This window comes from Spea bombifrons, chromosome 1 (genome assembly GCF_027358695.1).
Source record: "Spea bombifrons isolate aSpeBom1 chromosome 1, aSpeBom1.2.pri, whole genome shotgun sequence".
Taxonomy (NCBI): Eukaryota; Metazoa; Chordata; class Amphibia; order Anura; family Pelobatidae; genus Spea; species Spea bombifrons.
Genome location: NC_071087.1, coordinates 35,835,652 through 35,907,740, shown reverse-complemented (window position 1 = coordinate 35,907,740; position 72,089 = coordinate 35,835,652). Strand labels below are relative to the sequence as shown.

At 40.3% G+C, this 72,089-nt stretch overlaps 1 protein-coding gene across 3 annotated transcripts; it reads left to right on the top strand.

The window, feature by feature from the left end:
- Positions 1 to 23,311: 23,311 nt before the first annotated feature.
- DCLK2 (doublecortin like kinase 2) lies at positions 23,312 to 69,096 on the top strand. Of its 3 annotated transcripts, XM_053460640.1 has the most exons (17): positions 23,312 to 24,300; positions 31,181 to 31,515; positions 47,328 to 47,430; positions 47,732 to 47,827; positions 49,256 to 49,306; positions 51,073 to 51,167; positions 56,066 to 56,129; positions 56,490 to 56,598; positions 56,849 to 56,906; positions 59,047 to 59,166; positions 60,737 to 60,883; positions 62,560 to 62,693; positions 63,087 to 63,164; positions 63,409 to 63,505; positions 63,653 to 63,733; positions 64,731 to 64,844; positions 68,384 to 69,096. In XM_053460640.1, exons 1-17 carry the CDS (start codon positions 23,886 to 23,888, stop codon positions 68,525 to 68,527), a joined length of 2,241 nt encoding a protein of 746 aa, XP_053316615.1. In that variant the 5' UTR covers positions 23,312 to 23,885; the 3' UTR covers positions 68,528 to 69,096. The 3 variants fall into 3 exon arrangements, with proteins under 3 accessions (XP_053316615.1, XP_053316625.1, XP_053316630.1); XM_053460650.1 differs by lacking the exon at positions 49,256 to 49,306; XM_053460655.1 differs by lacking the exons at positions 49,256 to 49,306; positions 63,409 to 63,505; positions 63,653 to 63,733; positions 64,731 to 64,844; positions 68,384 to 69,096 and having other exon boundaries at positions 63,087 to 63,168.
- Positions 69,097 to 72,089: the final 2,993 nt, after the last annotated feature.

Here is a 72,089-nt window from a genome sequence, read left to right as displayed (position 1 = left end):
ACCAATGAGCAGGGTAGGAGATCTGTGTAATTTAGCTTTTGTCTGCCAGCAGAGCCAGCCAAGGCTGGGGTGCCTTATTTAGGGGGTTCGCCTGCCACTGGAGGAAAAGGGCCGGTTGGGAAATTCATGGATCTCTCTCTAGCCAGCCCAAAATGAAGGAGGTTTTCTATTCAGATGGTTTTTTTTTGGACTGGAAAAAAACTTTATAATTTAATAATCAAGCAAATACAGCATAAATAAAAATACATACACACAGTACTTACCACATCCATCACTTCCCTTCTGTATGTTCTTTGTGGCCTGCTCCCTCACTAAGCAGTGGTCCAATCAGCCTCCCTTACTGACTCTGCACGCTGTGTGAAGTTAAGTAATTTCCAGCCCCACAGTGTCAGTGAAGGAGGATGATTGCTGCACATTGCAGGACCCAACCGATCGCCGCTTCATGGAACAGGTGAGAGGCATGGACCAATATGGTCTTCTGAAAATAACATAGATACAGGAATAGGCCATCATATCCAGGCTTGCAGAGTCATGGCTACCAAAGCTTAGGCTACGCTATGGAAAACAGGCTGGTGAAGTTTTAAGAATGAGTCAACATGGAAATCAGCGTTCAAGTTTGGGCAAAGTCAGTTTCTAACAATATATATATAAATACACTCCATCTAACAGCAAACCCTTACACACACACATTGTATGTAATTATATATATATATATATATATATATATATATATATATATATATATATATATTATATATATTGTTAGAGTGTATGAGCATGATAAAGATGCAGGGAGTAGAGCACTGGGCAATGAAGAAACTGTTCTGAGTATGGAGTAGAACAATTATTGGATTTTACTAAAATATGACGTAAAGTCATGATTTTATGAAAGACACGGAGGCGAATATTGTGCTTAACCCTTTCTTTACTCCCACACAGCAGCAAAGAAACATTACAACAGTAAATAGGAAAAAACAAGTAGGAGTATACATATAATAACCCCTCCCACATAACATGCATCCCATAAAAGGTGACACACATCCCAAGATCCTCCTCTTTCTAGGCTGCGACCAAGACCGGATAGTCCAAACCGGAACCAAAAAGCAACAAGAGCCAAACAGGAACCGACTCAGTCGCTAAAACAATGCGCAGAACGCCGAAGGACAAGAGACTGGCCGCATCGCAGGTCAACCACCACCAGGGAAGTAATGACTAGAAGGATGAACCTGAAACCTAAGACGGGGAAAGACATGTGGACACGAGTTAGTGATTCAGGCGACAAAATAATCACAGAGGCCAAAACATGCAGAATAACCATGAAAAGATGGCACAGAAAAAGATACAGTAGCAGTCATATATAAACAAACATTTAAAACACACAGTACAAGGCCAAAAACCTCCCAACCGCAAAACGGAGGAAAGATAAACCTACCAGACCGAAGAATCCTACCAACTGCCCAGAGGCAAAACGCAACAAACCCAAAAACACGGGAGGGAAAAGAAAACGGGTAGGGAACAATATTCGCCTCCGTGTCTTTCATAAAATCATGACTTTACGTCATATTTTAGTAAAATCCAATAATTTTAAGTCAAGACACGGAGGCTCATATTGTGCAAGTTTAAAGCTAAGGTACCACGGAGGAAAAAACATGATCAATTGGTTTGAAATAAAAATCTCGAAAGGTGGATTCTCTGGACCAATCCGCCGCACGTAAAATATCCTCCAGGCGACCACCCAGAGCCAGGGATTTGGACGCCGCTGCACTCCTAGTAGAATGCGCCCCAAACCTGGAGACATCAACACCAGCAAGAGACATAACCCACTTGACCCAGCGAGACAAAGTAGCCGACGTCACAGGAGAATGAGGGGACCGAAAAGATAGGAACAGCTGAGGCGAAAGAGCCGAACGGAAAGCCAAAGTGCGTGCTTCATACTCTTGGAGACAAACCACAGGACACAAGGCAACATTAGCCGGGAAGGCCGGATAAGTGACAGACTTAATAGAGGTCTTAGTGCGCCGAGAGATATCGAAACGCACCCCCTCAGGAACATAGGAACGAGCGTCCCAGTCAAGAGCCCTAACGTCAGAGACGCGTTTACACGAAATGAGACAGAATAACATAGCCAATTTAGCTGACAGTTGCCGCAAGGACAATTCAGAATTAGGGGGCCAAGAGAGAAAGAAGCGCAGAACCAGAGACACATCCCAAGTAGAAGAATACTTGGGTCTGGGCGGCCGCGCGAACCGGACACCCTTAAGGAGCCGACAAATCAACGGGTGTTTGCCCAGAGGGACCCCGTCAAACCCAATATGAGCCGCGGAAATCGCAGAACGATACAGGTTGACTGTCCGATAGGCGCGTCCCAAATCAAACAAAGAGGTAAGAAACAGAATAACAGAGGTTAAAGGAGCTGAAAAGGGATCCAGACCCCGTTCCAAGCACCAAGCAGACCAAGCTTGCCAGGCTGCACCATAAGACTTGTGGGTACCTGGAGCCCACGCTCCGGCCAGGAGCCGCTGAGCCGAGACCGAATGGCTGGCGGACTGCCCGGACTCCCGGAGACCAAACAAGCCAGGAGAGAAAGACTGCCATCTTGAATCAAAGGGTGAGGAGCCCCTGCAGGGTCCAGAAGAAGAGGCCCGTGAGAACGTAGCAACCGCGGCACCTCCACGAGAAGGTCGAGGAGACTGGGGAACCAAGCCTGGGAGGGCCAAAAGGGAACCACGAGCACCAGAGTGACTTCTTGTCGGCAGACTTGAAGGAGCGTCCTGGGGATCATAGCGAACGGAGGGAAGGCGTAATGCCGGCCTCCGGACCAATCCTGAAGAAAAGCGTCCACCGCCAGCGCGTCTGGATCTGGCCGCCAGCTGTAAAAGAGAGGGAGACGTGAATTCAACCGGGAAGCGAAAAGATCGATGCGGAGCGGACCCCAGAGCTCCATAATAGAGGAGAACACCCCCCACTCCAGGGTCCAGTCGCTGGCGTCGGAGAGGTAGCGCGAATTCCAGTCCGCCACCACATTGGAAAGGCCGGGGATATACTCTGCCTGCACCGTGATGTTGCGCTCCAAGCAAAAGGACCATAGATCCTTGGCCACTGACTGGGTGCCCCCGAGACAATTGATATAGCGCACTGCAGACACATTGTCCATGCGCAGGCGGATGCAGGAATTGATGTGATCCTTGGAAAAACTCCGAATGGCAAACGAGCCCGCTAGAAGCTCCAGGCAGTTGATGTGGAGACCCGTCTCCATCTGGGACCAAGGACCGCCCGTGGAAATCTCGCCACATCTTGCACCCCAGCCGTGAAGGCTGGTGTCCGAATCGATTGACAGATCCGGGGCAGTGCCGAAAATTGCCTTGCCGTTCCAGGTGGACATGTTGGCCAACCACCAACGCAACTCCGCTATGGTAGCAGCATCCAAGGTGACGAGATCCGCATAGGACGCCCCCGAGCAGAGATGATGGATCTTGAGGCGTTGAAGAGCCCTGTAATGGAGAGGGGCCAGAAAGATAGCCTGGATTGAGGCTGCCAGGAGGCCGATAATGCGGGCTAAGTGGCGCAGCGAGACTGTCTGCAAACGTAGAACCCTCCGGATTTCCTTCTTGATTGAGTGGATCTTGGAGGCCGGAAGACGAAGAACGCTGTCCACGGAGTCCACGACAAAACCCAGGAACTCCAGTCGTCTGGACGGGATGAGGTGAGACTTGTCCTCGTTGATGAGGAAACCCAACTGTTGGACCAACTCCAATGTCCACTGGGTGTGCAGGTGGAGGACCTCCTTGTCCTGAGCCATGAGAAGCATATCGTCGAGATAAATAATCAGACGACCGCCCCGAGACCGTAGAAGCGCCACCACAGGCTTGAGCAGCTTGGTGAAGCACCAAGGAGCTGACGAAAGACCAAACGGGAGACAAGTGAAACGCCAGGAGATGTTGCGCCAATGAAAATGAAGAAGATTCCTGGAGTGCTCCGCCACAGGAACCGTGAGATAAGCGTCCTTGAGATCGATCTTGACCATCCAGTCGTGCGCCAACAGGAGATCCCGAAGGAGATGGATGCCCTCCATCTTGAAGTGGCGGTAGCGAACATAACCGTTGAGGTGCCGGAGGTTTATCACTGGACGAAGGCCTCCTCCTTTTTTGCGCACAAGGAAGATATTGCTGAGGAAGCCTGGGGTGTCCGGGGGAACCCGTTCTATGGCGTTCTTCTCGGCCAGGGAAAGAATCTCGGCATCCACCAGCTCCGCATCGAGTTGGGAGAAGTGGAAAGGTCTCGGGAGGGAAGACATTTGGGGAGAACCGACCAGTTCGATGACGTAACCCCTGACCGTCTGTAGCACCCACGCATCGGAAGTGACAGCTTGCCAGACCTGTAAAAAATGGGTGAGTCTGCCCCCGACAGGATAACGGGAAAAATGGTGAGATAGAGAGGGACTTACCAGATGGACGGCGAGTGAACTGGGATCCACGATGACCTCTGGATCGCCACGAGCGTCCGCGTTGCGGGAAGAACGGCTGCCTGCCGGAATAGGCGTCCTGGAACTGAGGCCGCTGGGAGTGGAATGAAGAATAGGAGCCTCGACTCGAGCGAACCGAGCCCGTAAAGGAGCGGCCGGACAGACGGCTCCTACCTCTGCCGGCCCTGGGGGAAACCCGAGGGTTAAAGACTTTCCTCAAAGAGGATTGCGCCTTATCCAGAGCCGTGAAGGCTCCAACATATCGCCCGAGGTCCTTAATAAAGGAGTCCCCGAATAAGAGGCCCTGGGCCTCGCTACCCATCTCCGTAAGGGCTAAATTGGACAATTTTGGCTCAATCTTAAACAGAATGGCTTTACGCCGCTCAATAGAGAGGGAGGTATTCGTGTTGCCGGCAATGCATATCGCTCGCTGCATCCAGCCACGGAGAACCACAGGATCTGGAGGGGAACCAGAGGCCACCCAATCTTCAATGATTTGGAACATCTTGGTCAAGGGACCGAAGATATCCAGCAGCTTATCCTGTGTGGCCCTAAGGGCAGATTCCAGGCCTTTACGGGGGTTCCACCCCGACTTAGCCAAAAATTGGACCATCTTGGGGTCAACAACAGGGGTATCACAGACCTTACCCGGGATAATAGGCCGCAGGCATTCCGCACGAAGCTTACTGCGCGAGCTTTTGCTTAAGGGCTTACGCACCCTGGATTGCAAGTAGCGGGCCACATGATCAGAGGGAACCCACTCGGCGGAACGGGATGGTGGAGTTCCTCAGGGTCAAAGTACGGCTCACCAAATTGATCAAGGACTGCCGAGTCCTGAGTTTTTGTCTGAGGACCTGACTGCGAGGAGCTAGCCTGCGCAGCAACCTCAGAAAGTGGTGTAGAGTCATTGGTTAATTGCTCCTCCATACTGGAGTCAGATAAATCCCAAGCCTCCTCAACAGCTTCTGAAACAGAGTCAGAAGAGCTAGAGGAAAGTGCCCTGGCACTCCTCCACTTCCGCGCCTGTTCTGCCCGGCGGGTAAGGGCTCTTTTGCGTTTGTGTGGAACGCTATCATGGATGGCAAAATCATCATCTGTCTTAGAGGTTCTGGAGGCAGATATATATTAGTATGGTGAGACTTAAAGGACACCTTTTTACCCCCAGATATGTTTTGGGAAGAATCAGATGGGGGATCTGGATTTTGAACAGATACTGGTAATGATTTTTTAATGGCCTGAGTCAGAGAAGCTGACAAGGCCGAAGTCATAGAGGACATTGCAGAAGCAATGGCCATGGACACAGAGGAATTCAATTCCTGTAAAGGATCAACAGCAGGCATGTCAGCAATGTGATCATCTCTAGGAGAGGAATCAATATCAGACAAATCTTTAGATGGGGAATGGTGACCAGCCATAGCAAACTGAATATAAGATCAATAGCAATAATCTGAATGAAAAAAAAAAAAAATAGTAGAACAGGGATATGCCCCTTTAAGAGAAAAAACGGCTATTAGAGCAACCAGCAGGGAGACAAATATAACCTTTAGCAAGGAAGAACTGAAAGGCAGACCGAGCAGCTACCGGACTCTCGACCCGAGGCTCCTAACCAGCACACGTCCGAGGACTTAAGAAAAAGCCCGCGAAGCAGCGTGGGAGGAGCCAGGGGCAGGCGCGGACGGACGAGAAGAAGGACGTCCGTGACGCGAGAGAAAAGACTGGAAGGCACCCGAACGAGCGGACGTACACGCGACCGCCGAAGGGGAAAGAAGAGGAGAGAAAGCGGAGAACCGCAAGTAGAAAAAACCAGCCGGTAAGGAAACCTCGCCGGTGAAAAGCAAGCCGCACGATAAGGGAAGGAGGGGAGGGAAGGGAAGGAGGGGAGGGAAGGGAAGGGAAGGAGGGCCGAGGCCACGCCGAAGAGTCCTCGACCGGCCGACAGGCCGGGAGCACGGGGAAACAAAATAAGATTAATAACACCGCAAAATAAATAAATAAATAAATAAATTATACCGACAAGAATACAAATATCAAAATAATCACGAAAAATGGCTAGACCACACGGATTCCCACAAGGGGAAACCGCAGCCTAAACCACAGAAACCAAATTTTTTTGCAAATACAAGAGAATAAAGCCGGGTATACTTATCTGCTGTCTGGGAGCAGCAAAGAAAGAGGAGGATCTTGGGATGTGTGTCACCTTTTATGGGATGCATGTTATGTGGGAGGGGTTATTATATGTATACTCCTACTTGTTTTTTCCTATTTACTGTTGTAATGTTTCTTTGCTGCTGTGTGGGAGTAAAGAAAGGGTTAAGCACAATATGAGCCTCCGTGTCTTGACTTAAAATTACTTCCTGTGCCTAGGTGTGATGCACCCTGTGTACCTGGCTCAACTATTCCTGCATAAGATGTAATTCCTCTGCACCCTAATATTTTTAGCTTCTTCGCTGTTTGATCCTGCTAGGCTTTAAAAATGTTGCCATCTAGTAATCTCCCTTTAAACAAAACACTGAAACTATAACCTTATACAAACAAACTACTGCAATAATATTACAGAAGAAAGACTTTGTGAGTGTACTATTTGTTACACACTGTAAGATAGGCAACAGAGGAGGATAATTGAGCAACCGTCATTACCAGTCAAGTGCGCATTTAGCTTAACATTTAGTAACCATGGCGATGAAAGCAGAAACTTTGTATAGATGAAATTCCAATGAAAAGGGTAGGCATTGTTAAAAGTAACCGTCAAACTCAACTATAAAAGAAAGTTTAAAAAGATTATAGGAATTTGGTAAAGACTACCATGACATTGTTTATAGCCCTTAAATTCTGATTTTTTTTTCTTACTGCAATGGAAATTTCATTCCATTTGACAGCTGCAGCATTTCTTTGCACTGGAAAAATATTATCTGACACATTCCTACGTTAATAAGATGCATCAGGATAGCCATGTAATTCCTTAGCTCCATTCCTTAGCTCTATGCACAAGTGTTTCCGAAATTCACCGGTTTGGGCAATTAAAATGGCGTAGGCCCCTGCCAGCCCTGCAAGTGCATCTTGTGCTGACTCACTAGGAACACTTTGTCACTCGGAACAGCAGAAACCAACTGGCAGTTAACCCTACAAAACCTGCCAGCCAAGAAAACACAATCAGCATAATTGAGCAAGCTAATCAGGTCCTCAGTTGCTTCATTGGAAGAAGATAATACAAAAATCTTCACTGCTGTGGACAACCTGGAATGTTAGGTAATTGAACATGCTAATCTTATACAGCATTTAACACGTCGCATAGAAGATCTTGACAATAGGGGAAGGAGGAATAATCTGAAAATCAGCAGTATACCAGAATCTGTCCCCTCCGACAGACATAGCAATTTACCTACATACTATTTTCAATAGTCTGCTACAGCTACAAAGATCAAACTGGACAGAGCTTACTGTGCTCTGCAACTGAGAGGCCCTTCTGAACACCCCCTAGGGATGTAATTTGCTGCACATACCACTACATGTTAAAGGAAGACATCCTGTGCACATACATATTGCAGAAATCACTGGAACATGAAGACGCACACATCAGCTTCTTTTAGGACTTGTCAGTGCTCCCCTTGCAACAGAGCTGGGCCTTTAGACTTGTGACCACTGCTCTGAGGAATGCAGGGGGCTTCCCATTTGCTATAAATGTTTGGAGAGGCAACTACTGTATTCAGGCATTTTTTTTGGATAAGATGAAACTTGTGTCCTGTTGGACCAAGGGATTTAAGGCCTCACTGTCAAACCACCGCCTGACTAATAGGAGACTCACCTTAGTGAAGTTACCTAGCAAGATTTCTGCTTCCCAGGCTCTTCTATGTATTATACTAGTCATGGTCTTATTCCCACTTGCAGTCTCCAGTGGCTCACTCTGCTGATTTGTGAACTCTGGCTCTGATCTTATTGTGTCAGCTGGGCCTCATTAACCTCATTGGTGCAGCCCTGCCCTTTAAATACCTGCTCCTTGCGGCAAGTGGGGCCTTTGCATTGTGGAGTGTTACCACCTTGTGTTCTGTCAGTGACTTCCTGATCTGTTGCAGTGTGGGTGCATATTTGCATATGGTGTTAGCATGAGTGTGTCAGGATGTGTTAGCATGAGTGTGTCAGGATGTATTAGCATATTTTTGACAGCATCTGATGTTAGAATATGTGTATGTTAGTAGATGTTTGCATGAAGGTGTGTTGATATTTGGTGTCATCATGTGTGGATGTGTCAGCATATGGTGTTAGGGGTGAGCCTAGGGTTAGTGGTACAAGAGAGAGGAGGGAAGTAGGATGTGTATATATGTGTAAGTATTTGGTGTTTGAGTGGGTGTGTGTTCATGTGTTTACATTTATGTGCATGATTTTGGTTACAAAGGGGCCCCAAAGAAAGACTACACCCAGGAGCCACTGACCATACTTTAAAATGCATTCTAAATTTTCCTTACTGGCTCTTTTATGCTACAGAGGATTTTTGCTGGCTCAGCTTCCAGACTATGCATCACACAGTGCAGAGACAAACCACCAAGATGCAACATCATATGCTTGGACAGGCCTAGGGCAGTGCCGAGGGTAAATACACCGATCAGCCATAACATTATGACCCCTGAGAGGGGAAGTGAATAACACTGATAATCTTTTTATCATGGCACCTATCAGTGGGTGAGATATATTAGACAGCAAGTGAACATTTCGTCAGTGTAAGAAGTAGAAAAATGGTCAAGAGTAAGGATCTGAGCAACTTCGACAAGGGCCGAATTGTGATGGGTAGACGACTGGGTCAAAGCTTCTCCAAAACTGCAGCTCTTGCGTGGTGTTCAGTGAGGTCTGCAGTGGTCAGTGCCTATCAAAAGTGGACCAAGGAAGCAGCAGTAAACCATCAACAAGGTCATGGGCGATCAAGGCTCATTGATGCACTTGGGGGGTGAAGGCTGGTCCGTGTGGTCAAATCCAACAGATGAGCTACTGTAGCTCAAATTGCTGAATAAGTAAATGCTGCTTCTGAAAGAAAGATGTTAGAACACACAGTGCATCTCAGTATATTGCATATGAGGCCGTGTAGCCAGATACCACAGCAAGCCTTCAGAAGTTCTGTGGAGTCAATGCTTCAACAGGCCAGGGCTGTTTTGGCAGCAAAAGGGGACCTACAAAATATTAGGCATTACTCACAAACACATAGCACAGAATTAATAAAGATGAATACTTGTGTTCTGCACTGAGCAATAAGGAAGTGCTCAGTAAATATCTTAATGATATAATCTAGATGACTCTATTTTTTTAAGTTAATAGTTCATGTCCAGTAAAAAAGTTGTTGGATGTCTAAGGGATTCATTTGCATCATTTATGGGCTTTTTTTGGTGATTAATGAAAATATCTGGACAAATTCACTATATAACCTACATTCCTCCATACTTAGATGTATTACCTTCTTTATGCTAGTATCTAGATCTTCTAAAATAATTGGCCAGGGTACAGGTATACTTTAATGTGATGGTATATTAGATGTGTTAGGACCAGTCTAGCAGGTACTGCTACTCAGTAGTAGACAGTATTACAATGCTGGAAATTGTAGAACATAATCCGCATGTGTTTTCTTGCCCTAAATTTTTACAGAATATGTTCATATAGAAATATTCTTCAGATGTAAATGTCATATGAGATCATGATCAATGAAATTATAGGGTGTGTACAATATTGTACAAACTATTATTTATATGTCATCGCAGGTCTACATGGTAGAGATCTAAAATATAACACCCACTACTTACAGCTCCATTACTGTTTCCTAATATTTCTATTTACAAAGCTTTACATAGGGCCTTTAGATATGCATACAGTCTAACATTATACACTGACACCCTCATACCACCCACTCTAACACCCTACACCGACAACACTGTACACTAACACACACTCACACAAACACCCAACGCAGTTTAACACTGTACACAGACATATCTGTGCTGCTCATTCTAACACTCCACACATTCTAGCATTATACACTAACACATATACACTCATTGTAACACCATGAACTCTCCTCACAAACACCATACTCTGACATACACAGTCTAACACTGTACACTGACATTTTAACACTGTTACCGCCAAACACACACACACATATACACACACATTTAGCCCTGTATGCTAGGTATGTGCAAAATAATTCAGACAAATATTTGTTTTTAGCCCATTTGTTTTTGAGCTACAAATTTCCTACCCATTCTATTCGGCTAAAAATTCAGGGGCATTTTTAATTGGGGAACAAAATTTGTTGCCCAGTGCCCACATTCAGTCTCTCAGACTCTCATTCTTGTTCACGCTCTCTTTCATGCTCTCTAAATGTATCCTTACCTTGTTTGCCGACCACTTCCGCATCTTCATCTTCTATCTTTTATTTTCTCCCTTCTCTTCTATCTGCTATCCTAGTCCGCATCTCTGCAGACATAACCTGGTAGTAACTTCCTCCAAAAAGGAGGCGTTTGTGGTGAAGTCCTCTTCCCGATCCTCCAATTCGGGGAGAGAACATCACCAAAAGCCCCAGCATTTTGACCTCACTTGAACTCGAGGCAATATGGTGGCTCCTCAGGTGACGTGCTCTCCCCAGTCCTCCAATTGGGTGTGAGAACACCCGCAAGCATTGTCATTTTGCCCTCACTTGAGATTGAGTGAGAGTGAATGTGGACCCACACATTTCAGACGAAAAGCTTTTTGTTTTCTTCCAATTCATGGGGGGTCTGGCGTCGTTTTCATGGCTTTGTACAAATTGCCAAATTTACCAAAATTCCATAAATTTGCAATTTGTATAAATCTACTGTAAGCTGACACTCCACCACACACTAATTTTTAACCAGGGAACCACCAGACATTTTAAAAGTTGCCAGACTCAGCCAAGGATACTATCCTTTTTTCATTTAAAATAATATTAAGTAGCGCCCCTGGGTACCAGAGATAATCATTCTATTCGCTTTAGCAAGCAACATATCTCACAGTGCCACCTTTGCTTTAACAGCTTGTGAGCGCCCCATTTGCCCCAAACAGCTTGTGAATGCCTTTGAGGTTTAGGATGGCATTGATATGCTGCTTGTGGGCAAACAGCTTGCCTGTGCCATCATTGCCTTCTTTGCCCCTTGTCCCTCCTTCCAACATACATTCTGGCACACATATTTAAACTCACTTACGCAAATTACACACACTCACTCAGACTCACTAATACGTATGTACACATTCATTCTAACACACACATTCCCTCTCACACCACTCATGCTCGCACACACTTACACATGAATGCTCACACAAGCTTACAAATTCAGGCTCACACACACAATTTCACATGCATACTCACACACACAATTTCACATACATACTCACACACACAATTACAATTTCATGCTCACACACAATTACATATACATGCTCACATACATTAATGCATACACTTATGCATGCACATTCATGCATACATACATATATATATATATATATATATATAAGGGCTGCAACAACTAATCGATAAAATCTATAATAATAAATAATGAAAATTGTTGTCAACGAATTTTATTATAGATTAGTTGAATCGATTTTATCGATTATAAGATGAGGGTTTTTTCAGAGCAAATGCTCTGAAAAATACCCCTCGTTTTATAATCTGGTTCATTCAATGTCACTTACAGCAGTTACTACTTCCCAGTCACTCCCTGCAGTCACACTGATGATTGGCCCCACCCATTTCTGCCTCCCATTCCTCCCTGCAGTCACACTGACGATTGGCCCCAGCCCTTTTCCTTATAGCGTCCACACTGCTCAGCAACTCAATGGGGTGTTTAGGGTTAATGGGGTGTTTAGGGTGTTTAGGGTTACTTTAGGGGCAGTTATGGTTAATGGGGTGTTTAGGGGTAATTTAAGGGCAGTTATGGTTAATGGGGTGTTTAGGGTTAATTTAGGGGCAGTTATGGTTGATGGGGTTGTTAGGGTTAATTTAAGGGCGGTTATGGCTGATGGGGTCTTTAGGGTTAATTTAGGGGCCGTTATGGTTGGTTGGGTCTTTAGGGTTAATTTAGGGGCAGTTATGGTTGATTGGGTCTTTAGGGTTAATTTAGGGACAGTAATGGTTGATGGGGTCTTTAGGCTTAATTTAATGCTGAGGACTGAGAGTTAATTTAATTAATTTAATAAAGTTAACTTAATTTGCAGTTAGAGGCTAAGGGGGGCAAACTGAGGGGAATCTAAATCCTGGGGCAGTGAAGATTAATCCTGTATTTATTTATAAAAGTACTGTGTCTGTGTGATGTGAACGCGTCTGTGAATCTATGAGGACACTATGGCATATCTGGGGTTATAAGGAATATCTGGGGAGGACGGAGTGGCATATCTGGGGGTATAAGGCATATCAGGCGGCACAGTGGCATATCAGGGGGTATAAGGCATATAGGGTATATAAGGCATATGTGGGGAGGGTGGAGTGGCATATCCGGGAGGCAGTGTGGCAATTATACTTAGGCAGAAATGGGGCGTATGTACATAAAGGGAAAAAGAATACAACAATAATACTGCAATATGTACTGAGAATTGGAATTAGTTGCAGCCCTTATATACCGTATTGGCTCGGATATAGGCCTCTCCCCCCCCCCGAGATATGCTGCCACTCTGTCCTCCCCCTCTGAGATATGCTGCCACTCTGTCCTCTCCCCCCCCCGAGATATGCTGCCACTCTGTCCTCCCCCTCCGAGATATGCTGCCACTCTGTCCTCTCCCCCTCCCCGAGATATGCTGCCACTCTGTCCTCTCCCCCCTCGAGATACGCTGCCACTCTGTCCTCCCCCCCCCTCGAGATACGCTGCCACTCTGTCCTCCCCGCGATATGCTGCCACTCTGTCCTCTCCCCCCCCCGACTTACCAGAGCAGACTCCCGGGTGTCTTACGGGGCCGGAGGGGGACATCTATGCACATCGTGTATACAACTCCCGGTGCCGGCACTCAGCGGAAGTGCCGGCACCGGAAGTTGTATACACGTATTGCGTAGATGTCTTCCGCCGGCCCTGCAAGACACCCGGGAGTCTGCCCTGGTAAGTCGGGGGGGTTAGAATGCATCGTGCGCACGTTCACCGGCAACGGCGCATCGCCGCTGCCGGTGAACGTCCGTGCGATGCGCTTAGACAACCTCCCGTGCCGGTACTCCCCCCGTGGAAAGTGCCGGCAGGGGAGGCTGTCTGAGCGTATCAGACAGTAGGATACAGGTCCCCTGCACCGCTGCGGGGGATCTGTATCCTAACCCCCGCTGCATGTCCCGGGCGTCGGGCGCTAGACCCCGAATATAGGCCGCACCCCCACTTTAAAGACTTAAAGTGGGGGAAAAAAGTGCGGCCTATATTCGGGCCAATACGGTATATATATATATATATATATGTTACCGTGAAAGACCGAAATCTGTAGAATGTCGACATTCACCGGTGAATGTCAACATTCACATAGTCGCTTGGTGTATGTCCGAAATATTTGCTAAATACCCTTATTTCTTACTTACACCGGCCAATGTCGACATTCACCAAGTACTAATGGTGAATGTCGGAGATTTATATTTTCTTCTCCGTATTTCAGTGGCGATCAAATATCACAAGGGTGACGTCACTTTTTCGCCTCTCTTTCCGAGAGGAGTGACCAAGAACTTAAAACAAACAGCACATTTTCAATAAGAAAAGAAAATATAATATTAATAATAAAAGGATTCAATTATGTGATTAGAAACTTATTTATTGCAACAACTTAAACTATTAGGACATTTTGAATTACACAGAAGTCCCTTGCTTTTGCAACTGCATTTATTTGTGGAACACTTCCTTTTGCAATGACAGCGTGTATAGCCTTGCCCGCCGCTTCTCGAATTAGCTGCAGCTGCTTCTCTCAGCCCTCGGCTCCTCTCTTTTTGACCTCCACCAGAGCATATCTGTGATTGTCGACATACACCGGTGAGGGTCCGAATGTAATATAATGAAATGAAATATTCGATCTTTCACCGACGTATTTGGTATGTGTTGACATTCACCGGTGAAAGTCGACATTCACCAATTTCGGTCTTTCACGGTAACATATATATATATATACATACATACATGCCCACAACCTCCCGCTCACCTCTCACCACTCCTGCAGTTTTTTCTCTGGCTTGTGCGAGCAGCCACAGTTTCACCACAGGGTCACATGATGTAATGTGACCCTAATATCTTCCTGTCTCCTCGGTCCGGTCCATGTTGGAAGGGCCCATTCTAAAATATTGATTGCTCTGCATCAATTGCCGGCACACAGTGCTAGGGAGCACTTAGGCAGCACTTAGACAGCTGAAGCCCCCCTGGTTAAGGTACCCCAAATGGCCCTGGGATGACTATTTATTGCTATGCTCTTCACCAATATTAGAACCCTTGGTAAATATGAGCTAAGAGGGCTGTGAAAAATTGTCTTTATTGTTTAACCTTTTGATCTTTTTCTTCAAAGAAATGCACAAAAATACTCTCATGGATATGAAACAATCGCAAACACAACACAGGTTTATAAAAAAATGTTTTTCACATTCACCAAGGGTAAAGTCAAATGTTAACAAAGTATATGTTCGGACTCCATGCAAAAGCGCAGAAAGTGCACACAATGGCTTCAGTCTGGCCATTCCGTGCCACTGAGTGGGTTCAAGCATGCATTCTAACCCAGGCAGTATTCTGTTTTATCCCAGAATGCTGTGGGCTGATTGCGTGCATAGCATTCTGTAATATACAGTAGAAGATTTGTGGGGATATTTAAGATTAACCATCACTTTTCACATATATATATATATATATAGATATATATATATATGTGTGTGTGTGTGTGTGTGTGTGCTAGGCACTTATATAGCACAGTGTATAGGTGACTCCAACTTTGTAAACCACCTTGGTGCCTAGGTATGAAGCGAAACCACTTCCAGGCTAGTTATACAATATGCTATGGGGAGGGAAAGAACACTTAACACTCACAGATGCTGCTAGCCGTGGGTGAACACTACAGGGATTGGAGCAAGTATTGATTTCAGAGCTTTACAAAAATGCCAGAGTGGTAGAATTGCCAAAATGCCCAGTTAAGAAGAAAAAGAGCTGCTCCTTTTTTAGTAGGTATAACATCATAATAGCGAAAAAAAACTGTACATTACAACTTGACATCTTAAAAGGGCGAAGGATGGGCATTAAAACACTATAACACTTCCTGTGTTTAAAAAAATGCATGAAAGCATTCAGTCTGACAGAGATGTATCACTCGCTGATTTTCTTTCTACACTTCTAGGTCAGGCTGATAAACCAGAGAAATAAGCGTTGATAGCATGATGTACTACTAGTGTGTTTTAGCAGAAAGTAAATGGCTGGTATTTTATTCCCACTTTGTACTCAAGTGCTAGTCTGCAGCTTGTTTGCAGCTAGTTGACTGCTTAGGTCTAGAGCCTCATAGACCCTAGCCCCATCAACCCATTTACCCTGAATTAAGACATTTATTTGGTTAAGGTCATTGCCCACAGCTTTATTACACTTCCAGACAGCTCAACATTTAGCTTTAGCCATAAATATCCCTCCTGCTGCTGAGCCTTGAGCCCAGCGGGCAGTTCTCACCACGGTAAACCAAGAGCCCTAGTCCAGTGGGTGCCATGAGCTTTCAAATCCTATTTGGGTACAGCCTCCAGTATATAAACCAGTAAGTACTGTCCAGGGACAAACTCAGCTGTAACTGCAAGAAAGAAATAACAGAACAATGAGAAAACCAGCAAATAACATGCAGTATTACAGAATAATTACTCAACGATGAGTCCTGTCCCTGCAAGAACCAGAGGTAAAAGAGATGGATCCTTCCCTTCACTGCAATTTAAAACCCTTTTGTTGCAACATTGCTGCTTCAACACACAATGGCACAACTGCTGGCAAGCCCTTAGCTGTCTAAGCCAGCAGTCAAATCCCCCATCCCTAACAGTACAGTTTATCCTGACTTCTTATGGTAGCCTTTAGCCTGATTTCATTACGTGTGTATCTCTACATATATCTTTTTTTATCTGTTCTCAAGTGAAACTGGTAGTTCCTGTTTGGAAGGTTATGACATTTAAATTGTAAATTGAAATTATACAAAATACATGTTTATAAATAATCCCAAAATGTTATGTATGTATATTGTTTTTCCTGTGGGAGAAAAATAGAACTTTTTTTTGTCTAGATCGTGTGACTCATAGCACTTTGCAAAATAAATAATAATCTAGAACAATAGACACAGAAATGTGCATCAACCCACCTTTATTTCACAATATAAGCACGTAAGGCAGCTACTAATAGCCACAATAGCAACAGTGTGTTAACAGCAATGTTGGATCAGCCATGTTATGTTTAAAAACCGATGCAGGTCAGGGCCGGCCCGACAATGGAGCCGAGTGGGGTAACCGCTCCAGGTGGCACTTTTGAAGGGGCGGCACTTTGCCGCCCCAAGCCCTTTTTTTTTTTTTTTGAAGCGAAAGAGAGAGAAAGGGGCGCCGAGTGGTTTTCGCTTACCAAGCTGTCAGTACCCGCTCGGCGCCCCTCTCTCCTCTGCGACGAGTCTCCCTGTTCGGTCTCGGTGCCGGCTTGTAATGCTGAGTGCTGGAAGATTACCTCATTTCCGGCGCTCAGCATTACAAGCCGGCACCGAGACCGAACAGGGAGACTCGCCGCAGGACTGCTGAAAGGTAAGTACAAAGGGGGGGCTAAGGGTAGATAATAGGGAGGGAGGGAGAGGAGGGTAGATAATGGGGGGGGCGACAGGGACGGAGGGAGACTAGGGACTAGTCTGAATGTGGGTGTGTATGTATGTTCATGGGCAGACATTTGTAAAAGTTGGCCTTTTAGGTCCAAAATGATATTCAATGAATTAAGGGTGCCAAATCCTGTCGGCGCAATCTAGGTGCTTATGCACATATTATAGTATTAAAACGTCTTTGGTTGCATATTTCACAGAGGCGGCTGGAAATAAAGAAATCTGAATTTTGTTAATTTATAAAAGTTTGTATGTGTGTGTGAGAGTATGTATGTATGTATACAATGTTTTTCAAATGTGTGTGTGTGTGAGACAGACAGTATGTATGTGTGTGTATATATATATATATATATATATATACCGTATTTGCTCGATTATAAGACGACCCTGATTATAAGACGACCCCCCAAAATCTGAATATTAACTTAGGAAAAAAAGAAAAAGCCTGAATATAAGACGACCCTAAAGGAAAAAAGTTTTACCAGTAAATGTTAATTCATGTAAACTATTTTTTTTAATAAAAGCTATGATTGAGAAAAATATATTTTTTTTGTTTTTATTTCTTGTATTTTCCAACCTGTCCCCCAGTTATGCACATCTGCCCCCAGGCTTGCCACACCAATATGGCACTGTGGCCCATGATATGCCTTTTAACCCTCTATATGCCACTGTGCCCCATGGTATGCCTTTTGACCCCCTATGTGCCACTCTGCCTCCAGAAATGCCTTATACCCCTATATCCCATTCTGGCATTTAGGGGGTTAAAATGCATATTATGGGGCAGAGTGGCATATAGGGAGGTATAAGGCATTCCAGGAGGCAGAGTGGCATTAAGGGAGTTAAAAGGCATTATATAGAGCACTCCGCCTCCAGAAATGCCTTATACCCCTATATGCCACTCTGGCATTTAGGGGGTTAAAAGGCATATTATGGGGCAGAGTGGCATATAGGGAGGTATAAGGCATTTCAGGAGGCAGAGTGCACTATTAAATGCCCCCTTAACGCCACTCTGCCTCCTGAAATGCCTTATACCTCCCTATATGCCACTCTGCCCCATAATATGCCTTTTAACCCCCTAAGTGCCAGAGTGGCATATAGGGGTGTAAGGCATTCCAGAAATGCCCTACACACACACACACACACACACACACACTTACTTACTTACTTACCGGTGCTTCCAATTTCCTGCTGTATTGCCGGGGCAGCGGGTTGACGTCTCATTCCGCGGCAGCCGGAAGGAGGTGGAGTTGGCAGCGGGGGTTTGTATGCGTCCGTCGCAAATACCTTCCCCGGCTGTCAGAGATCAGGAACTCTGGAACTCTGATCTCTGACAGTCGGGGAAGGTATTTGCGACGGACGCATACAAACCCCCGCTGCCAACTTCACCTCCGGAAGCACCGGTAAGTGGGGGGGGGGGGCGACGACAGGAGGATCCAGGTCCCCTGCAGCGGTGCGGGGGATCTGGATCTTAGTCTCCTAATCAGACCTCTATTTGAGGTCTGATTAGAAGACGACCCCGATTATAAGACGAGGGGTATTTTTCAGAGCATTTGCTCTGAAAAAAACCTCGTCTTATAATCGAGCAAATACGGTATATAGATGTACTGTATATGCAGTATCCACAGCGACCACTCAACTGCTATCAAATGTGCTATGGTAACTAGCCCTGGATCTTTTGGAGACCTGGCTGTGCCCCTGCATATAGACAGATCAGGCATAACATTATGACCACCTACCTAATATTGTGTAGGTCCCCCCTTTTGTCAGCAGAACAGCCCTTACCCATTAAAGCATAGACTCCACTAGATTTCTGAAGGTATTCTGTGGAATCTGGCACCGAGACGTTAGCAGCAGATTGGCAGATAGGCGCTTTCAACAGTGGACAGGGGTCAGCATGGGCACCCTAACTGGGCATGCTATAGTTGACATGGGAAAAAGGAGAGGTGTAGATCAGTTCTTGAAGATTTAGAGAGATAAGGTCTCAGGTTAGGCAAGGTTGTTGGGGAGAAAATAAATGAATAAGAAGCAAGATAAGAAAGCAGAATATGAGGTCAGAAAGATGAAAGGAGAATTAGAGAAGTTAGTGAGTGAGAACATGCTATAAAAAAGTAGGTCCAGGGTGTGACCTTCATCGTTATTTGGTGAGTTAGTATACCATGTAATATCAGAGGAGGTAATAGAACAGGGGTGTCCAAGTTTTTTCTGCAGTGGGCCACTTCATCAGAATTGTATACGTGCGCGGGCCGCACTCATTTTTCACTGTGACAAAAAATATGGCCTTTAATAAAATATGCAGATTAAAATAAAGTAAAATGACACAAAACCTTTACTCTTCCTCTCACTGATTTCTGGGCCAAGAAAGTTTTGCGACTACAAATTCAGGATTCCCTAGATTTATTCTAGGGATGAACTAAAATGAAAATTCTGGACCAAAACATTCAGGGTTCACTTAGCCAAAACCGAAAATGACCCCCACCTTTAAAAATAATAATAAAAACTCACATTTTTTATAAAAGTAGGTAACACACAACTGGACAAAATTAGCAATATGACTTGGCAACCAGTAAATGCTGGCAACCCAGGCAACCAGTAAATGCTGGTACCTAGGCATGATGGGACTGTGCTCGCTGTGATTGCTGTTAGCAATCACACTCCTATCATGCCAAGTCAGCCAGTACATGCTGGTACAGGGTGGCTGTAAGTGATGTGCAGACCCCATACTGCTGGCAGCATCACTACACAAGGGGGGCAGCTAGCCAGGTTTCAGCATGTACTGGCTGACTTGGCATGATAGGAGTGTGATTGCTAACAGCAATCACAGTCCCATCATGCCTAGGTTCCAGCACTTACACATCCATCCAGTAAATACTGGAACCTAGGCATTATGGGACTGTGATTGCTGTTAGCAATCACACTCCTATCATGCCAAGTCAGCCAGTACATGCTGGTACAGGGTGGCTGTAAGTGCAAACCCCATACTGCTGGCAGCATCAATACACAAGGGGGGCAGCTGGCCAGGTTTCAGCATGTACTGGCTGACTTGGCATGATAGGAGTGTGATTGCTAACAGCAATCACAGTCCCATCATGCCTAGGTTCCAGCACTTAAACATCCATGCTATCACACACACACACACACTCATTTATTCATAAAATCATTCATTCACAGATTCATTCCCTCAATCACACACACTCATTCAAACACCCTCCCCACCCCCTTACCTGCACTGCAGCTCCTCGATGCCGCTTACAGACTTCAGCAGGGGGCGCGGCCTCCCTCTGCCTTCTCTGCTAAAGCACAGAGGAAGTAGGATGTCATGTGAACTCCGCTTCCTCTGTGTGCAGTCCAGAAGACCCTCCCACAAGTAAGTAGCAGGGCTTGAGGTGCGGCTCGCGTAAGATCAGTTGCCCTGGCTGCCGATCTTACGCGGGCCGCACCTCGAGGTCTCGCGGGCCACATTTGGCCCGCGGGCCGCATGTTGGACGCCCCTGTAATAGAAAGACACTTAGAAGCCATGAGTCGCAAAGAGGTGTCTACTTGGATGCTGGAGTCTCGGAAGGTGACAGAAGGCACATCGTAGTAGAGGAAGTGGGGAAGCCATGATGAGAAGTGGTTTAAGAAAGATATTAGCATGGTCTGGGGGATGGTATACAAACAGTAATGTGTAAAGAAATCGAATTAAATACCTAGATAGCATGAACTTCAAATGCGGAAAAAGGGTGATGGAGAAGAAGAAATACTTAATTCTGCTTTGTTGTACATTGTAAAAACTATGTGAAGAATACAATAGCTTTGCCCAAGGCTTAAAGGTGTCCTAAAACATCCTTGCATTAAGGAGAATGCAGTGAACTGTAGTCTATTCATTGGGTTGACACAGTGTTGTAGAAAATAGAAGCCACACAAACATAGTTAGCCAAGAACAAGGTTAGCCTCCCATATGAAATACTAAGCAGAGAAAAACAGTAACATTTTAAGGTGTCCTTGGTCTCTCATGTTAAACTGTTTCAAAAACTGTCCCTAAAAGAGGACAAAAATCAGCAATCCATTGTATTCATTGTAATTTCATCATCGGCAAATTGAAATAATACTGTGTGTATATACAGCTCTTAGACGTAGTCTTGTCTGCTTACAGTCCAGATAGCCTCATTGCCACTCCAGTATATGAAGCTTCATAGACTTCTGTGTGATGCAAATGCACGTTCCTTTAATTAGTGAATAAGCACCAGGAACCTGACATATACATGACAGGGCACATGGGGGAGAAAGACATCTATGCAACAGCAGGGCTTTCAAGGGTGGAAACAGGCCGAAATGACCTCTCAGGCATGCCCTTTATGTACATAAATGAATATTTTCAATTTATTAAAAATCTATATAAATGTACAATTGTTTACTTCCAATTTATTTCTTTCCAACTCGTATTTCATTATTTTTGCATAACATGCTTCATTACTTCCGGACCTTCAGGTTTGGTCTGATACCTGATGCTAGATAATCAAAACCTGAGAAACAGAACGGAGGCACCAAACCGGGATCTTGCCGGTGTTACGCTGCTCAATGAGCTAAACGTAAGGGGGATCTCTCCTCTCCCCAGCCTATTTACACTATAGAGGACTGTGCTGAGCTGGCAGAGCCTCCGTAGCTATTCCCTGGGCACTGCGCATCATCATAAGTGGAGCATTGGATATAATGTCATCTCCTGGCACTCAGCAGTAATGACGGCAGCTGAGAAAATACATCATAGTATTCATGGGTACAAATTTTAATTTACATTTTATTTAACCTTCATCTAGATCAATGCTATCGGGGATCTCTTGAAAAAAGTAACCGTGACACCTTATAACCAAAAGTATGTAGACACCTGACCATCACACCTACAATATCATTAAAATGTTTGGGGTCACTTAGAAATGTCCTTGTTTTTGAAAGAAAGGCAACTTTTGTCAATTAAAATAACATGAAATAGATAAGAGTTGTAGTGCAGACATTGTTGACACTGTGTCTATTGTAGCTGGAAACAACTGATTTTTAATAGAATAGGCATACAGAGGCCTTTATCACTCCCATCATTCCTGTGTTCCAATGGCACGTTGTGTCCGTTAATCCAAGTCAAGTTTTAAAGGCTAATTAATCATTAGAAAGCCCTTTTGCGTGCTATTGTTCCAAGAAAACATATAAATGACCCTTAACTTTTGAACGGTAGTGTATATATACAAACGTGCACACACACATATCTCTATACACACACATACACTATATGAAAAAAATTATTGTGATGCACCTCTTCATTATTGAATTCAGGTGTTTCAATCAGACCCATTGTCACAAGTGTATAAAATGCTGAGGAACATGGTGCGTAAAAATTGCCAACATTCTACTGATTCCATAGCTATAGATTTCCAAACTTACACTGGCATTAATATCAGCACACAAGCTGTGCAGTGGGAGCCTCATGGAATGGGTTTTCATGGCCGAGTAGCTGCATGCAAGCCTCACATCACCAAGTACAGTACAATGCCAAGTGTTCAAGTGTTGGGTTGACTATGCCTCAGCGCACAAAGCAAGATCTATAAAGACACAGTTGGATGAGTTTGTTGCTGAAGAACTTGACCGGCCCCACAGAGCTCTGAACACAACCCCATTGAACACATTTGAGATGAACTGGAACAGAGATTGTGAGCCAGACCTTCTCATCCAACATTAGTGCCTGACCTCACCAACTACATATTACTATCTATGTATTTATAACGTGATGTCATCAAAGTAATCATCAGGTGTCCCAATACTTTTTTCCATACAGTGTGTCTATATATATAATCATATCAGCTAAATGGGATGGTTTAGTTTGACTGCAGTAGAGCTGCATCCTTTTGCAAGGGCTTGTGATGTCAGAGGGCGGAGTTTCAGCAAAGTGTGTGTTCTCCTACACTGCTGAACACAGACCAATCGCCTCCGGCATGAAAGGGGGCGTGTCACTTAGCGCTACGGTCCTTGCGATCTGCATACCAGGCTGGGTTTGAAATGCTGCGAGGCACTGTCTGACTGGCAGGCCCTTTTCCCATTCTTCCTCCCCAGCTTATCCCAAGGATTCCAGCTGCTGGCTGGGTGTGTGCTTTGCATGCACTGGACGGACGCATCCCGCGAGCGTTCACTCTGTTGCATGACGAGGTAATGCAGAGGGAAAGGCTGACCCTAGGCTAGAGTGATGTCTTCCCTGGCATTCTGCCTGTCACTGTGACAATGCCTGGGCTGATCCATTCCCTACAGATGAGCTGCATGCCTGCATTCAGACCCAGTGTTGGCTGCGGAGGAGGCCCCTTCTAATCCGCAGGAAACAGCCGGTAAGGTACCCGCCGCCTAAGGGATGCTGCTTACAGACAGGACTCAGGGGGGAGTGACATTGACATCTTGTGGATCTCATTCAGCTTGAGCCATACAGGATTTCCCCATCACTACAGCGGTGCTAATAATAACCGGACCTGGGATCACAATGCTGTGACACATCTCTCCGATCACATATCGCTGCCGCGGGTTAATACAGCATTGTGGTGATTGAGGACGGGGTGCTATTGATTGGCTCCTGTGCTGCTGGTGTGCTGCACGTCTCTGGCTGTAAATCACAATGGCGAGCTCCAGGAGCATCGAGCTGGAGCATTTCGAGGAGAGGAATAAAAAGCCAAGGCAGTCCCGGCGGACTGGGGGAGGGCCGGGGAGCAGCTCCGGGTCTGTGCACAGGGGTAACGGACTGATACCCAGCCCTGCGCACAGTGCGCACTGCAGCTTCTACCGCACCCGAACGCTGCAGGCTCTCAGCTCCGAGAGGAAAGCTAAGAAGGTACGCTTCTACCGCAATGGAGATCGCTACTTCAAGGGGCTGCCGTACGCCGTGTCCGCAGAGCGATTCAGGTCCTTTGATGCTCTGCTTATGGAGCTCACCAGGTCCCTGTCTGACAACGTAAGCCTGCCCCAGGGGGTGCGCTGCATCTACACTCTGGATGGAGGCAAGAAGATAACCAGTTTAGATGAGCTGCAGGAAGGTAAAGAGGTCTTCTTAACTCCTTCAAGATAAGGTCTTTCTTCCCCCGCATCACAACCACATTCTTTATATATATATGTATGTATATATATATATATATATATATATATATATATATATATTCATCCAGCCACAACTACAGCTTCTCATACAGAGCATCCTGACACACACACACATATATATATATATATATATATATATATATATATATATATATATAATCTCTTAAAATGTTCTGCTAGGGCACCATTTGGATGGATCACTTATGAGAACAGTGTATTAGGTTAAGATGTAAAAACAAAATCATATATTCCACACAGTACTGCAGCTAAAGAAAATTGTTCCAAAAATTCATCATTTCCTTTTGCAGGTTTTTGCAATACCTGACATACCAGTGTTTGTCTTTTTTTTAACAGTTACAGGGAAAAGAAGATACTAAATTTCAACTAAATGTTTCAAATTTGGCATGCTGGTCCCAGAAGCCAACCTGCCATGTCATTGGGTGACTTTGTATGCTTCTCATAGTGCCAATTAGTGCCTGGTTTGGACAGCTCTGGATACTACTCCCCATCACCTTTCTGTGATTAGCAATACTTATTGTGTACAATAGGGGAAGATGTGTGCATTCGCATACAGGTATCCCAGTGTATATTCGGCTACTAGATACTCTGTAGGCCCATCATGTTTTCTGGAACAATATGCTTTTACATGGTGGTTTCCAAGGCTGGCTTATTTTATTATTTCTGGAGTAGCTAGAGTTATGTGACACCAACTTAGCTCCCCAACCTAGGTCACCTGTACATACTTGGTGGAGGTAAGAACAAGACATCAAAGGTACTGTTAACATAGGCCTCTGTCTTGCAGTAGTGAATGTAGGATATATCATCATAACCTATTGGGTTATTGGGCTCTAATATTCAATATAAAAATGGGTCATTGGGCTTCTTTTGTAGTCAGCCCATTTTCGCTGTGGTGTTCTGTGTCCGGCCTCTGTATCATCTCTTCTTTGACGATCCTTCTGAGGTAGAAGATCAGGATTTGACATCATTTCCCTGGACTCCACACAGGAAGTGCACCATGAGGAAAAGATGTTGCTTGTGGTGTTTCTTGTGGTGGCAGGTCCGAGGAACAGGCTGATCTGTGCCACATTGCCAGGAGTAGTTCTCCACCAAGGCAGGTTCCTCCATGTGCCTCTACTGAATAGACTAGTTGGGGTTATTTGGAGGTATGAGCTCACCCAGCACATCTTCTTTAGCATCTCCTACCTCATGTGATGTGGAGTGTCAGGGTATGGCATGTCCTGACACTGGGCACAGAGGATGCACAGTATTAGGAAGAGGAGTCCCTGGGGGCATTCAAGTCATTTCAGGCTGGAATTATGCATGTCTATATATTTTTCTTATAGTTGTTTACCTTATCAGCGGGTGTCTGAGGATGTAGTGACCTGTTTTTTTGGGGGGTTTTTTTTGCATTGACTGGTACATATCTAGTAACAGGAGCACAGCAAAAATGCCCTCACCTTTCCAGGAATGAACTAGGGAGTCCTGAGGCTTTAAAGCCGGCATCTGATAAATGATGTGGTTGCATTGACCTCACACTTACTCTTATTGCATGGTTCCATGCATCACACAGACTGCACATGTGGCAATAAAGGTACATATGAGGCACCATTAGGCACTGGCCCACTGGTCATTTGGCCAGGCTGGACATGCTGTTTTGAGATCTGGTCTTTCCATTACAGGCTACTTTGCTTCCTGGCTTTTAATGGAAGATTATATAAACTTTTCCTTGAATACAAACAAACATAAATTAATAACCAGGAAGCCTCAGAAATATTTTATATATGCTATGTGAGAGACTCTGACATTACAGGTAATTAGTAGAACCACTGGGGGTAAGACAAATCTGGAATCATTTATAAGTAATGTGTACTAATAGTTATATGGTACCTTTTTAATTAACAATAAAACCAACTTTATCTTGATATTTTGTACATAAATGACACCTAATATTTGAATTGCATCATTACTGCAAAAATGTGGATAAGTAATTATTATATTTTCTCTCACCATTAATGATCAGCTCTGGGTAGGTTTTTCAAAAATATTGTGATTTTTTTTTTAAACAATTCTACTGTTTGCATAATATCATGTTTTCCAACGTATCATACTACTGCTAGTAAGAATAGAACGGCTCAGTCTTTACCACCCATTCGGACGCTCTGACTAATGAAAGCCCATAGAGGAACAAACTTGTGTGTGTTTGAGCAGGGAATGTCATCCAAAATGTAATATAACAATGGCAGCCTCCAGTTCTACTGATAAAGGAGCAAAATGTGATAAAACCAGTTTTTTGTGCTAACACACATTACTGTTTAGAGCACTGTATTTTTTACTCAAGGATAAGTTTTTTTCCATGGGACCCTTTTGTATGAACATTCTGGCTGTGTATTTACTGTGAATGTTAAACCAAATTCCTTGCTTTTCAACCATTACAAGTTCTTCATTCCATTTTCACCATCGTTCTTTTTTTCCATGTTCAGTTGGCATGCTCTATGAACTCCATTTACTAAGCTCTTTTTGCAGGATAGTTGATGCTTCCTCTTGAGTATTTCACAATGTATTTTGAAGGTACAGTGCTAGTGAATTGTTTTTGCAAGAATAGTTAAGTCCCCTACAGAATACCTAGTTAAATCTGTGAGCTTTCTTGAATGTCTCTTCACCAATTGAACTATCCATTATGCAGGGCCTGCTCAGTCCTTATTGCAGGAAAATCTTGTCTAGATTTGCCCTTTGTGAAGACAGTGCGTACAATCCTCAATTCTCCTGCGCGTGTCTAGATGAAAACAGAAACATTGTTGGTCTGACATGTTTTCTGCATCTGGAAAACAGGTTATATATTATTTATATAGCTGGCACTTACTACAAGAACAATACGAGATGAAACGTCCATACTGTTTATAATTTCAATGAACTTAAAATCTTTATACACCTTGAAATAATCAAACTTTTTGAAGGACCCTATAGAGCCCTGCTCTACTTCTGTACAAGTTCTTGGCCATATTGTCGATGTTTGCAGAAGTGAATACTATGACCAAATGCCATTTTGTTCTGTTGATCATAAAAAAAAAATGTGTGCTCAAGATAGGGTAAAAAAAAATACAATAAAACATATAATTTGTCAGCAGATAAGAACAATTCAGACCATCTAGCCTGTACATTTTTCCTGATATAAGTACTTAGACCTTAATCAGTCCTTGATCTTGTCTTTTAGATTTATGATAGCTTGATGCCTAGCCCATGCATGCTTAAATGCCCTCACTTTACTGGTGGGAATCTGTTCTATTAATCTACCACCCTCTCAATAAAGGTGAACTTCCATACGTTATATCTGAACCTCTCACCATCTAGTTTTAGACTATGACCTCTTATTCTAGCATTTCCCCTCCTTAATAATAAACTTTCCTTCTGTACTTTGGTAAATCCCTTCACGTATTTAAATGTTTCCATCATATCTCCTCTTTCTCTTCTTCCCTCCAAACTGTGCAAAAGAGTAACCGTACAATGTTTGTTTACCACCAAATAATCTGGGATGCAGGTATTTTGAATGGTGTACCCTGAGCAAAACAGGAACTTACAGCGTTTATGTGGTTGGCAAGGTCATCTTTAGATAAGAATTAAAATTACAGCTTTTATTTGCAGTCACCGTCCTGTGCATCTCCCTGTATTGGTCAGCCAACAATCCTGTTTGAGTTCCCTTTTGCAATAGAGTACCTCTTTGAGATTTGGTTGGTTTTGGTTTTTTTAAAAAAAAAAACAAATATAACTAAGCACGTGAAAATGTATGCGTGGCAAAGTGAGCCTTGGCAGTATACCGTTGTTACTGTTACAGGGTGTCAGTGATATGTATTCCGTGAACAGAGCTGGAACGGTGTGGATTTTTTTTTCTTCTGTTATATTTCCTGCTACCGGCTCCCTTTTTACATTTATAGCTTTCACTATGAATGCCAGAAAACGTGCTTGCTGCAGCCTCTCATTTACTAAGGTTACATACTCGTCTGCAATGGGTTCATAATCTGTCACTAATAATAAATAAATGAAATATCACTGTTCACTGAATTTCTGCAAATTATAAAATAGGTCTTATTTTGACATTTTATGTACCATTTGCAAATGATTTATTGTATAGCGCAGTACTACTGTGTTATGTTCCCAGTACAAACGCCTATCCATGTGAACAGAATCCGAAATGAATCCGATCCTGCAACTACATGCTAACTGGTGGAAATGGATTTGCATGCTGTTAACATTCGTTTCACTTTATTCTAACTGATGAAGTAAAAAAATACTGGTTGCCGACTTCAGCGAACAAAGTTTATCTGCCAACCAAAAAAGAAAAATGTAGCAAACGCATTTAAAATGGGAAAACGGTAGAAACCTATTGTTATAGTCTCCCTGATCCCAGATCCCTGTAACAATATCAAGTACGTTATTTTTCTTGTGAGCCTCCATCCCTTGTAATGAAAATGTGTTCTTTATACTCTGCATGTTTTTAATACATTTATGTTTAAATAAAAAAGTACAAAAGAAGTCTTTAGCGATTTTAATACAGTTTGCAAATTAATAGGCATTTGGATGGTTAAAATAGGGGTCATTTGTGTTAGTGCCATTGCTTGGAGGACTAAGGATACCCCAAGTGTTTCAATGGGCAAATTAGCCCCAAAGGAAGACTTGGGGCTAATTTGGGGCAGCCCGTTGAAACACTTGGAGTATCCTTAGTCTTCCAGGAGTCAAGTCGTCGTATCTCCCCGCATCATCCACATAATGAAGATCAGCAGCCCTCAGGCTTAGCTAGTTCTGGGGAAAATCCTGGCAATTAGCGGACTTTGCTGGGACGCGGAGACTAGCCTCTGATCTTTTTTAACCTAGCAACCCTGCTGAAATCTGCCATTTTTCCCATATCCTGCATTTTACAGTTCAATGAACTAAATAATAAAACAATAATAAGCAAAAAAAATGAATTTAAACCCACATTATGTGTACACAGTGGGAACAAACATCTTCCTGTACTCTGCATAATTATTCTTCCCCTTGTTAGGTTGTGGATTAGTGCTAATTGATTCAAACAGCCTTTGTACAGATGGGGTGAGAAGAGACAAGAAATTGCAACTTTTTATACCACCAATTGCTGCTTTATGAAATAATTATTTACATTTTTTAGTAAATATCTCATTAAAAGATTAACTGTAAAACAGAAACATGTGATATTCATGTTTTTAGTTCCTTATTGGAGCCAAGTTTACAGAGTAATAATGGAAAACATTTGCATATGACGTCTCTGGAAGCTAATGTGTTTTTTTTTGTTTTTTTAAATGAAAAGTTTCAGAAATCTGGAAAAAAAAGTTAAACCATGTGCTCTGATCGGTGTAATATAATGACTAGTATTACTGCAGAGCTCAGCACATACCACACATAATAAGCGTTCGGTATTGTGTTCAAAACAAATGGTTTCCCAAAAGGAAACACATAACACAAACTGAAAGGGAGAAAAAAAGGAAACGGTCTATCAAGTAGTTCCTATTTTTGGAGAAAAAATTATATATATATACGTGTATAAAATAGGAACAAACAAAATTATTCCGTACTTTTGTTTGAGGCAGAAGTTAATTACTTACCTGCTAGTGGTAATCTAATGTTTACTTTAATCTACCTTCAATCAGTATGACCGTAAGCAGCCATCGTATGTGGCGCTTCTATGTAAATTCTCTACAGAAATCACACCGTCTAGAGAAACGGGTACAGCCAGGTTCAAGAATTTCTTACCATGATCGTGCAGCATTGTGACTTCTCTGAAATGCCTGGCAAATGAGTCCTTACGGTAGGGTTTACATAGAGAAGTATGATCCTTCAGGGCTTTTACAGTGTTAACCACATACCCAATCTATAATAACCTAGTTAGCCGGTATAGTAACCCTTCACTTTTGATGGCTTTCAGGTGGCCATTGAACTCTTCTTAATAAATGTAGAGACACCCGGTACACTGATGGGAATCCATGTTAATGCTTTATTTGATTGTTCTTTATGTTTACATCAAACACTGCACCTGGTTAATTATTATAAAGACTCCATAGTAAGCCATAATCGTATAATAATAGTTCTGTGTGCGTGGTCAGTCACTCGGCACTGGAAAGAATTGCATATCAGATGCCCATAATCATGGTTTTAGTTTAATTCTTGTCAGTTGCTGCAGTCATTGAATGTGAATTTGTTGTGCAGATCTCATCTTCTCATTTGGTTGGGGGAAAAGTCATTATTAAATCTATAGCGAGTTTCAAAATGCACATCCGTGAAATGTAAACGATGTATTTGATGGTTGTCTTTACATCTACTGGGCAGTGTGAAATACTCTGTGTAATACAGTTGCGCATTTTAGTAGGTTGTCTATTAATAACAATAATAATGCTTTTGTATCTACACATAAGTAATGGGTAGTGATGATCCTTCTGAGTAGGGAAGCACTTTGGGGTTTAGGTTTAACTGGAGACCAGTGTCACAAAAATAGTCTGCTCCCCTACCATAGAGCCAGCCTTCCCATATTGTACACTAGCCCAAGATGTGTGTTGGTGGAAGAGAAACACTTAAAGTTTGTGTCTAAAAGGGAAGATGTATGTACATCTAACCCCACACACGTGTGAGCATTCTGATCTAATCCGTTCTTGCAGCTGTTCTTGGTTGTAGAGTGCTTTTTAGCAAGTATAAAAGTTACCCATTTTATCTGAAGCTCAGAATCCTATTGAGTTATATACATGAGTATTATCTTCCAGCTAGCATAGCAAAATGTGACTTGGTAAATTTCAAAAGATTTCTCTGTTTTCATTTTAGGTGAAAGCTATGTGTGCGCCTCGAACGAGTGTTACAGAAAAGTTGACTACAATAGAAATTCCAGTCCAAACTGGTCTGTGAATGTAAGGACTGGTTCTGCACGGTCTCTGTCCACTTTAATGGCTTTAAAGAATGAGATGAAGGAGAGCAAAGACTTCATCAAGCCCAAGTTAGTAACTGTTATACGCAGCGGAGTGAAGCCTCGCAAAGCTGTAAGAATTCTTCTGAACAAAAAGACGGCCCATTCCTTTGAGCAGGTTTTGACAGACATCACCGATGCTATAAAGTTAGATTCCGGCGTTGTCAAGAGGCTGTGCACATTGGATGGAAAACAGGTAAGATGGATGAAACTTCTACACTGTAGAAAATATAAAACAAAATATAAAACAAAAATATATCTAATACTCAGTTGCTTGGTATGCTATCTGACTGCAGTAACATCTACCCCGACACTCTGTCTGCTACATTAAATGCATTGTTCAATATCTGTCGCTCTTTTCATCTTCGACATCTCCGGGTAAGTAGGCTGGTCTATGCGATTAATCGGGAGTTTGGTAACCTTAGTCCATTCCACCTGAGATGAAGATCTGTGCAACTTATGCATATGTTTTTTTTCACAATAGACCTTAAAACAGTAAATATATTTATCTTGCTCTCTAAATTGAGATATATTCAAAGAAATGTTTAATATGTAGATCATATATTTCAAGATATGTGTTATTTTTAAGATAAATGTGTGTAGAGGCTCACACACAATGTAGATACTGAACTCCGTATGTACAGTCACCTTCTCTGGAGCAATTTTTCAGCCAAAAGGGGCTCAACCATAATTGCCTAGGTTAAAAAAGCACCCCAGTTTAACATGTGTAAGTTGGCCCATTATTAGGTGATCATTTTTAAGAATTGTGATTGCAAGGGTTCACCCAGTCGACTTTAAGGCCGCATATAGAGCTGGCAGTGTCAATGTAACTGTTCTAAACGCATTAGGACTGTTGGTAGGTTTTAGCTTGGCTAAGCAATGTGTGTGTGTGTGTGTATGTGTGTGTATATACACATATATATATATATATATATATATATATATATATATATATATATATATATATGTATGTGTGTGTGTGTGCATGCGGAGCTGGCAGTTGTAAACTCATGAAAATTAGTCCATTAATAATGTATCCTAGACAAAAATGGCCAGAGTGATCACCCCAGTCCTTGCACGTTTCACCAAAATGTTGCCATCGTCTGCCATCCAGTATGTGCTTTCCAGATCCTGCCGCCTTCAGACATGCTTTAATTGGCGTCTACCTCCAGATAATATTATATCTCAAACCTCTCAAAATACAGGATACTTAGAATACAATGTGCCTTAAGACTATATAATTAATAAAGCATTTCAAGTGACTAACACCAACAGAGATCATTGTTTGGTGACTCGTGGGCTGTATGACACATTCAGAGGTATAATGAGCATTTTTTTGTTAAATTGGAACTAGTTAATGTTGCTAGGAGACCGTCATTTAGAAAGAGGCTTCTGCTGAGAGCTGTATGGAGCTAAATGGTTTTTGGTCAGTTCTGGTTAAGTCTGTCACCCTGGATGTGAATAACCTTTTGAAATCAACATATGCAAACTTGCAAAGGGCTATTATTACTGTATTAAAACTCAAATTAATCCTAAAATTACATTTAAATAAAGCAACAATTACAGAATGTAATCTGTGTTGCAGATTGATGGCATAGATATGTTTCCATTCGCAATACATGCCTACCAAAGGAGGGGTTTTTTTTCGGGGGGCGGGCACAGCTTAACCTAGACTTTTGGTGTCACTAAGTGACTTATTGATAGCTGTTTATGTAGTTTACTAAAATAAAAATAAAAAGATTTTGTGGTTTCTATATGCATTGTAGTGGGCCTAGGCCGGGATACATCAGTGCTTGGGAGGTATGGTAAGACCTACTAACTAAAAGCGCAGCATATTCTGGGTTATTCTGGGTTCTGGTTTTGAGCAATGGAAGGTACCGGTCACACACTTTCATTGTTAATTTATGCAATTTTAAAAAGGACTATTGTGCCTATTATAAAGCATTTTAAGTATTATACATATCAATGTAAGATGAGAGCTCCCCAAAGAAGATAACTGTCGCTTCCTCAGGAAAATATCTTACAAGAGGTTTTTTTGTTTTTTTTTGTTTTTTTTGTTTTTTTATGCCCCAGGGAGGCCAGATGGCCCCATTAACTCTTACCGAATATGCGCATTGCATGTCTGCATTAAAATCAGGGATGCCCTGAACAATTTTTATTAGTTTGCCTGGTTAAAAAAGCCATCTGGTCATCCTATATGACACTTTATTCCACAGCATATAACTGCACAATTTAACAAAATGATTTTGAAAAAGTCCAATGTAACCTGACAAGTAATATGATGTAAATCCCAATTAATACAAATTATCAAAGTCAAGGATCCTAATTTAATAAGCAATATTCCTAGTTTTATGGATGTCCGTATTGATAGAATGAGCCACACGTTCTGTTTATTTACATATTCTATTTATCTTCAAGTAAATGGGTTTCTCTCCTTATTTTTGATTGCCTAATGAGGTGTTGTATTCCAACATATATGCATCAGAAAAATATTACAAAATGATTCGGTCTAAAAACTAGACTAGTATATAATATCAAAGTAAAACAGGAGCAATATAGGATCTAGAAAAGCTGTCCTGCAGTTCCGCCATCTGTTACTTTCAGTTGGTGGTCTACTGGAACAATAAATCTATTTAACTATTTTGTTGCATTATACTGTTTCTATATGGCTTGGAATAGTATCAGAAACACTAAATTTGTTCTTCACAAGCCCTTAATAAATATGAATGTAAGTTCTAGTCCTACCAAGGCAAACTCTGCAAATATATAGAATATTCTGTAGCTTTTAGACTTAATTTATTTAGCACAATCAGATAGAAGATGTAAAAAGCATATCCTAAATGGGTTGTTTAAACAAAAGCTATTAACCTTCAGAGACCTGAAAAGCACTCTACGTGGAGCGTTTGTATATATGGGTCACCCTCTGTTTTCTCCTTTAAGCCACTGAATTCATTTGGTTGTAGATCTTCTCTTCAGGAGGAACAATACTGGTGCCGCTCAGGTCAAAGATGCCAATTTTCCACATGCACTTTATTGTTGGTTTAGCCAAGATCAGCAAAAGCCAGCACCTTGCGTGAAGGAGAGCCGCGGTTTCTGTGCAACTGCCACAAATTTCATAATTGTATTATAATGTTGTGTTAAATGCCAAAATGGTAAGCAATAGTTTGCAACATATTAGGACAAAGCTTAAAGGATAGTGCAGGGTAGGGGAGGGTATGTGCAGGGTATTTTTGTTTCAACAGCAGGAGATCAGGAATTAGCTTATAGAATATGGAAAGGATAAAATGTAGCAGATGGAGATCCTGTAGTGACAGCTTATGTCGAAAAGTATCCAAGTGCTTTCAAGTTAATGTAGAACTTCAATATGCAAAATGAAATACAACACTCCCTTCTACAGTTGTCGATCCTTAACTTTATTTTATTTTTTTATTAAATCTTTATTTTAGTTTTCAGGCTTTTTATATTTCCTCCTTCTACATATTATACGTGTTGTGGAGGAGTACAAAAAAATTACAGGTAAAGAACATATCTTTAATTTTAAATAGTATTATGGTGCCTCATTTTACCGTGAAACAGAAGTCTACAGAAGCTCTGTGTTTTCTACCTTGGTAGGAAAAAGCTGAAGGGGAGGACACAAGGCAAAGGGTCTTCTGATAAGAACGCACCAGGGTAGTAAAAAAGTACAGCTGTGGCAATAGCCAAATACAGAAGGACATATGTGGTCCCACCATAAGCATGCTTGCTTAGCTTTAATAAAGCAATTTCTTTAACACGGTATGTCCTCCAAACATGATTTTTTTTTCATAATATCCTTACACACATCCATATGTGTATTATATTATATTATAAATTTATTTATATATGGTAATGATCCCTTTTCATTTGTTTTACATAATGTGAGCCATTGTCCATGTTTTAGGGGAGAAAATGACAATGTATTGATTTATCAGTATCCCTAATCCATTATATGGTGCATGTGATATACCATCTGTCATTTGAAAACTAAATCACAGACCCCCTGTGTAGGTTCTAGTGAGTATACATTGTCTCCCACAGAGCTTCCTCTTAATAACATCTAATTACTCTGGTAAATCCTTTAGCTGCGGCAGCTGTCATGAGTCCAATGTTTGTGCTTGGTCCTGATGTCTGTGAGTAAAGATAAGCTTAAGTTATTTACTCTTTTACGCTTGCTCATGATTTCTAGTCGAGTGTTCCTTGATTCATGTATCAGAAGCTTCCTGTTCCAGCTCAATTTATTGGTATCAAATAGGGTATATTGCTTCAACTTCAGTTAATTGTTCATGTAGGATTACTCTCAGATATAAACTAAAATGTATGTTTATTGCATTGTTTAGTTTTATAGTTCCATTTTATAGCATAGTATTGTTAACTAACCATTTTTCTTTCAAATCTTAATAGTGCTAAGAATGCCTGAAAACACAAACATATGTTAAACTGTGATTTCAAATGTGTTTTTTTTCTTCTGTTTGTCTGCCACTGTATCCTCTTTCTTCAAGATCCTTGGTTTCCTTCCAACAACATGAAATACATTTAAATCTCATCTCTTGCCTACTAAAACATCTCAATATGAATCCATGTGTATTAAGAAATGTTCAAATTAGTAAATTATATATTTGCAAATCACAGATTAACGATTAGCTGCAGAGATTCAGTGATTCATTGTGTATAGTATACACTGATCAGCCATAACATTATGACCACTGACAGGTGAAGTAAATAACACTGATAATCTTGTTATCATGGAATATATTAGGCAGCAAGTGAACATTTTGTCATCAAAGTTGATGTGTTAGAAGCAGGAAAAATGTGCAAGCGTAGGAATCTTGGCAAGGGCCAAATTGTGATGGCTAGATGACTGAGTCAGAGCATCTCCAAAACTGCAATGGGCAGCCAAGGCTCATTGATACACTAGGGGGGTGAAGGCTGGCCCATGTGGTCAAATCCAACAGACGAGCTACTGTAGCTCAAATTGCTGAAAAAGTTAATGCTGGTTCTGATAGAAAGGTGTCAGAACACACCGTGCATCTCAGTTTGTTGCGTATGGGGCTACGTAGCCACAGACCAGTCAGGTTGCCCATGCTGACTCATGTCCAATGCCGAAAGCGCCTGCAATGGGCACATGAGCCTAAGAACTGGACCACGGAGTAATAGAAGGTCTAATGAATCAGGTTTTCTTTTACATCACGTGGATGGCCGTGTGTGTGCGTTGCTTACCTGGAGAACACATGGCACCAGGATGCATCCATGGAGGCCCCATCTCGCAAGTTACAGGACTTAAAGGACCTGCTGCTAACATGTTGTTGCCGGATACCATAGCACACCTTCAGAGGTCTAATGGAGTCCATGCCCCAACGGGTCAGGCTGCTTTGGTGGTAGAAGGGGAACCTACACAATATTAGGCAGGTGGTCATAATGTTATGGCTGATCAGTGTATATCTGCAATATTTTTGTGAGGGATCTCAAATATTTAAGTGGCTAAGATGTTTTTGTTTGTTTTTTTATTTATATTCGTTCCATTGTAAGTATGTAAACAAAAAAAAATCCACTTCTTTGCATACATTGATACTCTTTAAAGATACAGTATATGTGTCTCTGTAATTCAAGACTAAATTTAAAATATAGTTAACATAGATTGTAGATTTCATAAAACTGTAATGTATTTAATTTTTCCTAGGAGAAAGCAATTTCCGTTCTTACAAGGAACTAGAAGTTGTTGTGATTTGGTAAAATTATATCATCTAGGCTCAAGGAATGCAAACTAGCTTCATTGTTTAGCTATCACAGCCTGAGCACAGTCATCCCAAAAATAAAACATTTGTTTTTAGGCAAAGATTAGTTTTCCTGTCCTGTTTGTTGCCCTCGAGGGCTAGAGTTGTGCATCCCTGGTCTTGAACCAGATGCATGGCTTGGAGGTAGCAAGAGGATCACGAGGCTGTACCAGAATTTACTATAAACATCATCCCTGTGTCTCTAGGAGTCAGGCCTTGCACCATCCTTCTGGGTACACAGGGTTTCGATTAAGAGGGTGTCAACTAATACAGTGCTTCAACTGGCTTATCTGTCTCAAAAAAGGCAGTTTTGGACAGCCTGGGAGTCAATAAAGTCTATTTTAATTGATTACTAAAACTACATAAAGGTGTTTATAATAGGAATCCTGGGAACAAAATTCTTCAATGTTCTTCAACACAAAGTGGGTTTCTTATACATATATTGCTTATTTTAACCTGTAAAGTCCTTCATGTGGCTTTATTTGGTGTAGGATTTAGGAAAAAGTTCAGACCTGCTTAAACACAGCCAAAGTGTAAATTAAGGCAATATAGCAAGATACTTTAGCGCAGCCTGGCCACGCACTAATGTTGTAGTTGGTTTTGTGTAACGCAAATTGGATGTGGCTGCAGCTGGTCTCCCTAACGGAGCCTGCGTAGACAGGGGATGCAGCAGCTGATCGTTTTAACATGATCTGTATGACTCCTCTTTGCTTGCTTGCTGCTAATGCATATTATTCCCAGAGGTAAGGCGTTTGCTTTGAATTTTTTATTTTCTTCTTTTAGTTCCTCAGATTTTACGCTCAAAGTACTTTGTTTACATATTATTCGAGCATCCGCGTAACTATAGCTTGGACATTGAACTGCTGTTTCCAGACTTCTCCCCCCCGCCCCCCCAAGTGGCAGACCTCTTGGACTTAATATGATGATCTCACAATTATATTGAAAAAGTGTGAAACTTATGAATAAGCTCGATTCACTGCATTGTTCATGTGCTACCAGGTTAATTCGACAATATACTAAATATCTTGTGCTCTAATACATCTATTTTGTTAATTAAAACAGTCTCTATGTTTGGAGACGTTTTATTAGTTATAGTATTAGATAAGGTAATAGGCCTGTAAAATCTTTAAACACCAATAGATAAAACCATTCTCTGAAGAAAAGCACAGCACTATAAAAAAAATAAAGCCTCCGTAACAAAATTTAATGTGCCAACACTTCCATGATATCTGACAGTCTCTTAATTATCGCTGAAACAGAGAACATCCTGCTTTTGTCAATCTTTATCAACTTTAAGCCTATTTAAAACCCCGATTGTGTAAAAATAACATTAGTTGGGATAAGCAACACATCCTGTTTTGTTTCTGACCCTTTAGAGAGGCATACAGAGGGGAAGTAAAATGACAATATAGTTACCACTGAACAGATAAATTAGCCCTTCAAGCTCTTTGGCTGAATCTCAAAAAAGTTGCATCTCAAGGGTAGTATGTTCTATGTCTTGAAATAACCATTTGGATCAGAACCAGACCGAGACAAAAAATTCAGCATTGGAACCTTAAGCCCAGCGGCCTGATATTATCAACGTGCAGCCGCACTCTATTTTTCACAGAACGATCTGGAGATAGGGTAGTCATTTTTATAGCGATGGAGAATACTAATTGCTGTTTCTTTTTATATGCAAATTGATTCTTGGAGCTGGATAACAATATCTTGGTGTTTCCTCCTCCTCGGCATTGATTTTGCTCTGTGTTCTCAGCTGTTCCAGGACAAGCTGGGTTGTTGAGCTGTCTCCTTCTATATTCTAATTTTATACACTGGCATTTAATAATAATAATATTGCTTTATCCTGTATACACTGTGTATATGGTAATCCTAGAAGTAGCTTATTAAAAAGAACATAGAATTTCTTTAAAAATACATAAGAATGGTAATCCCTGATCTAACTTTGGGACAAAGCTATGAGGTTTCTGTAAGGTCTTAAAAAAAGTTGTTTGTATCAACAAAACTTCATGGTTTTGTAGAGCACACCTCCTTGTCACATAAGGAATTTTAACCAAAAGTTCATGCACTGATACTGCTCTTCCTCTTGTGTCATCCCCTATCCTTAGAAATATGAATACATCAACTGGTCCATAACAACATAGTGCTTCATTAATTAGGCTCTATGATCCATCATTAAAAATCAATTACAGATTTGCTGAATTTGTTTACAGTAATGTCCCTTTTTACTCGTAAAAAAAAAAAAGTTCTGGAATGAAACCCGTCAGACATCTGTGTTTAACCATAACAGGTACTCAATTTATTTATTTATTAATTATAAGATATTCAAGTACTGTTCACCCCTGATTCTCTCCCACATGAAGTTCTATAGCAGGTGGGTTCTGGATCTAACATTAAATTGAATGGCCTAATAGATCTATTTAAAATTCATAGTTTTCATTTCCTATGTTTGTGTAACAAGGACATTTTTTATGTAACGCATGTGAGAATGCCAAAGAGCAAGCAAGTCAATGAAAAATCAATCTGTTCCTATTCCACCCACTTAAATGATCGATAGTGGGTATGTTGATTGGCAAATCCAAGCCGAATAGAAAGCTGCATGATTTGTACATGCAAACGCAAAGTAGAAAAATTATAATCATGTTTTTATGAAAACAAATTCTGCTGCACTGGGGAACAGTATAACACGCTCATGACATATTGCAGCAGAGAGTAGCAGGTTGTTAATGAAATATATTCTTTCAATTCAGTGATTATGAAATTACAATGAATACAATGCATTGTTGAGTTTTGTCCTTTTTAGTGCTTTTGACAATTTTACATGAGAGACCAAGGACTATTTTTCTCTGCTTAGTATTTCAAATGGGGCTAACCTTGTTCTTGGCTAACTATGTTTGTGTGGCTTCTATTTTCTACAACACTGTGTCAACCCAATGAATAGACTACAGTTCACTGCATTCTCCTTAATGCAAGGATGTTTTAGGACACCTTTAAGCCTTGGGCAAAGCCATTGTATTCTTCACATAGTTTTTACAATGTACAACAAAGCAGAATTGAGTATTCCATCTGCTCCATTGCTATATTTTTCCTCATTTGATGTTTGTTATCTAGGTATTTATTCCCATCTCTTTACATATCACTGTTGTGTACTATCCTCCAGGCCATGGTAATATCTTTCTTGACCACGTCTCATCATGGCTTCCCCACTTCTTCTCCTCTGATGTAACCTCTGTCATACTCTTGAGACTCCCAACATCCCAGTAGACACTACCTTGTGTCCCATGCTCCCTAAATTCCTTTCCATTACCTTCTCCTCTTGATATTACACAGTATACTAACTCACCTAATCACGATGATTCACACCCTGGACCTTATTTTTTGTAGCATGTGCTAACTTCACTAATTCCCCTTTACGTCTTTCTTCCAAACAACCTTGCCTGACCAGAGAGCTTATCTCTATCAATCTTCAGGAATTCTCAACTGATCTACACCCTCTCCTCCTTCCCATGTCAAACATAGGATGCCCTAACCTAGCTACCTCACTCTACAGCTCAACCCGCACATCTGCTCTTGAAGATGTAGCCCCAAGCGCTACTACCGTATTGGCTCGAATATAGGCCGCACTTTTTTCTCCCACTTTAAGTCTTTAAAGTGGGGGTGCCGCCTATATTCGGGGTCTAGCGCCGGCGGGGGGACATCTACGCAATACGCGTATACAACTTCCGGTGCCGGCACATCCGCTGAGTGCCGGCACCGGAATTTGTATACGCGTATTGCGTAGATGTCCCCCGCCGGCCCCGCAAGACACCCGGGAGTCTGCTCTGGTAAGTCGGGGGGGAGGCAGAGTGGCAGCATATCTTTGGGGGGGGGGGGAGATTTTATTTTTTTTTCTTTCACAATCAAGCTTTTTTTTTGTGCCTTATAATTACATAAATGTTGGGATTCCTTTTTGTTTTTAAATATATTGAATAAATGAGCAAATAAAGTAGGTTATGTGCAGCAGAGAAATACAATTAGTACTGTAGTTTTGGTGAAAAATAATCCAAATGAACATTGCTTTTGAATTAGATGAAATACATGTAACAGAACTGACATTTAACTTTACTGTTAACATACATTTCCAGTTTCCTTTCTATCATGGAAATAATATATTATCAGAAAAAATCCATTCTTTTGCCATGTATTGTTTCCTCTTTGAACTATTACTGAAATTGGCCAGGAATTAATCTAGGGAGCCTAGCTCCATATATTGGTCAGTGGAGTAATGTTTTATGGATAAGACATGTTATGATTATTATTATTATTTATTGTTTTATATAGTGCCATAAAATTCTGTAGCGCTTATCGCATTCGGATAAACATAAAACTGTACATATACAGGTCACCAGCGTGTCATAAAATGAGTGTCCATCCCCCAATTAACGTATTACTATATAGTGCATTACCCACCATTATGTGTCCTGTTTCTGTATTTTTTCCTTTGTGCATTAATAGCATACATGGTTGCTGATTTGTTGCATTCTTTTCACAGTAACATATCGCTTATTAAACACAAAGGATACATTTTAGTTAGCTTGTGTGAAAGCTGACACATTCTTCTATTACATGATAGAAAAATGTGTTAGCTTTCACCTACGGTTTTTCCTTTTTCCTTCTCTCTGTTATTAAAGAGACAGGAACATTTTTCACAACTGGAGTAACCGCAGCTGGTGAGTTGTAGCATTCAAAATCTGGATGTTCTGTGCAACATATCAAAAGCCCAGGAGAGGGACAGTAAGGAAAGTGAGAAGGGGCTTTTGGGGGGATAAAACTGAGGAAGATAGAAGTGTTAGGGGATCCGACAGAACAGTTTGAGCGAGCTTGGGGAGATAGGAGTATGTTAAATGAAAAGTATTGTGAACTTGAGGTGCCAGCAGGAACAGGAAGGCTTGCCATCACAATGTTGTTAAAGCATAGGTTTGCGAGGAGTTCTGTTGATATTAAAGATGGCCCTGGTGTCATATTAAACTGGTGATTTAATGCAAAGTGCTTGGTTTCTTTTGACTAGCATGTACAGTGGGAACATTTTATGCACTGTTTATGTGACCTTTGATGGCTTTTGGCTTTTCAGCTGCTCCCTCGGCGATAATATTTAATGTGTTATCCTTGAATCTTTTTCCAATTCACACTTTCATCTAGCACTGCTTCTATGTGTGAAAAAATAAAACATTCTCCTATTTCTCCCAGATGTTTCCAAAAGCAGCCTAATTTTGCCATGGCTAAAAGCCACCTAGGACCATAAGCTGCAAAGCTTTCTCTGTTTTCTGAAATGTCCCCAACTTGGCCCACCATTTATGTGTGTCTGTGATTGTATGCATATCACAAGTAAAAGCTAAAATGATATCCAAGATAAATGCATATTTATGTATTTAAACTATGTAAGCTTTGCAATTGTTATCTTACTGACTACACTCAATGCTTTTATTAAATTGCTATTAAAATAAGACATTAGTATTGAATTACTGTGATTTGGAGTATATAGTCTTGCCAATGGCAAGTTCTTCCTGCAGCCTTTTATTTGGTAATTAGGCCAAAATTCAAGCTTCCGGCTGCATGTCACCAGACAGTTAAACCCTGTCCTTTGTAGTGTATAGGGGAATCCTTTCTTTTTTTCCTTTTAGGAGTTCAATGTTCTGGATAATGAAAATACATTATTTCTGATATTGACCGCAAGTGCTTGTTCTTGAAACGGAATGCATCTTTGTGTGAAAGTGTGTTTAGAACGAAGAGTATGATGTATCAATGTTTTACACATATTGACACTAATCTTTACTTTTTAACGCGTTTGGAGTATTAATCCAAAACGTATTTATTTGGTAAAGCCAATCACATTTATGTTCGATGCTTATCTGTTTTCACCTGAACTAATGCACGACTCAAAAACATAATTTGTACTTTGTGTAGTGCCTTCTATATAGTGCCCTCCAAGATTTTGTCTACTCTGTGAAACTGGCATTGGCCAAAATTGTGAATACTGTGAATACAGCAATATTATGAATATTGCTGAACCATGCAGTTTCTAAGGACTCTCAAAAACTAAAATAGTAGAATGGGCATTTTAAATGACATTTGTGCATATTGCCTTTTATTTACAAGTAAATGAAGTAATTGAAGGAATCCTTGCCAAAGGGATGATCTGTCTGCATGACCTTCTTGTGTCTGCTCAAGGTTACCCAGGGGAATATTTCCGGTTGAACGGCATGTCTTTTTATATTGTTTCAGAATTAAAGCCATACTAACCATTTAGAACAAACTAAATTCTGTTTACCCAATGCAAGCCAATATATCTTTACAAACAAACTACAAAATTAAATGGCTTTATACTTCAACTTGCTAGTTGTTTTAGTTTAGTTGTTCATATTGGTATTTGCAAACAATTTCCTTTGCATTTTGTGTATAATCATCTGATTTTATAATGTTGTAAACCTTGTTTTGGAGTTTGTGTATCTCAGCCTCCTGTATATATTGCCATATACAACTGGGTTTATACTAAATGAGAAATTTTATTTCACTTGAAATCAAAATATGCTAGAACTTCTTCCATACTTTCCTATTATGAAATAATTTTAACAAAGTCCAGGACACTGCACAAAAGCGTGTATGTCATAAGGACTGTTGAGTAACAAAAATGCATAAAGATAGAACAGATTATTTGCTAGCGTAGGATAGTATCTCAGAAGCATTGATGTATACATTTAATTATACGGGATTCAAAGCTATATTAGAGTATGGAAAACAATTAAATATATTAAAATTTACCCTAATTTCTATATGAAAAAGTTAAAAAAAATATAAGGATAAGATAAAAAAAAAAAAAAAAAAAAAGAGGAATAGCATAGTTAAAGCAAGAATGCTTATTTTTGTCATTTGCAATATTTCTAGTATCCCCACTTGCCCCACTTCCTGAATTTTGTTGTAGATTATATTAATAAACCCAACCCAAGAAGAGAATTTCTGCTGCTTCTCATAAAACATATCTCTGGCTATAGGTTACAGGAAGGAACTGGTCCATGGAAACGATGGGATAAATCTCTATTATGCCGTTTCCCACAAGAATGCAATAAAAACAGTTGGTAATCATAAATTAGTCTTTTTTAGTAGAGGGTACAGAAAGGGAAATAAAACCAAAGACATATTTACAAATTGTAACGGCTGAATGGGATATTTTTGTAAAATGGTATGAGACCTGTTTTTGTCCGAATCATTGTTTGGTTTTTTTTGTATTTGGTTGCCTTTGCTAAGTGTTTCCAAGTTTAATGTTGTACCCGTTAGTCCAACTATATCCTTTTATTGTAGCATTTTCATCCACTTGTGTTCTGAGCTTAAAGGTTTCTCGTCCCGTGTAACACTTGGGCCGAGCTCTTCACCAATGTCACTTAGTTAACATGGCTTTTGTTATCATTGCTATGCAGTTGCGGAACTGTTTTGAGCGGGACACACAGTGTTCGGATTTGCTAAAATGTTGTTATAAATTGGACGAGCATAGAAAACCGATCAGCTAAGCTCCCTGGGGTGGAACGTTTATGCAATCCTACATGCTGCTGGTTAATGTATTCACTGAAACAGTGCCTGGGTTGAGTCAGCTGTTTGAAAAATTCACTGGCAATCTGCCTCTGCATTTTTTAAAGCTTTGTCTAAGCAGAATGCAAGGAAATATATTATTAGAACTGTATGCCTGAAGTCTGAATCCCTTGTTTTGTTGAAGCTTCAAAGCTAACAAGAATTTTTATAATAGATGCATATGACGTGGTGTGTATGTCGAGAATTGTGCAAGCTACATACGTGTTTTTTTTTATCATGCAATAATCTATAATAGTCATTATATTTAATTTACAATATCAAGTCTAGATACATTTGTAATACGACAAATATAATATAATATTTGCCTAAGTTTAACAATGCTTTGAGTTTTGGGGATCCCCAAATAATCTGGCCTTGTGTTTTTGTCAAAAGAAAACAAGCCTAAATTGACTTTATTATACATACATACTCACACACTGGGCAACTCTACCTATTACTTAAAATCAGATCTGAATACAGGGCTGTCAGGTTAGGGGAGGATTTTTCTGTGTGAATGGCTATCCTATGCATATATAATGGCTCATCTAAAAAAAAAAAATCTATATATATATATATATATATATATATATATCGTATTGGCCCGAATATAGGCCGCACTTTTTTCCCCCACTTTAAGTCTTTAAAGTGGGGGTGCGGCCTATATTCGGGGTCTAGCGCCCGACGCCCGGGACATGCAGTCCCGGGCGCCGGGCAGGCAGCGGGGTTAGGATACAGATCCCCCGCAGCGGTGCAGGGGACCTGTATCCTACTGTCTGATACGCTCAGACAGCCTCCCCTGCCAGCACTTCCCACGGGGGGGAGTACCGGCACGGGAGGTTGTCTAAGCGCATCGCACGGACGTTCACCGGCAGCGGCGATGCGCCGTTGCCGGTGAACGTGCGCACGATGCATTCTAACCCCCCTGACTTACCAGGGCAGACTCCCGGGTGTCTTGCAGGGCCGGCGGAAGACATCTACGCAATACGCGTATACAACTTCCGGTGCCGGCACTTCCGCTGAGTGCCGGTACCGGGGGTTGTATACACGATGTGCATAGATGTCCCCCTCCGGCCCCGTAAGACACCCGGGAGTCTGCTCTGGTAAGTCGGGGGGGGGGAGGACAGAGTGGCAGCATATCGCGGGGAGGACAGAGTGGCAGCGTATCTCGAGGGGGGGGCAGAGTGGCAGCGTATCTCGAGGGGGGGGAGGACAGAGTGGCAGCGTATCTCGAGGGGGGGGGGAGGACAGAGTGGCAGCATATCTCGGGGAGGGGGGAGGACAGAGTGGCAGCGTATCTCGGGAAGGGGGGGAGGACAGAGTGGCAGCGTATCTCGGGGGGGAGAGGACAGAGTGGCAGCGTATCTCGAGGGGGGGGAGGACAGAGTGGCAGCGTATCTCGGGGAGGGGGGGAGGACAGAGTGGCAGCGTATCTCGGGGAGGGGGGGAGGACAGAGTGGCAGCGTATCTCGGGCGGGAGAGGACAGAGTGGCAGGATGTTTTTTGGTGCTTTTTTTTAAAGAAAAAAACTTTTTCTTTAAAAAAGCACCAAACTTTTAGGGTGCGGCCTATATACGGGGGCGGCCTATATCCGAGCCAATACGGTATATATATATATATATATATATATATATATATATATATATATATATATATATATATATATATATATATATATATGGTTAGAGGAAAAATTTGTAAAAATGCTAACTTTGGAACTCCTAGTATGTTCACTTACTTTACAGGTATTTAGTATGTACCAGCTTTAGTAATGTTTTTGCTGTTACTAGGGGTGTACAACGTGCGAATATCAGCACCACAGATATCTGGTTGATGGGGCATTGGTAACTTCAGTACATCTTACCATGTGCATAAAAGGATCAGGTCACTAATGGGTTACTGACTGTCTGGGTTGGTTGCGTGGATGTAAGTGGGCTAGACATAGCTAGGTCTTTGGCTCTCATGAGTACATAAAGCAACATACAGTCTGAAAAGCACATTATAAGAAGAATGCTTTCTGCCACCAGTCACTTTATTGGGGTGTCCTTGTCCATGCCCCATTTCTTCCAACTAGGATACTGTGTCACTTTTCGGCCTACTGATTACTTGTCGATGAGCAGTGTTAGGTGACGGCTTCCATTCCCCACTATGGTGAGATTCAGCATTACACCCACATCTGAATGGTGTTCGGATGAGGAAAGGGAAGGGGCTTAACATCAGATACAGGTGGAATTCTTTTAATTTTTAAAGAAGGCTTTAGATATGGCATGATCGTGGCTTTAAATAATATGCCAAAAACTTGAAATAATAATAAAACAAAATAATAAAACTCCTATAAACAAGATAAACCTTTACAGTTTTGTAAATGTAATTTACTGAACTGAGATGTTTAGTGGACATACTAATTAGAAGACTGTAGGCCTATGAATATATGCTGAGGTTATCTGAGAATGCTTCACCATCTTTTAATTCTGGGGAAAAAATCAAAACCATCCACTTCTGTACATATACTGTCAATTAAATGTCTGTGATGGGGTTAACTGCTGTATTTAGTTATGTTGATAACTTTTCCACTTTTGTCCATACCTTACCCAGTGTTTTTCACCTAAATAATCTTTTGCAGGTTACGTGTCTGCAAGATTTCTTTGGAGATGACGATGTTTTCATTGCCTGCGGACCTGAGAAATACCGTTATGCACAAGATGACTTTGTACTGGATCACAGTGGTAAAACAGCAAAAATGTTATATAAAAATGTCACCTGTATAAGTTATGAAATGTTTTCTTGTTTTTTAAATTATGCATTGGGTGTTTTTCTGGTGGAAAATGCATAGAAAGGAAAAAAAATATTAAAGTAGTGTACATTATACTGCAAATCCATTTCTTAGTTAAGTAAACCTAAATTTAATCAAACATGTCATGTCGAACATTGCTGAAATTAAGCATTCAGTATGCCCTAGAAATAAAAAATTTTTAATATTATCTAGTTTTACAAATTTTTTAAAAATGTTGTAATTTTTTTTTGCAGAGTGTCGTATTATGAAACCTTCTTATTCCCGTTCTGCAAGATACCCAGGCTCGAAAAGTCCTGGGCCATCACGCCGCAGCAAGTCTCCAGCTGCAGGTAAAAAATTTTTTACAAATATTAAAAAAAATAAAGAAAAGAAGTTAACATAATTTTCATTATTGAAAAATAAGAATTTGAGTTCTTGTGCATAGAAAGGTTACTCCGATAATATGCATAGCCTTAAATCTTTGGTGGCTCTGCTGATGTGATGTGAGCAAAAAAAGAAGTGGAATGAATATGACTTATTTATTCCTTAAATAGGAAAATATCTTTTGTATATTTTTTAAACAAAGAACACATCTCTTAAACTAATTTGCAATAAAATATTATGTAGGGTGTGATATCGGTTGATGTATGTAATCTTCCCTTAGCAGTGGATCTTCTTATTTAACATTAGCACGTTGGCTAACAAAGCTGCTACATTTATTCTGTAACAATATTTACTTTTTTTATGCTTCAATATTGTAACGGGTTCACTAAGATCACCCAGTATCCTCCTGTTGTCTCCGGAATCACTTCCAGCACCAGCCAGCATGCGCACCTTGGAACCCTGCTATGTGTACCCAATAAGTAGACACAACTACCTTGAATTGAGTACAGCAAGAATGAACAGTTTATTGTAGTAAAACATAGACTGATATATCCAGAGAACTGCATTAACATTGATAAACAGATACATGTATTCAACCCAACCTTTGATTCCCCTGGCAGCAATCTTGTTATTGGGATTAAAAAATGGAGTTCCTACCTGTGCTATCTTTGGCAGCCAGGCTGGAGCCATCTCTGAGTACCTTGGGGGCCCTGTATGACAGCTCATTCTGTCATAAATATATTATCACAATTTGTTTCATATGCACTCAGGTTCACTATTTTTGACTACCATAGTGCGGGAGGTTGCCACTAGTGGTATGTTTTATACCAAATCAAAATACATTTTTATCAAGATAGGTATTACTTTTTGAGATCTCTGGGATCCTTATTGAGGTGATGGTGGGAAATGATTTACTGTTGGAGGCGCTGGAGAACTTTTACTGATTTAACTATGTATTAAACAGGTCTAGCCAAAATTAAACAGGACTAGCCAAAGCTTGTTGGATGGACCTTCTTAATGTATAGTTAAGTGCAATCACAACTTTAGTGTTAGAGTAAAAAACTGTCCCTGCCCATCACTAATCAAGTCGGTAATTATACACAGCTTACATTTATCTAAGGGAAAGTTCCTTGTGGAAAATGGACATAACATTAACTTAATAACATGTATGATCGCACTATGTGATGCTTGCCTCATCACAATGGGTTTATGTACACAAAAAGTTCTGGCATGATCCCAACAGCAATCTGATTTCTCCAGACACCAATTAAACGGTTCTATACACAATTCAGGCAAACCAGATGAAACTTTGTCATTGCCTTTCCTTGAGTACAGGAAGTGTTGTGCTTTTAATATAACTTTTGATGTTTATACCTTTTTAAAAATGAATGCAGGAAAGAGGGGTGGCTACCACACCAGTGCCTATTCCACAGCAAAATCCCCAGGTGAGCCAATGTGGTTGTGGCTTTCTTCTTGGCTTGGCCAAATCACCTGCCAGCTCCATAAACCTGTTGTGTTCTACATCCAAGCTTTACCATTAAAGCCACAGTTCAGTCTTTGCATTTTCTGCTCAGTGTTACATTAGTTCAGTGTTGTCCCTTGGAAGAAGCTTATTTTCTAATCCTGCCTTTAAATGGTTCATGGTAGGGTGTCTCCGAAATAAGCATTTTAGCCATTTTCATCTAGAGAATCCTATAACTGAAATGTTGTTGTGTTTTTGGTTTTTAAAACCAGATTGAAATTGTTTGTGCGTGCTGACACGTGAAGTATCTGAGACTTAAAGAGCTGCCTTGGATAGGGAAATGTCCTTGTCCACTTTGTAGAAAACGAAAGGTGACTTTGTTCGCTCAGAACGGTGATGGGCATCCTCTGGCACTGTAGTTTCTGAGGACTGCAGCTCCCATCTTAGCATTAGGTAAAGAAGGTATACATGTGGAATCAACAGAAAGGAAAGGGTGTCCACTGGCATTTACCTCTATGTATCAAAGACATTAAAAGCAGCCGCCTGGGTCAGCGGGCAGATGACGCGTCTTGGGGCTACTTGTACCATGGGAGCAGGAGATATGATTATATGTGATTTGTATCCAAATTTTGCTTCTTGATAGACAAGACAAGACACAATTCAGGGGTAGAATTGGCCAGATATTTGCAAGTGACCTTATAGTCAACCCCTGGCAACTAGTGGTAAAGGCTGCACAAAACTCAAGGCTTACACTGTGCCAGGGCCGGCCGAAGACTTAACGCCGCCTGGGGCGAAGTTTAAAACGCCGCCCCCCCCCCGCCGACGCCGGGGGGGGCGGCATTTTAAACTTCGCCGACGCCATAATCTACGACCCCCCCCCCGGTGCTTACCTTTAAACAGTCCTGCGGCGAGTCTCCCTGCTCTGCCACGGTGCCGGCTTGTAATGCTGAGCGCCGGAAATTGACGTCACTTCCGGCGCTCTGCATTACAAGCCGGCACCGGGACCGAACAGGGAGACTCGCCGCAGAGGAGAGAGAGAGAGGGGCGCCGAGCGGGTAAGCGAAAACCACTCGGTGCCCCTCTCTCTCTCCTCCGCTTCAAAAAAAAAAAAAAAAAAAAGCGCAATTGCCCCAGTCTGCCCCATTATAGGGCCGGCCCTGCACTGTGCATACATAATACTTTTACATTTACTTTGTGTTATTCCAGTATTAATCCCTTTCAAAGACATTCGCAAAGAGATGTCAGTCAATCTTGGAAAGGATAGCAAACCTATCTAGTCAACCCTACTAGGGCGCATGAGTATTCTCTAATTAGATTACGGCTGTTACACTGTGTACATTCATTACATTTAATTTGGTTACATTTTAGAGACATCTGAAACTCTGGATTTCAGGAGCTTATTAGTCTAATTCGTGATCCCGTACTTACATTTAATGCAGTCTTACTGTCATTATGAAATGCGATGTTGAGCTCCTTATTGCATGTAAACAGTCTCTTATTGTTATTAAGTAAACTATATACTGTATTTTGATGCTGATCTAGAACAGGCAAAGGTAGATGCAATTCTAGATTCTTCTGAAAGGGGTAAAATTGTTTGGACTTAAAGCACATTTTGACCATTTTTTTATTTTTTGTGCAAATGACCTCCATTCTCGATTATTCATTTTGTGTACGGTTGCTGTAAGCATGGAATACAAATACATGTAAAATGATTAACTGCATTATTATTTTTGTCTTTCTGTATTCTAGTTAATGGCACTCCAAGCAGCCAGTTATCTACTCCCAAATCAACAAAATCATCATGTTCATCTCCCACCAGTCCAGGAAGCTTCCGTGGTCTAAAGGTTTGTTTTAAATTTAATTTGGTTTGTATTAACAATAAAAGGATACACATGTCACCTTGGAAACTAATATCTGTTATTTCTGATCTATAAATAACAATTTTAGTGTCTGTAACCAGACTAATAAGTTATAGGAAGACTCAGAGTTGTGATCCATTGGCCTCCATCTTATGTTCCTCACCATCGATTGAGAGATAAACTTAAAAAATAGAATTAAAAAAAAAATCTAAATATCGGCATACTTTATTAAGAGTTAATAGCTGTGTATATGATATTCTGTGGTTATATATAAATGGATGAAAGAAGTAAGGATTCATTTACCTGCATTTTGTAGACACATTATTGGGGTTTGATTTCCGTCAAAGAACACAGGGTACACACCATTTTTTATTTTTTTATTTTTTTTACAAAAGTAAAGTATGTAAGAAGCAAATTAAGTAAACCAGGCAGAGGTAAAAACAGTTGAGGCATATATTTCAAAAGAATATTTTTGGAACTCTGGTCTATTCACCAAGAAGTGATTTGAGTTTAGGGTTAACTGATCGAAATCGACTCCTGTTGCATGCCCTCGCAACTGCAATGTATGCGAGTTGGCAGTAGAGCATTCGGGGGTTTGGACTTTTGTCCAACTCGTGCATGTTTGATGCTCACAAGTGCTCTCAGTTGAAGAGTCCAAGATTGTGTACAGATTTTCATGAGCCATTGTCGTCAAGACGCACGCAAACAAGTTAATGAAATCTTCATGCCTTGGAGATACAAATTTCTCTGCTGTGATTATAGTTTCCAAAGCTGTAATGCTGTTGGCATTTGTGTTTATGACTTCGTTTACAACTCTTTTACAAAACCAGCAGCTTTCTCGAACTTTTTTTAGACCATACTATTCATATTTTTACATACATATGTGTAGAATTGCTTTGATGTTTTTTTTTTGTTGCAGCTACATTACTTTACCTCTCTTTGTAAGCAATGGAAATAAAGTTATGTGCTATTTGAACAGTAGTCCTACCCTTTATCTGGTATGGCTGTGAACATAGCTGGTATAATGCACTCAAAATGCATATCACTATTGCTTAATAGTAAAAGAATATATTTGTTCTGTCGGACTGCTGCTTCACCTACCTGGATCACTTTCATCCATGAAGCAGTCTGTCATTCGACATCTAATAAACGCAGATCGTTGCCTGATACCACGTTGGGTGTCCAAGGAGATTAGGGTTATGGAAGAAATGGTCCATCTGGCTTCTGACAGATTCGAGGCGTACATGGGGGTATGGTCCTGCTGGATAGCCTTTCATTCCTCTGCGAAAGCGAGGGAACTCCTGCAGTAGATTGCCCTGGCCAGCGTTCATCACGCTTCCCTTCTTCACACCACTCATACCATGACTTCCTGTCTTCCCATCTCCTTACTTTCCTTTTTGTCCTGCCCCCTTCCCCCTCTCTACCCCCCTTTTTTCTCTTTTGTTTTCTTTTTTGCCTATACGTGACCAGAGCCAAAGGAGGCTGCGGTTTTCCCGCCATTGGCTCTAATCTTGACTGTACCATTTTATTGGTACAACCGCATTACATTACCGTCTACCATTATGTCTTGATACCGATTTTTGTATCTGTCTCCTACTCTCAATCGAGACTATTGTTTTGAATAAACTCTCATTTACCAAGAATATATTTGTTATTACTAAAAATAAGTATAAGCCTATAAAGCTCTTACATGGATATATAGGCAAACATGAGAGTGACAGGAAAGTGGACACTATAAGAGACATCCCCAAATTTTCAACCAAACATTTTTTTCCCCATTAGATTTGTCTGTAATTTAACCTGTTGGGCACCTTTTTTATTTTAACATGTTCTTTTCATTCTGGTGTGCCACTTGGTCTCTATTATTTTGTCTCTGTAGATATCTTGTAGCTTTTCATAAACACAAATGCCAACAGTTTTACTGTAAGTCTTGAGGTGCTATCTGCTAAGTTTTTTGCTCCCCTGTTTGTATAGTCAGCAACTGTAACCAAGAGAGTTTAATATTGTTCTGCCTGCTTTTAGTAGAGGTTTCTAGAGTGATAGTTGGATGGTAGCTCGGGTACTTGGCAGCATACTTGTACTGCCAGTTTTGATTAAAAAATCATATGCTTATTTCCGCACTTGATTTTGTTTCACTGGTGGAAATACATCCACATTCAGCTAGGATTGCCAGTCTTTTAGTATTCAGCGTTCTGCGAAGGAACTTGGTGGGAGACAAACCAGGTCATACATAGCAGATCAGTCTGAAGAATGGGGAGACGCAACCCCACGGAGTTCTATGTAAACATCTTAATTCGGAAAAAGCCATAGCTACCAGATTGTCTTTCTTCAAACCTGGACTTACGGTATATACAGACTTGTAATATACAGACTTGTAATATACTGGCTTGTTCAGTTTTTACATACAGATATTTATCATTAGCATAGTACATTAATATGTAGAGCTTGTAGGAAAGAAGAGGAGGAGACATGATGGAAACATTTAAATACTTAAAGATATTTAACAATGTACAGGAGGCAAGTTTATTTCAAGGGAGTAAGAATAAGAGATCATAGTTTAAAACGAGAAGGCCGGAGGATTAGATGTAAAGTAAGTTTTCCTTTACAAAGATAAATGGAAGAGCCTCCCATCAGAAGTGTAGAGACGAATACAGTAACAGGAACTGAAACATGCACTGGATAAGCATAAAGCTATACTGAATCAAAGACAAGAGCAGGGACTAATTAAGGTGTGACTCTTGCATCAGGAAAAAAGGACAGACTAAATGGGCCGAATGATTATCTGCCTTCAAATTCTATGTTTCTAATATAAAGCAATCTTTCCTGCCTGTAACCAAATACAGAACACCAGACTGAATAAAAATCCCAGTCTTTTTTTAAATTATAGTCCTGAGTGGCTCCACCTAATTCAGCGGTCATGTGGCCCCCTACACATTTGCCTAGAACATAAGCGGTTAGTCCTAAGTGGTAACGGTCATGAACATGACTTGGATTGGTAAATGTAATAAGATTCCATATATTAGAGATGTGCAGTGATGTCAGAAACAGGGACGGAGCGTAGCGCAGATTTGGTAAGCGAGGTGTTTTAATGTGCAACCAATAATAAAACATACAGTCCCAACGAAAAAGACGGTAGTGTAGTTAATTAAACAGTGCCACGGACAAAGGCAGTCAGTGTAGATTCATAAACTAAATCACAGTTCCAGTACAAAGGGCCAAGGGGCAAAGGCAAGTAGCGTAGTCAAAAGCAGTTCCAAGGTCACAGGCAGGCAGCGTAGGTTCATAAACGAGGGCACAGTTCCAGTATAAAGGGCAAAGGCAAATAGCGTAGTCAAAAGCAGTTCCAAGGTCACAGGCAGGCAGCGTAGGTTCAGAAACGAGGTATCAGAGCAGAGGTCAAAGTCCAGGAAATCAGGCAAATACTCACAGCGCATCCAGAAGCAAAAACAACAACCAGATACTGGGCTGGAGGTGAGGTTGATCTTTTAAAGCCTGATGATGAGGCCAGGTGAGAGAGGCGGGGTTCAGTCCAGAACAGAACTAGGTGATGACATAGTGAGTTTAAGTCCAGCCGGGCCTCTTAAAGGGGCGGCCACGCCTTGCGGTCTGTGGGACTCTAGGTGATGCCTGACAAGTGAAAATCATTGGAAACAAGAACTAATGTTTCTTTTTTTTTTTTTTTTTTTATCAAAATGTCTTCACTGATAATGTATTTGTAATTTTGTTACGTTATGTGCAAGTCTTATTTTATATTATTGTGTACATTTATACGACACATTGCTTGCATTAGTACCCAGTGCCTTCCCGATTATAGCAACAAATTGCCGTAATCTCACGCAGTACATGTTTACTGCCTGGGATACGAAGGCATTGCTACATGTTTTTTGTAGGGGAAATGTTCCATAAAATATTAATTATTCTGTGTAAATTATAAAGCCACGTTAGAAAGCAAAGCTTTAGATTAATTATTTATGTGAGTAGATAACGGTTACATTCCAAATTCTAAGGATCTGTTGACAAGCTAAAGAGGAATTCCAAGCTTTAGGTTATCCCTCACAGCATTCAGCTTTTGTACGGACAATATTTGGATTGTCTTCTTATGAAGAAGAAATATAATCTACTTTGCCCAGCTACATTGTCACTCATATGCCCTGGTTCTCCTTTGCACCACGTCTGATGAATACAGATGTTCTTAGCACCTTCATAGCAGCCACACATTCAATGTTGCCTTCTAGAGGTTCAATATTCTATAGTCTAGTTGTCTTCACAAAGGTTTCTGAAGCCGTACCATCAAATCGTCCCCTTAATGTCCATATTGATGTGCAAAAGGACCAAATATACCATACCGTGTGTGTGTATATATATGTATATATATATATATATATATATATATATAGTAGAAGTATTATTAAACACTCATTTACAGACACCAGACAAAGCCAGAAGGCTTGTTTTTCCCTCAGAAATCTCATGGTGCTTCCACAATCCCTTATTCTGGGTGGGCGCATGCAAATAAGGCTAACAATGATCACCTTTGCCTCTATATCCACTTTATATATATATATATATATATATATATATATATATATATATATATATATATATAATTTGATAAAGAGCTGTAGGAATATCTGTTTGTTTGTTTGCGATCCTGTTGTTACGATTGTTTATTCAATCTTCCGCGCCTTTTTCATGATTGTTCGCTCTATTGTTATTAAAAATTCAAATATTACAGTAAATCAAGGGAAGTATCTATTGTTTTTAACAATTTCATTTCCCTTCCCTTAGACTAGCTTCTGAATTTCGTTGTAAACATGTAAAATGAATGTAAGAAATTATTCAGTAGTTACAAATCATGCTCAACCAGTGTTCTGCACTTCCAGATTCTATCCCATTGTGGATCCTCGTCTAATGTGAACGGCCTTCCGGAAAACTTGAATAGTCCTGGTTCGTATATGTTTCTGTGATCTCTTCTTCAAGCATGGATGTCTTAGCTTGCAAATGCTTGTTTATAAATTCTGAAAATCATGTTTTCAAATTATTTGTTTCGGCACATGAGCTGGAAACGCACAAAGATAGCTGTGGATACCTCCTTAGACTTCTTGCTGTTTGGGAGAGTTTAACATGTTTTCCCTCATTAGAAAAATTCTCTTTAAGTAGCTGCCCAGTTTGGTTTATAGAAAATAAAATCAGAACTATTTCATGCTGTTTGTGAGCCAATCAGATTACAGATAGACTGCAAAACGTGTTTTATCCATACGTGATTATTAACTGAAAATGATATTTCTTTTTCTCCCTTGTCATAAGGCTTGAATGGAAATAAGTACACTGATGACTCTGTAATCCTTGAGAAATATAAAGTGGGAAAAGTGATTGGTGATGGGAATTTTGCCGTAGTGAAAGAATGCGTGGAAAGGTATGTTTCTTTTTTATGCTAGCGTTTTATTTTTTTCTGTATGTTAAAGTAAATCTGATTTGGAACTAAGCAAATCATCACAATGGTTACAAGAATTTCTAACGTATTTCCCTTTGGCACAATTTGATTTTTGGTTTTAGGGCTTGAAGTAATCATGCTTTTAATATTTGTTTCCCGTTATAATTCATTATGTATCAGATCTGTACTTTCCTTGTAAAATGCCAGGGTAAAGAATTTGTTTTCTTGGCAGGTCAACTGGAAAGGAGTTTGCATTGAAAATCATTGACAAGGCAAAGTGCTGTGGAAAGGTAATGCATTTTCGTTTAGTGTCTCTATGTATTTTCTCACATTGTTGTGGTTATTCTCTATATTAACCACTACTGGCGACTGCTCTCTTTAATTAACCCCTGCTTTACTCCAAACCCTAGAGCCTTTTTCATTCTTACTGTACCCATACAAATTATACATCATTTTTTCAAGGACGGATAGACTTTCTTTTGATGCCACTTTTAGATGTGTAGTCTAAATTGCTTTTGTGTTGGTTAGCATTTTTTTCACAGATTATGTGCAAGTGCACAAAAAAACAAAATGTATTCAGCTGCCCCAAGATTACAGGAATACCCCTCATGTGGGAACCATCAGGCAGCGGTATGCACGGGCCTTGGTCATGGTGTTCCATGCCAGCATGATAGGGTTTTCTGGCACAGGTTTTCATGAAGCGATGGAATGCCATGAAGATTTTAAGGGGTTAATATATATATATACAAATGTTATGGGGCATAGAATGGAGTAGTGTACAGTGATGTGTGATGGGGCACACAACAAAATTGGGTTTTATTTCATATTGTTCCAATAAACCACCTTGAAATCTACTGGAGATCTATAAATAAAGTGTTAGCAAAATATATAATTTTTGATACAGATGAACGGGCAGGGCCTGGTTTTGCTTAAAATGTTAAATTGTTCACCGGCTCCTGGTTCATATTTTTAGTCCTTTATTGCAAACATTGCCAGTTATTTTTGGAATCTCTGAGTATCTATTTTGGGTTAGTGTTCCCTGATCAATGCATTTGTGCCCCAGTAAACTCATCTCTGTTTAATTAAAGAGAAAGGTATCAAATTGCCAGTTCAGAATGTGCCACCTAGAATGTGATATCTGGGAGAAATAAAAGAAGTGACGTGGGAAGATACCTGAGAAGAGGGCTACACCTGACCTTTTGCAGCACTGATCGTGTAACACTTCTGAGGCCTCTCCGTTTTCCGAGACTCCTTGTAAACGTGTATTATATCTAAAACACAGGCACGGGACGTGAAAGGATTAGTGGATCAGTGTATAGAGTCCTATCAGTGTATAGAGTTTGTGTTGTGTATTTATTGGTCATTGTTATTCTAGCAGCAAACCAGGAACCTGAATGTGTCTGCCCTTTTTAGGCTGTGCGCTCCCTTTTCTGTATATTTTTTTGTCGTTAGTGCATTAGTTTGGATTCATAGCAATACCAAGCAACATTGTACAGACCTGAGTAAATGTATGGTGCTGTATAAATGTGCACAGGATATATTGGAGCTTTTGAAGCTGACAGTGAGAAACAGATGGACATTGCTGCAGTAACAGGCATTTGGTGGAATGAGGCATCCTGCTGCTCTTGAAGTCAAATGTTGGCCATCTCTGCCTGTATGAAATGCCAAGTGTTTGCTACAGCCAGCTGCGTTTGGTGGAAATTGAACCAGTAGACTTCTTTAATTGTACCTAGCTTGATATACGACAAGTTAGACAGCTGACTAAGTAGTGCCTTTTCTTTTCTTTTCAATGCTTCACTGGTGTAATTTACGTGTGTTGGTTTATTTGTGAATTAGTAGGCACGTGTTCTGGAGTTGTCCATAATGTAGACATAAACAAATAAAAAGTTAGATTTGGGGCTAAATGTGGGAACATAGGAATTGCCCTGTGCTCTTTCTGGTGTCACTAAGGAAAATCATGAGTGATCCCAAAATCTCGCATTACTAGATCCTTGCTAGTCCCTTGATTTCTAGCTCTTTTTATAGCTACAGAATAATAAATAGGTTAATGGTGTCCAAATCATTTCACTTACTAAAAGGCAAGCCATAAGCGAGTATTTACAAAATATACAAAAGTATATTTTGCCAAGCCTTGTTACAAATTTCAGGAAGGTATTCCATAAAGCTATTAATTGAGACGGTAATACTGCATATATTGAGTGGGCCTAGACTCAAGACACAATGACCTCTTGTTTTTGTCTTGGCTGCTTCAACCAAGGTTTTTTTTTGTTTTTTGTTTTTTTTTTTAACAGGGTGATTGGTTCTTTTGTTATGTTTTTACTGGGCATGGATACTGTATTATAACACATCAGAGGAATTAAGATTTTCAAGCTGCTGATTTAATCATTGTTTTTACATTGGATTAATTCTAATTTTGTGCATATTAAACAGGAACATCTAATTGAAAATGAGGTTGCAATATTGCGCCAGGTTAAACATCCAAATATCATTATGCTTATAGAGGAGATGGACACTGCAACAGAGCTTTATCTGGTGATGGAATTAGTCAAGGTAAGAGGATTGTTCCAATGTCCTTTAATCATGTATGCACATTCTGTAGATACTATAATATGATTATAGGATTACAAATTGGATTGCAAACTGTATCCAATAATTGCTTTCGAGAGCCCTTTATAGAAAGAAAAGTAGTAATTTAAACCTCTCCAGAAAAGGGTCACAAGTGCACACCATTCACTCACGGACTGCAATTCTTACCATGTACTGTGATGCAAGAAACGCTCGATTTCAGTTTATGTTCCCAGTGAGGGATGGGAAAAATTACCTTGTAGACCCTGTGTACTAGAGTAGGACGAAAGAGTATTGGTTTTCTGCATATCTGCATAGTCAACACATAACATTATCATACGTATAACCAATATCTAATATTAAATTAAAAATAATAAAAAATTGACTGGGTGAAGAGCCAATATATAGTTTTGGTATGTATTTAAGATTTTAACATGTAAAAAAATCATACACAGTTACCGGCAACAACGGCAATAAAGCACTTCTTGTAGTTAATGAGCCGCCTCGCACAGCTTTTTGGCCTGCTTGGTTGCTTTAACTTGGTAACAATTGAATAACGTATTTATATCAACAACTCTTTTCTAGAGTTGCTCAGGAATATCTTTTGTACAGGACATAATGTGGATTAGGAACCTTTTGTGCCTACAAGTGCCATCATTAGTCAGATTTATTTTGGGCAAGTCTTTGCCCAAATCAAGCCTGATTGCTTACCAAGGACTTCAGACACCTGGTCCTAATAATCTCCTTCACTGAGTTACATGGTGGCGCAATAACTTTTTTACATATTAAAATTGATTACCTAGCACAAAAAATTAGGGCCGTTTTTGGTGCCCCGGGTAGGTGTGGCTATATTGATAACCCCTCCCCACACACATAACACTTCCAATCGCACCCATTTTCTATGGCAACCACTCCAACTTGGTCGGCCCCCAAATTCATCAGCTAACATGCCACCCACTTCCCACAATGCCAACTTTACCCACAAACAGCTTGCCGGTGCCATCTTTTATCCTCCTTTAACAGCTAACCAAACTCATAGTGAAATATATACAACCTTGCAGAGAAAGGACAAAATAGTTCTACACACAATTATATACCTGAACTACAGTATGTTATGTTAATAAATTGTAAACTTGAATGGCATCAGTAGCTTTGCAATCCTTTTGGTACAAGTTTACCAGCAGTAACAAAGGTGTCTCACAGGATAAGCAGAAATCTTGCCCGTCATGGAGAAATAGAGTAGTAACATAACAATTAGTAAAAAAAAAAATAATGAAAACACCAGCTAATTTGTTGATGTCTTCCTAATCAATGAAAGTAAGCCTTTTTAATCAGTTTAACACATCTTTGATAAATCTTGGTACATGTGTGAATGCTCTAGAAGTCATTCTGTGATGCCTTGTAAATTGTAGTATCCCAGAGGAGTTGTGTAGCATGCTGTGCACATCATCTACTAGAGAAGGGACTAAAACTAAATATAAGAACAATACATCTGAGGATTTCCTGTTGATCAGTGTGTGACTGAACATACCTGTTTTAACCGATTCATTTCCAGGGTGGAGACTTATTTGATGCAATCACATCTTCAACAAAGTATACTGAACGAGATGCTAGCGCAATGGTGTATAATCTAGGAAGTGCAATGCAATATCTTCACAGCCTGAATATTGTCCACAGGGATATCAAACCCGAGAACCTACTGGTAAGTGGAACATTACAGTAGCAAATATAAAGGTGCACATTTGGAGTAGCTTCTTATGGATACCAATGAAGAAATGTAGAAAATACTTTTCCCTGAACAGAGAGCTTTCCAATTAGTCAACAGAAAGGATGTGTTATAGTGTGTAAATTGTCAGGTCATTCAAGCAATGTAGAGAACAGTATGGTAATTGGAGAGGTTGTTCAGGTTCAAATGGAAACATATCTTTGTTCCATTAATAAGATTTCTGATTACGTTTGCTCTATTTATCCTTCAGCTCTCTGCTACATTACTGAAAAATAAATAAGAATGATCGGCAAGATGAGTAATTGTTGTGACTAAGACAGTACAATTTTTTTGTTTTGTTAGTTTTTGCTACTAATTATTTTGGCTAAAATGTAGTGTATGTTTTTGGAACAAAACTGGCATAAATAATAACATCCTTGTCAGTGTCAGGAACTGGGTCCATACAGATGACTGTATTGACCCAGAGTGCCCAAAGATGGTGTTCAGGAGTTATTGAGTAGTAGCGGAGTTGGACAGGGCCTGGTGCAGGGCGACTGCACTGTCACGGATGGGCATCTGGGGTTGTGCGGCCACATACCAAGGCCCTGACATAGCAGCGGATGTTGTCCAGAACAAAACAAAGTGATATACTGCAGGCACCCTGGAGCAGGCATGAGACATAGCTCTACAGACAAATGTAACAGCAGAAACATAGCAAGCAAGGGGGGCAGGGAGAATGAGCAAGAAACATAGCCAGACAAGTCATACATGATACAGGACACAACAAAGGACAGGGAACAATGCAAGGATGCTTAGCCCACCACTACGCCAAAGTACTCCAATATTCGGTGGGTCCTAGCGCTAAACCCTGCCTACTGAATCGCTAATAAGCTGAAACTAAACATTAAATCTAAACACAGAACTGAGGACATACCTTTAGACTGCATACTGAGACCAACATAACAAACAGGTGGGGCACACCTTATAAATGAGCTGAAGCTAAGAGAACTAGAATCAAAGAATCAGAAGTACAGAACAGAATATAAGCAAATCCAGGAATTTTAATATGTGCAGTCCTTACAGTGGTAAATCATTGGAGCTACGGTGTTTTTATACGCAGAACTTTGAAGCTCCAAGCCTTGCGTGACTAAACCAGACAGGCTCATTTGATAGGATTTGGCTAAATTGAAAAGCACTGACCTAAGGTGACAATCTGTAAGAAGATAACTAGTGTTAGTTTTAAATAGGAGCAAATACCATTACAAAAAAAAGCCTAAATGGATTATTTGGAATACAAGCCTGGATTTGTACATTGTGATTGGCATTTTGGGGGATATAAAAGGGATTTGGTGGGCATCATTCTAATGATACTGAGCTTAATGTATGATCTATCTTGAGTTAGCCTTCTTAGGAGAATTTTATAATCTCTCTAGAGCAAATTAAAATGCTGCATTGAACTGGTTTATCCATTGTGTACTGTCCTCCCTGTATTCCCACACAAATCCATGTATTCTGTTAATTTGCAGTAATTGCTTTATAGTTACACACTGACCTGATTAAAATGAAAAGGCATTCATATTAACAATACACAAAGACTAACTCACATCATAATTGCAGCCAAATGGATGCATTTATGTTTCTTAAACCTTGTTTATCATGTTCTATGTTGGCAGGTTTGTGAATATTCTGATAAAACTAAATCTCTAAAGCTTGGGGATTTTGGATTGGCCACGGTAGTTACTGGACCATTATATACAGTGTGTGGAACACCAACGTACGTTGCTCCTGAGATCATTGCAGAGACTGGGTAAGAGCAGTGTTTTCATTCCTCGTGTGGCTCTAGACTAGTCGTTTTCAAAATGGGGTTTGATGGGACATCAATGGTCTGTAGAAGTGTTCATGTATGACATAATTTTTTTAAAAAAAAATAGGTCATGCCCCTTTAGGAACAGTTTGTAGCCAAAGTTGAAAGTGGGAGGACTTGCAAAGACTCCATTTAATAAATCTTAACTTATCCTTTTTAATATTTTAAAGTTTGTTTTAGTTTTTTGGAGGTTACATATGGCGTATAGACACAAAACAAAACATTTTGTTTAAATCCATACATTAATAGTATGATGTTTCCAAATTCTTAATTTACAAGAACATTTAGCGCTGACAACACAAATTACTAGAAGAGTTGTTTTTCCCCCCCATTTAGGTATGGTTTAAAAGTGGACATATGGGCAGCAGGAGTGATTACATACATCCTACTTTGTGGATTCCCACCTTTCCGCAGGTAAAATCTTCTGGTTCTTTCAAATATTATGCATGGTTCAGTGGTGAGATATTTCCAGAGTGAGTTTATATCTTTCTTTTTTTGTATTTGTTTTTTTTTTTTTTTGCTAGATGCTTATTTAAGATGCGTTCCTACCAAACCATGTTGAAATGTGTGCACAAAATACCATTTTATCTAAACTTCCATATAAGAAATGCATGTTGCTGCTTTTTATATATTATTTTGTTTTCTTTCTTTTTCGAAGTGAGAACAATCTCCAGGAAGACCTGTTTGATCAGATTCTAGTTGGGAAGTTGGAGTTCCCCTCCCCTTACTGGGACAACATCACCGAATGTGCAAAGGTTTGAAATATTTCACTTTCATGTTAACATACAGCTAAAAAAAAGTGTTTCCCTGGTAAGGGCACATAGAAATGACCGTATAATTTGAATCTGTGAACGCACTCTCCTAAACGCCATCGACACAGACAATTCTAATTTCTGCGGCAGGAGCTGATTAGTTGCATGCTGCAAGTCAACGTAGAGGATCGATACACAGCCGAGCAAATTTTGTGTCATCCATGGGTGTCTGTAAGTACTATGCTTTGCCATTGCTAACTTTTTACATCTATTTTATTTATGTTTTATTGAGAACATTCTTGTTTAAAATGTTACCAATATGGGCAATCAGGTAATGAAACATTCAACCTCTAGCTTATAAATGAACTGGAATTGGCTGATTGGGGAAAAAGGTCTCTAATATGCAATGCGCCTTAAATATGGTTACTATATTAATATAGCTTAAAAAAGTGCTATTGGTGGTTTACTCTCACCGGGTTTTTTTTTTTTGGTTTTTTTTTTTTTTTTTTGGTTTTTTTTTTACATTTTCTTTCTTTTGTGCTAAGACATTTCTTGTAGATCTGATAATATCACCCGACGTGTAGTATGAATACAGAGAGTGGAAGATGCCTCATGTAGAGAATGTTCTAGCCAAGAAAATGAAGTGTGAAATCACAATGCATGTAGGATACCGGGTGTCTTATGCCTGGTATTATCACAGTGTAACAAAGGCCTCTGAACGATGATATAAAGTAATTGTGGAAATCACAGCCTAACAGACCCCGGGGGGGCAAAGTATGAAGCCACTTCAATAGCCTCGCTCGCAGAAGCTTATTTGTACAGCTGTTAAGAGAAAATAAGTATAGGTTACGTATTGTATACGCTGATATTTTGTGTATATAACAATTAAAATTGTGAAAACGCTGCTATTTGTGTTTGTATCTCAGCAGTACTAGGTTTTTATTAAAACCAAACACTGTGTGGTCCTAGATAACTTAGTTATCAAGGAAATACATCAGTTTCCACTTTTTTTCTTCTATTAAAAAATATTTGGATAGTAATTAATTCTGGTGCAATAAATCATTTAAAAGAAGGCTGGGAAATGTAAAGCAGATTGGCTCAAAACTTTCAAGCATTAGTAGTAAAAAAAAAAAAAAAAATGTTTGCAGTTTAGATGAAAATGTGGAATTGATATCCGTCATAATCGGATCCATGTCAATTTTAGTAAATGCAACTTTTTGAAATACAGGATGATGCGTCTCTTGGAAATGATGTGCAAGTTGAAGTCACGGGTAAATTAAAACAGCATTTTAACTCGATACCTAAAGAAACCAACACAACGGCTGCGGTGTCTGTGATCATGGTAAGTTGTGTTCAAAGATGCAGATAGTAATCAGAAAAACTGGTAGATCGTAAAGTCTGTGCATAAACCATTGCTTGTGTATTGGCAGTCCTCATACCAATGTTTAGTATCCTAATCTCACCGTACATCATGACAGCGAAATAGTTTTAGTTCAAATGCGGTATATCCTTAGACTAGTTTATCTAGTTTCATTATCCTCCAATTCTCCTTCTTAGAGAATTGTTATTTTTATTTCTAAGTTTTAGTATATTGTTAAAGGAAAGGTAGCCATAGAAAAATCTACTCCAACCACCACTCCTCATTGGCTATCCATTTTTATAAATTTTGATAAAAAAACAAAACAGGAATAAAAACCAAGCCATGTTTTTATATTTTGCAATGCGTGAAGAATGTAAGTATTTGATGGACGTCACCATAATACCATCCAACGTGTGGAAGTCTACTATGAACAATAGTTACAAAATTATATATTTTGCATAAAAAAAAATAAAAGCAACTTAAAGCAATACTGTATTGATTCATTTTGAGGTTTGTATAAACAAAACGATTAGAGAAACATATTCCCATTCCAATAGATATCCACAGGCCACACGATGTGTCTGTTACGGTATATTCCGGGATAATGCTGATGTTACTGGATCTCTGTATAGCTGATACGATTGTGGATGATGATGTTTACATTTCATTTCACAGTTTGAGTTTGACTTGTAAGAAGGGGGACTGCTGAGCTTCAGGCCTTTTTTGAGGCCATTGGAGATGAGTGTGAAGCAGAGGTCTGGGTATTAAACACATCCTGTATTTCGCTTTAAGATGAGCAGAACTCTGCATGACCCTTTTATCTTGTCTATTTATTCTCTCATTTATTCTTCTGCCCTTTATATCTTGTTAGTGATGGGTTTACTATGGCATAGTAGCTTGGACTTTTTTCTTTACAGTAGAAATAGCAAAAAAAACACAAAGATTCATGAACTAGCAAAACCTTAACATGTTGCAGACCCCAGCGGCACCATTTTTAATTTATATATATATATATTATGACCAAGATATTCCTTTACTCATTGGAGGCACAAATGTCACATACCCCAAATAAACATTTAGTTTGGGATCTGCAGCGTATGGTTCATTTCATTGTCTGCCAAAGCAGTTTTTTTTTTCCCCGCGGATAGAAGACACCACCTTGACTGTTTGACCTGTCATACTTTCATTAACACCACCATAAATGTTCTATACTCTAGAGTGGGACACATTGACTTGTCTGATACATAGTAGGGGCTCAACTTTAAAAATATAGATTTCTTGTTTTGGATTTTGTTAGTGTGCCGTTTCCTGGAGAGATTAGATTTACGTGATTTGCAGAAGTGGTTAACCACTTGAATTTTTATTGGGAGGACACTAAACCATGTCCCACTGCAGCCTGCTGATCCATATCATTTTGACATGATCCAGACTTCTATATGATGCAAATTCAATTAATCAGTTCTATGTAGATTATCAGCATATCATTATTCAGTGTAATGATGCGGGATATGTCTGTGCACAGGGTTAATATTAACCAGAAGGTTCTACATGGTGTGGCTTTCTAGAAATCAAATTAGCTAGTAGCACATCATTTTAACATGCTCCAAGCACACTCACAGATAATATTTGTGTACATGTGATATGTAATGTTCTGTTTTTTGCAATGCTATATTTGAAGTTGTTGCTTTTAGTAAGTTTAGTCTCTGTCCCTTGCTTCCTTTCTTCGTTCCTCCTGTTTCCAAATGCCTGCCTTGCTTCCCTCCGCATAGGTCCAAGCCAATGGTACGTACTAACTGCATATGCAATGCTTTCTTTGCTGCACCCACGTATATCAAATAATAATTTAACTGGAGAAAGGGAGAAGTAACCAATTACAATTTTTCTGTAGTTGTCTAAATGGTAAGGCCATATACATCATATAGCTGGTTAATAAATAACCATACATGAACTTCTTTAAGCTTTTGAAATTTGTTTAAAAAATCAATGTTAAAACTATGAGCATTTATTAAATAGGAGTCATTTGTTATACCACCACCCAGTGGAGAAAAGTGGTACTGCTACCAACAAATCACTGAAAATCAACAGGGTGTAGGAGTTCTGTTCATGTGCCGATCACAATGTGCAGTCTTTTAAAGTCTGTTAGTCATGTGCTCCGCCATGCTTAGTATCCGCCATGCTCTGTTTGCAGGTATAGCCCCTATTGTGTTTTAAAAAGCATTATTGTGTGTAGTGTATGTAATAATTGCATGCAAACAAGTCCAACGTCTTGTGTGATATGTGTATCCTAGAACAGAAACATCCTTTTGAATGATGTGCACAATTTGTCATATGCTACTCGCTAGCTTCTATTTTTAATAACTAAATCTGATGTAAAATAAATAACTAAAACCTATCATAAGCCAAATTGCACAACAATAAAAAGTATAAATTGGTAACTCACCGCATATTACCTTTGCTCATGGTGTATTGAATAAACCCCCGGAATGCCTCCATCCTCCACCTTTACTCTGTGTGGCAGGTGACCAAACAGTTTTTATAAACATTACTTATTCTCTACTTTTATTTTCTGTTGCATAGATTCTTCTAAAATATTTTGGCCACATTCTGTTGACTCTAAGGTCGTGTGTAAATGTTGAATATTGAATAAGAATGGTGCGTGGAAGGAATATAATGAACAAATGAGTTTTGGTCGGGGAAATACTTACCTAAAATAAAAATCCATACGCTTTCCCTGGCTTTTAGCTGTATTTTGCAGCCAACCTGATTATTTCTGATTACTATATTATACAAACTCAAAGAAGAGGATGACGAGCTTGTGAATGCCACACTACAACAGAGGATAACCCGGTCAGAACAGAAGGAATAATTGATTTCTGGGTTTAATTATGTATTTACATATGTATGTTTTTATTGCACAGATGTACTTGGGGCTGTACTGTATAATAAAGTTGTACAATAAGTGCTCTTAATTAAGAAATACAGTAATCAGGTATTTCAGACATTGGCGGTACAATAGGAATGAATACACTTAGGAAATAAGCTCCCTGTCCTGTAGAGCTTACAGATTTCAAGCTTCATCGGCCAAGGCCTGTCCGGTAAAAAGGCCTTCAGATTACAAGCAATTTGCCACACAGATACTGGTAACGTATGTGTTTGTGCTAGAGACGTGGAAGGATACGGTAGCATTGAAGAGAATTCCCTATTCTGAAGGACACCACACAGAATATACCCCAAAATGCACGGCCTCCTAATTGGTGCCTTAATGAGGACAGAAAAAAACAAAATTCCACTGACACTCAAGGATTCAAACTCACTCAAATTCACCATCTAACATTAATGGGCCAGACGTTGCCAGCAGTACCACTTACTCCTGTTTTACTTCTAAACCGTTGTGTTACTCTCCATTTCTCCATATAGTGCATGTACCTGTATTGTGTAAGTGTCACTGGCACTGTGTGCGTTTTCTGCACCATTGTCTTCCAGTGCTATGGTGTTTACCGATTCGTTGATTTCCGTTGCAGAACACAGCTCTTGATAAGGCTGGGCAGATTTTCTGTGGGAAACGCTGTGATATTCCTAGTACCACTGACCACGAGAAAGCACACACAGTAACAGCCGCCGAAGATCAGAGCCGTGTGTCGGGGTCTACCGAACTACCGCTATGAACCGGAGCCTTCCACTATGGCACCACTGGATGTCGAAGGGGCAAATCCACTGGCCTGGTGGACGATGACAAAATCCAGCGTGTGCACACTTTTAAACTGCTCCTTTTCATGTTTTTCTCGTCTCCTTTTGGTTGTTGAATCTCTGGCTTAACTTTAAGTTTTTATTGTGCTGTACAGAAGGAGCTTAATGTACTTGACACTGATTTGCAGATAGTCCTGTTCAAAGATGTTTCTCATGTGTCAACTGCTCAAACAAAAACCAAGTACTAAAATTACATTACATTTATTTATATAGCACCAGCACTGTATCGCTATACAATAACAGTCCGTAGGACAAATTTAAAATCACAAACAATAACAAACTGGTACAAAAGGAGAAGAGGGTCTCGAGCCACGCATTTATCACCAAAACTGCCAACTACTGAGAATCCCATTAACAAGCCTGATGGTTTTAACTCTACAGAGATGCCTAGGAGAGAATTTGGGAAGCGGTGCAAAATATTTATTTCATTCATAGATGTGTTTAAATGACTACATTTTAATGTTTTGGGGGTATTTTTGTTTTTTCGCTCTTAATCTGATAAAAAGGAACACTCCCTGGTTGTTTATACTATATGGGCCCCCCCAACTATTTTTGTAAAAGAAGAAGTTTGTCACGTATCGGGCAGGTGCTTCTATAAAATGCAACTAAAGGGGCTAAAATTGCAGTGGGCCATGCGGTATAATGCAGGGATTAGAACAACCACTTTTCATACTTTTTTGAGCAATGAGTAACTTATTGAAGCAGCTAGAGTCTAGAACCTGAATTCTAGGTTGGGGGTGTTTTGTCTGATATATTTGGGGGGGGTTGTTGGATATAATGTGTTTACTCATATGAAAAGGTTTTTTTTATGTAGACATACTTAAATTTAGCACAGCAGTCGACCTATCTGGAAATCCATATCAAATGTCCACTGAGCAAAATGCCGTCTGACAACCCAACTTTCCAGTGCAGGCGATAGCAACAAACCACTAGCTGCTTGCTTTCAGCCAGTCAAACCAGACTGTTGAGTTGGTAAATTTTACCCAGCCTTTCTCACCAGATATGCAATGTCTGATGTGAGCCCAGTATCATTTAAATGTTCTAAGATGGGCTACTGTTAGAAGTGACAAAACCCTTCCACTGTACAGACCACGGCATGAAAAATACACGTATGCTAATACAGACACACAAAGACACAAGATACATCACTTTTTCATTCCTCGCCCATAATTAATTGGCTAAAGTGCACAAGCCAAGTATTCCACCAACACAGGCATACGCGGGAGCCTATGTAACTTAGGGTAAATAATCTTAGTCAGGTCCATATTGACATAAGTGAAATTTGTGATGGTAGAAAATGCTTCCTATTATTTTATCCAGAACATACACTACTACATCCAGACACCTTGTTCCTTTTAAACATGAATCAATGCCACTTGTATAATAAAAAAATCTGTATTGCATGGTATTCAGTCTCAAATATATAAATGATAACTCATGCAGTACGTTTATCCCAGACTTTTAAACTATATCAGAAATGGGTCAAAAAGTAAAAAATAAAATAAAAATGTTTGCACGCTTAATGGCCAAATGGCAAAACAAAAGAAAAATTGCCAGCCATTGGCAAACGCAGGCACGAGATTCATCTTTGTTATGGAATCAATGAACAGTATTTTTTAATTTCATGTGGTAACATTTTGTATCTTTTAAGTGACTCATTTAAATAGACTGTCTCTGACGCTACAAAACAACATCTGATGGATAGCATGTTTAAACTGGCTACTAGTTGATTTAAGCGCATTTTAGGCAAGTTTGCACTATAATTTATTTGTTTTTTTTTAATCTTAGTTCATGCAAAGTTCTAGATGTTGTCTGCTTTCATTTTGTACTAAAATGTATAAGATTTACAATAAACAACCTCTCCATGGAAAACTGTTGTTGATTTCAACATCTTTTTGATTCAGAATGTGTTTGAATTAAGTTCACAATCTACAGTTAAAAGAAACTGGAAGACTTTATGGTCCATTAGCGGATGGTGTACAGGCTTTTGCTCCAATGAAAAGATTTAGGGGCACTGCTTTATTGGTTTTATTTGTAATTACACATGTAGCCACCAGAGGGCGTAGTGTAACAAAGCTTTTAAGTACAATTTACCCATTGACTGAATCCTGTCTGTGTTCCTTACATGTGCTTTATAATATCACCCTTCTGTTAATATGTTTAAGACTAGACTGGATAGTATACATTGTGTATATTGTCTTCCAAAAGTTTTTTTTCATCTGCCCTTTTACTGGGCCACCTGAACGTTGTCAGTCCTCTGGGTGTCAGAGCAGTGTTCAGGGTTAAAATCTTGGCCCTCAGAATGTTTGCTGGTTATGGGTGTACCATAGTGTTCTACAGACTTAAAAGTCACAAGAATGTGTATATATCTATTAGAAATATGAACTATAAATTAAATTAAACATGCAATCATATAAACGTCAATAAAAGTCAAAGTAAAGTTCTGTCCACAGCAGCCCTGAAACAACAAATGCTGGGATGTGATGGGAAGGAGAGCTAAATTAAGGGAACTGGAGCAGATGGGAACGAGATGACAGGTATTCCGTGCCAACCAGTGAACCAAAAGAAAAAAAAAACAAAGATTATATATATATATATATATTTTTAACACAAAGAAAGGATGTTTGTCGACTATAACTCCCATCAACATCAGCCACACTGAAAATGATAGGAGTTGTTGACCATTAAAGTGGACACACCAGGCATGCCATGCATTAAGGGTGCTGTAGATATATGCACGTTTTCTGCCTAGATTTTGTGTCTTTAGCATAACGTAATAAAGCCGTATGGCGTGTCTCTCCTATGTAATATATGGTGTATCGACACCTAAATTGGCTCCACCTGCAAATCTATATGTATGTACCACTAAATGTATATGATAAATTTACTTCTTGTCTCCTGGGATTAGCAACTCACAGTGGAGGCAAGACTGGAAAGGAGAATCGAGACACACGCTACATTATTTATATTATATAGCGTTAATTAATACTTGATTTAAAAACAGGGTTTATCTAATGTATGATTCTAATGAATCTCGTTTCCTTGAATTACAATTAGAAACTGTATTCAATATACCCTGCCAATATATCAACCAATGTAGTTACACGGAGTCAGACACTAGATGTCAGTGTTTAGCTCTCCCGCATAAAGTAATTAACTATCGCAAAGACAAATACAGTAAAACTTTTCTTGATAAAGTCAGTGATGACAGGATGCTGTGAATTGTATCTTAAGATGTTCTTCTTCTCGATTGAAAACATTGCTATAGTTTAAAATAATTAAAATATTTTTCTATCATACAAAACTCTTCCATTAATATATCCCATACAACTCTACATTAAAGCAACATCACCCGACACATTTCCAGACTAGGGACTTGCTTAGGGAATCACTTAAAAGGGGAGGTTTAAAAACAGCCAAAGTTATAGGCTGGGGACATTTATGGGGACTCCTAGAGAAGTGACCCAGGGGCTCCCTGGC

Coding starts and splice junctions, on each gene's coding strand:
- DCLK2 (XM_053460640.1), top strand. CDS start 23,886: ATGGCGAGCTCCAGGAGCATCGAGCTGGAGCATTTCGAGGAGAGGAAT. Junction 56,907..59,046: donor AGGCAAAGTGCTGTGGAAAG/GTAATGCATTTT, acceptor CATATTAAACAG/GAACATCTAATTGAAAATGA. Junction 63,506..63,652: donor ACATCACCGAATGTGCAAAG/GTTTGAAATATT, acceptor TTTCTGCGGCAG/GAGCTGATTAGTTGCATGCT.